At 46.0% G+C, this 69054-nt stretch overlaps 3 protein-coding genes and 1 long non-coding RNA gene across 7 annotated transcripts; 3 read left to right on the top strand and 1 right to left on the bottom strand.

Moving 5' to 3' along the window:
• Positions 1–21606: 21606 nt before the first annotated feature.
• On the top strand, positions 21607–31967 carry FUS (FUS RNA binding protein). Of its 3 annotated transcripts, none has more exons than XM_047837993.1 (15): positions 21607–21692; positions 23235–23259; positions 23353–23504; positions 24177–24321; positions 24521–24711; positions 24909–25116; positions 26721–26755; positions 28226–28258; positions 29030–29133; positions 29537–29666; positions 30417–30518; positions 30653–30776; positions 31107–31207; positions 31331–31478; positions 31764–31967. In XM_047837993.1, the coding sequence occupies exons 1-15, from the start codon at positions 21680–21682 to the stop codon at positions 31801–31803; spliced, it is 1551 nt and encodes a 516-aa protein (XP_047693949.1). In that variant the 5' UTR covers positions 21607–21679; the 3' UTR covers positions 31804–31967. The 3 variants fall into 3 exon arrangements, with proteins under 3 accessions (XP_047693949.1, XP_047693951.1, XP_047693952.1); XM_047837995.1 differs by having other exon boundaries at positions 21633–21692; positions 24180–24321; XM_047837996.1 differs by having other exon boundaries at positions 21634–21692; positions 24521–24687.
• Positions 31968–35000: 3033 nt separating this feature from the next.
• Positions 35001–37432, top strand: LOC125154181 (uncharacterized). The gene is made up of 2 exons (XR_007147705.1): positions 35001–35063; positions 36987–37432. It is a non-coding gene; the product is annotated as an uncharacterized LOC125154181 (long non-coding RNA).
• Positions 37433–41339: 3907 nt separating this feature from the next.
• On the bottom strand, positions 41340–42614 carry LOC125154180 (apoptosis-associated speck-like protein containing a CARD). Its single transcript, XM_047837999.1, has 3 exons — positions 42261–42614; positions 41944–42000; positions 41340–41699 (listed from the first exon to the last, which is right to left on the bottom strand). The coding sequence occupies exons 1-3, from the start codon at positions 42532–42534 to the stop codon at positions 41443–41445; spliced, it is 588 nt and encodes a 195-aa protein (XP_047693955.1). The 5' UTR covers positions 42535–42614; the 3' UTR covers positions 41340–41442.
• Positions 42615–42669: 55 nt separating this feature from the next.
• Positions 42670–61666, top strand: TRIM72 (tripartite motif containing 72). Of its 2 annotated transcripts, XM_047837997.1 has the most exons (8): positions 43038–43125; positions 48248–48341; positions 53799–54195; positions 57381–57476; positions 57564–57794; positions 58477–58499; positions 59277–59395; positions 60354–61666. In XM_047837997.1, exons 3-8 carry the CDS (start codon positions 53806–53808, stop codon positions 60926–60928), a joined length of 1434 nt encoding a protein of 477 aa, XP_047693953.1. In that variant the 5' UTR covers positions 43038–43125; positions 48248–48341; positions 53799–53805; the 3' UTR covers positions 60929–61666. The 2 variants fall into 2 exon arrangements, with proteins under 2 accessions (XP_047693954.1, XP_047693953.1); XM_047837998.1 differs by lacking the exons at positions 43038–43125; positions 48248–48341 and adding an exon at positions 42670–42769.
• Positions 61667–69054: the final 7388 nt, after the last annotated feature.

The raw sequence follows: 69054 nt of genomic DNA, 5'->3' as shown, positions 1-69054 counted from the left end.
TACTGAAGGGGCGCCTGGATGGCTCAGTCGGTTGGGCCTATGACTCTTCGTTTCAGCTCAGGTCACGATCTCATTGTTCGTGAGTTCGAACCCCATGTAGGGCTCTGCACTGACAGCACGGAGCCTGCTTGGGATTTTCTCTCTTTGCCCCTCCTCTGCACACCAGCTCTCTCACTCGCGCTGTCTCTATCTCTCAAGGTAAATAACTAAACTTAAAATTTTTTTTTAATGTAATAGAAAATAGTGAAAAGAGTGATGTTTTAAAAGTGAAAAGAGTGACATTTTTGCAAACCTCACTAGTGTCTGGATTAATAGGCTACAGCTGGATTCTCATATCTGCTTTTGCATCCAGCCTTTTGGAATATCACTGGTCAAGTAGCTGTTGGAAACCTGTATTGTACACTTGATATCATGAAAATAGTTTTGGCCTTGGGCACCCCTTGAAAGGGTCTGTGAACCCCTCCAGGACTTCCAGGATCATATATGAGAACTGCTGTTCTAAAATAATTCTCTCTCTCTCTCCTTCCTTCCCTCTCTGTCTCTCTGTCTCTCTCTTTTTTTTTAAAGTAAACGACATCCAGGGGCGCATTGGTGGCTCAGTCGGTTGGGCGTCCAACTTCGGCTCAGGTCATGGTCTCAACAATTCGTGGGTTCGAGCCCTGCATCGGGCTCTGTGTTGACAGCTCAGAGCCTAGAGCCTGCTTCAGATCCTGTCTGTCTGTCTGTCTCTCTCTCTCTCTGCTCCTCCCCCCTCACACTCTGTCTCTCTCTGTCTCTCAGAAATGAATAAGCGTTAAACAAAATTTTAAAGTAAACTACATCCAATGTGGGGCTCAAACTCATGACTGTGAGATCAAGAGTTGCATGCTCTATCGACTGAGCCAGTCAAGTGTCCCTAAGACAGTAATTCTCAACACTTTCTTCAAATCAACAGACCTGAGAAATAGGACTTGCTCCTTTAGATATGTCGATGCAAAAGGAACAAACCTTTCAGAATCCCTAAAAGTGAGGAAGGGAGTTTTGTTTGAGCCCAAGTTAGGACAGTTGCTTGGGAGACATGGTCTTCACAGGAAGAAGGTGCTCCAGAGGATAAAGAGTTTTTACAGGGTTATACACTTTTTTAAAATGTTTACTTACTTATTTTTGAGAGAGAGAGACAGCATAAGCAGGGGAGGGGCAGAGAGAGAAGGAGAGAGAGAATCCCAAGCAGGCTCCACGCTGACAGCACAGAGCCCAATGTGGGGCTCAATCCCATGAACTGAGAGATCATGACCTGAGCCAAAATCAAGAGTTGGAGGCTTAACTGACTGAGCCACTCTGGCACCCCAAGGGTTATATACTTTTTTTACCTGTTATAAAAGTCAAGAGATTATAGATTAACATATAGGCAGGAATCACAAGTTTTAATGTCAAGGAATTCAGTGAGTAGGTGCACTGACCATATCTTATGGATATAATGACTTTCTTTTAGGCTCCTCATTTACAAAGCAAGGGTACAATGTATGCTGGGTGTGCCATAAATCAGGCTTTTGTTTTGTTTTTTAATTTTTTTTAAATGTTTATTTATTTTTGAGAGACAGAGACAGAGCTCAAGCAGGGGAGAGAGGGGCAGTGAGAGAGGGAGACAAAATCCAAAGCAGGCTCTAGGCTCTGAGTTGTCAGCATAGAGCCCAACGCAGGGCTCAAACTCACAAACCTTGAGATCATGACCCGAGCTGAAGTTGGATGCTTAACTGACTGAGCCACCCAGGCGTCCCTTGTTTTGTTTTTTAAGGATTTTTTTTTTAAGATTTTGTTTTTTAAATAATCTCCCTACCCAACACAGGGCTTGAACTCACAACCCTGAGATTAAGTGTTGCATGCTCCATGGACTGAGCTAGCCAAGGGCCACCCCCTCACCCTGGCTTTTGGTTTAAACAAAGTTTATGTAGTCATGCTGACTTAGAAATCTAAAATGGCTTCCCTTATGTATCAGGCCTTTAGAAAATTTTGTCTGTCATCAAATAGCACAGTGGCTTGGCAAAGCGATGGATCTTGTGGGAGGAAGGGGGAACAGTTTCCTCTAAGGAGACAGATTGAAATTCCTGGGGGATGCAAATACAGTTTGCAAAAACTGCCCTGGTGATTCTGGTAGTTCTTCTGGCCCAAGGTGTGCTTGCATGAGAATCACTGCTCCAAGCTTCCTAGCAGCCAACAAAGAGGGAAACCCAACCAGGAGTCTCTCTTCCAAGTACTAGGACAGAAAATAATTTTCTGCAGGTTCTGATGGAGAGAAAACTTTGGTGTAATGAAATCTTCCTCAACCACACCATTATGGTAAAAGCAACAAAGAGTTTCATAAGGTTGATGTTTATAGTGCTGCTTAATGTCATCCAATAACCCCATAATCAAACCACAAGTCAATAAAATAATTATATGATGGTTGCCTCTGGGTAAGAGAGGCAGTACATAGACACACAGTTCTCTGCTGGTCTGATTCATGGAAGGGGAAATTACAGATCAGCTAATGTATTCGTTTTCTATGGTTGATGTAACAAATTACCATACACTTAGTGGCTTAAAACTACACAAACTTGTTATCTTCTTTTTTTTTTCTTTTTTAAAGTTTTTACTTATTTGTTTTGAGAGTGACAAAGATAGTGCCAGTGGGGGAGGGGCAGAGAGAGGGGGAGAGAGAGAATCCAAGCAGACTCCACACTGTCAGTGCAGAGCCCAATGTGGGGCTTGAACTCACAAAACCATGAGATCATGACCAGAGCAGAAACCAAGAGTCAGACGCTTAACTGAGCCACCTAGGTGCCCTGAAACTTGTTATCTCCTAATTCTGAGGATTTAAAGTCTGACATGGGTCAGGGCTCCTCGGTGGCTCAGTTGGCTAAGCATCCAACTCTTGATTTCAGCTCAGGTCATGATCTCAGGGTCATGATATCAGAGTCATAAGATCAAACCCCACGTCAGGCTCTGTGCTGACAATGTGGAGTTTACTTGGGATTCTCTCTCTCCCTCTTTTTCTGATCCTCCCCTCTGCACGTGCTTGTTCTCTTAAAATAAATAAATAAACATAAAAAAAAAGGTCTGATGTGGGTCTTGCTGGGCTAATATCGCCCTGGGTATCAAGGGGCTGAGTTCCTTCCTGGAGCCACTAAGGAAGAATCCATTTCCTTGCCTTTTCAGCTTCTAGAGGCTGCTTTCATTTGTTGGCTCATGGCTCCCTTCCTCCATCTTCAGAGCCAGCAAGGTTACATCTCTCTGACCAAACCAGGAAAAGTTCTCTGAGTTTAAGGATTCATGCAATTAATGGGCCCACCTGGGTGATCCGTGATACTCTATCCAAAATTCCATACTTTCAATCACATCTGCAAAGTTCTTTTTGCCATGTAAGGTAAAATATTCACAGTTTCTGGGGATTAGCTGTGGACATCTTTGGGGTTTATCGGCCTGCCACAGCCAGAAAGTACTGACTACTGTCCCCTGTCTTCCTAGTGTGTTCTGAGATCAAATTTTCGGAAGGCCTTTATTTTTTATTTTTAGTATTTTTTTAATGTTTATTTATTTTTTAAGGAGAAAAAGACAGAGCATGAGGGGTGGAGGGACAGAGAGAAAGGGAGACACAGAATCTGAAGCAGGCTCCAGGCTCCGAGCTGTCAGCACAGAGCCCAATGTGGGGCTTGAACTCACGAGCCATGAAATCGTGACCTGAGTTGAAGTTGGGCCCTTAACTGACTGAGCCACCCAGGCACCCCTGGAAGTCCTTTAAATTCAGATGAGGAGGGGGCCCCTGGGTGGCTCAGTTGGTTAAGCATCTGACTTTGTCTCATGTCATGATCTCACAGTTTGTGAGTTCCAGCCCTGCTTTGGGTGAGCCCGCTTCTCTCTCTCTCGTGGGATTTTCTCTCTCTCTGTCTCTCTCTCTCTCTGTCTCTCTGCCCCTTGCTCACTTGTGCCCTCTCTCTCTCTATCTTTCAAAAAAAAATTCAGATGAGGAAATTGGGGTTCAAATGGTGCCAATGTTAGCATATTACTGCACTGCAGTAATATTACTGCATATTTTATTTTTAATTTTTTAATGTTTATTTAATTTATTTTGAGAGAGAGAGAGAGAGACAGCATGAGCAGGGGAGGGGCAGAGAGAGAGAGGGAGAGAGAGAGAAAGCAGGCTCCCTCTGCTGTCAGCACAGAGCACATTGTGGGGCTCAATCTCATGAACCGTGAGATTATGACCCAAGTCGATATCAAGAGTCAGACTCTTTTTTTTCTTTTTACCTTTTTTTTTTTTTTAATTTTAAGAGAGAGAGAGAGAGACAGAGCATGAGCAAGGGAGGGACAGAGAGAGAGGGAGACACAGAATCCGAAGCAGGCTCCAGGCTCTGAGCTGTCAGCACAGAGCCCCATGCGGGGCTTGAACCTATGAACAGTGAGATCATGACCCAAGGTGAAGTTGGATGCTTAACTGACTGAGCCACTCTGGCGCCCTGGGTAGGACTCCTAACTTACTGAACTATCTGGATGCCCCTGCACTAGTATTTCTTGGCCATGCTGGCTGTGAATACATATTGGTTCAATTTAGGCATTGTGAGGGTCAGGAGAGTGGTTTATGGAATAGCTAAGGCTCATATGTGGGAAGCTGTATTGATTTTTATGATTAAAAGTTAGCACAGTTAACCTTATTTATTTGCAATGGGAAGATTCTCATTTTAAAGAATCCTTAATCAAGAAGCACTAAGGTGGTGCCTGGGTAGCTTAGTCGACTGAGCTTGCCAACTCTTGATTTTAGCTTGGACCCCTGTTCCCAGGGTCATGAGTTCAAGCCCCATGTCAGGCTCTATGCTGATCTCATGGTTCATGGGTTTGATCCCTGAATCAGGCTCTCTGCTCAGTGCAGAGCCCGCTTCAGGTCTTCTGTCTCCCTCGCTCTCTGCCCCTCCCCCGCCCATGCATGCTCTCACTCTCGCTCTCTCAAAAAATAAATTAACATTAAAAAAAATAACAACTAATTGCCATTGATGGAAGTCAGAACAATGGTTACCTCTGGTGGAAGTTTTGACTAGGAAGGGACACAGAGAAACTTGCTGGAGTGCGGGAAAGTTCTATATCTTGATCTGGGTAGTGGCTACACAGGTGAACACAAATGCAAAATTTCACTAAGCTGAACTTTTTTTTTTTTTCAACATTTATTTATTTTTTTGGGACAGAGAGAGACAGAGCATGAACGGGGGAGGGGCAGAGAGAGAGGGAGACACAGAGTCGGAAACAGGCTCCAGGCTCTGAGCCATCAGCCCAGAGCCTGACGCGGGGCTCGAACTCCCGGACCGCGAGATTGTGACCTGGCTGAAGTCGGACGCTTAACTGACTGTGCCACCCAGGCGCCCCTAAGCTGAACTTTTAAGATTAGTACACTTTATCACTTTACTGTATGGTCATTATACCTGAATGGAAAGAGATAAAACACATCTTACAAGTAAGTGGGTTTTGGGGTCAGTTAAGGATAAATGAACTGAACCAGATCCAAAAATGCTTTCCTAAACCACAAACTTTGGTAGAAGGTGGAGCATTACATCAGATACACCAGGGAGTACGTTATGTAGTTTCTGAAAGTTTAACCAAAATAATGAAACCCTTTAGCAATCGGAGAAACAATAAAAGCATGCTTAAGCAAAGTTGTTGCTATTACATTCCTGATAAAAAAAAAAGACATAATCTCTTTTTTAAAAAATTTGGTAACAGGTTACTTATTTTCTGAACTGGGCTTCTTCTCACTAAAAAGGTTGATTATCACTGACCTAAAAAAAAGACATTCTTCAGATAATCCTTTAAAAATATTGTTTTGCAAGGTGCCTGGGTGGCTCAGCTGGGTTAAGCGTCTGACTTCGGCTCAGGTCATGATCTCATGGTGAGTTCGAGGCCTGCGTCGGGCTCTCTGCTGACAGCTTAGAGCTTGAAGCCTGCTTTGGATTCTGTGTCTCCCTCTCTGTCTGCCTCTCCCCCAGTTGCACTCTCTCTGTCTCTCTCTCTCTCTCTCTCTTTCTTTAATAAACATTAATTTTTTTAATAAAAATATTGTTTCACTTGTATGTCTATTATTTCTTAATAAAACTGGAAGAAAAATGTTGTTTCTATCAGCCAAGCTTTTGAAAGGTGCTGAATGGTGGGAACAGGTGACCGATTCACGAGCGGCATAGCAACATACAGGTTACATAAGCTGAGGCGGACAGCGCTGCATCTCCCTGTGATAAGAGGAGGTGCACAAACTGGAAGTTACTCCACTTCTGGTCAGAGCTCCTCTGTGAAGATCTTGCTGGCAAGACCCTCTGTCTCCTCAGAAAAGAATCTGGGGTGTCTACTCGAATGCACCCCAGAACAGGTAACCCTGCAAAGCAAGTCTGTAAGTATTTCAGTTTGGAAAACTGTTAAGGCAGATGTAATGCCTCGCAAGGTTACTAGATAAAATAGAGAATGTTCAGTTAAATCTCACATAATTAATAAATTTTTTGGTATAACTATGTCCTATGCAATATTTGGGACATGCTCATACTAAAAAATCATTTGTGTTTTTCTGAAATTTAGATTTAATTGGGTGTCTTGTATTTTTACTTGGTAAATCTGGCTACCCTGTTACCTTGGCCATAATATTGTCTTGCTAAGTAACTGTGTTGTCTCCTCTGCTTGGAAGAATGAGACTTTCTGGGGTGTGCTCCAAAAAACTTGATGTAGAGTCTAAAATGCACAGTCTAGGGGCACCTGGGTGGCTCAGTTGGTTAAGTGTCTGACTCTTGATTGTGGCTCAGGTCATGATCTCATCGGGAGTTCGAGCCCTGCATGGGGCTCTGTGCTGGCAGTGCAGAGCCTGCTTGGGATTCTCTCTCTCTCTTTCTCTCTGCCGCTTCCCTGCTTGTGCTTTCCCTCTCTCTCTTTCTCTCTCCAATAAATAAAATGCATAGTCCATGTTACTCGATGGAGTGATCCTCTGGGGATATTTGAGAAATTATTATTATTTTTTTAATGTTTATTTATTTTGAGAGAGAGAGAGAGAGAGAGAGAGAGAGAGCGCCGGGTAGGGGCAGAGAGAGGGAGAGAAAATCCCGAGCAAGTTCTGCGCTGTAAGCACAGAGCCTGACAAGAGGCTTCTTGTGAACCGTGAGATCATGACCTGAGCTGAAATCAAGAGTCGGTCGCTTAACTGAGCCACCCAGGCAACCTTGAGAAAGTATTGATGAAAGCTGAGGACATACTGACTCCACTCTGTATGAGAAGCCTGGTCAACAGGTAGGATCCAGTTGTGCCTCCTGGTGCTCCCCCTTGTGACAGGAAGAGTAACTGTTCCTCTTTCCATTTTTCTCTGCTGGACCCCCAGCCTCCATCACCTGGGCTCCAGAGACCATGTTGTTACCAAGTCACCACCTGAGTCATCTCCCAACCTTTCTCCCAATATAGCCCTGGAGCAGGTGAGGCCCACTGGAGCCAGAAATTGCCCCAGTACTCAGCACTTTGGTTTCAAATAAGCAGCCCTACTTCAAGAGTACCTCAGGGGCGCCTGGGTGGCGCAGTCGGTTAAGCGTCCGACTTCAGCCAGGTCACGATCTCGCGGTGCGTGAGTTCGAGCCCCGCGTCAGGCTCTGGGCTGATGGCTCAGAGCCTGGAGCCTGTTTCCGATTCTGTGTCTCCCTCTCTCTCTGCCCCTCGCCCGTTCATGCTCTGTCTCTCTCTGTCCCAAAAATAAATAAACGTTGAAAAAAAAATTAAAAAAAAAAAAAGAGTACCTCATCTTAGTGAGATGCATTATATGCCATTTGGAGAGTGGCTCTTGAGAAACAGAGGAAATGATCTGGTTGGTTTCAGGGATAGCTCTGTCTTGGAGGAGAGCAGTTGTGGGGTTCTTCACAAAATAGATGAGTGTGGCTAAGCCAATGCAGTCCCTGGGGATGAAGAGGGGAGGCCAGGAGAGGATGGAAGTGAGGACTAGATTTTTTAAAAATGTTTACTTATTTTTGAGAGAGAGAGAGAGAATGCACACATGTTTGAAGGCTGGAGAGGGGCAGAGAAGGAGGGAGACAGAGGATCTGAAGCGGGCCCTGCGAGTGACCTGAACTGAAGTCGACACTTAACCCACTGAGGCCCCCAGGCACTGTAAGATTTTATTTATTTATTTATTTATTTATTTATTTATTTTGAGAGAGAGAGAGAGAGAGAGAGAGAGCACAGGCGAGCATGGGAGGGGCAGAGAGAGACTCTCAAGCAGGCTCAGCAATCAGTGCAGAGCCCAATGTGGCTCTCAAACAGGAACCTCAAGATCATGACCTGAGCTGAAATCAAGAGTTGGACACTTAACTGACTGAGCCACCCAGGTGCCCCAAGGGCAAGAGTTTTGAGAAGTGTCTGGAGTAATAGGGCCCTGACTTGGAGGCCTGTGGGTTGTTTTTGCTTTCTGAATTCTAAATATCTAAAATAGTGTATTAGGGGTGTCTGGGTGGCTCAGTCGGTTGAGCGTCTGAGTCTTGATTTTAGCTTAGGTCATGATCTTGTGGTTTGTGGGATCAAGCCCTGAGTCCAGCTCTGGAGGCTGCTTAGGATTTTCTCTCTCCTTTTCTCTCTGCCCCTTCCCTACTCTCTCTCTCTCTCTCTCTCTCTCTCTCTCTCTCTTTCAAAATAAATAAATAAACATTAAAAAATAAAATAAAATGAGTGCATGAGGGGGTGCCTGGCTGGTAGAGCATGGGACTCTCCATCAGGGTTGTGAATTTGAGCCCCACATTGGGCAAAGAGCTCACGTACATACATACGTACATAAAATGAGTGTATGAAGAAGAAAACTGTAGGAAACAGAAGTCCATTCAGACTATCTTTGTTTGTTTGTTTGTTTGTTTGTTTGTTTTAGGAGAGAGAGAGAAATAAAAGTGTGTGTGCACTAGTGGTAGAGGGGCAGAGAGAGAGAGGGAGAGAGAGAATCCTAAGTAGGCTCCGTGCTGTCATCACGGAGCCCCCAACTCAGGGCACCCCTCCATTCAGACTACTGGGGTTTCTCACTGAATCCCAAGAGCTCCCGAGGGACTAGAGCTACATGTGCTGGACTTCTACACCTGTACTGTCCACTACAAAGGTCACTAACCACATTGACTACTAAAATTAGAATTAAAATTAAAATTAAAAGGGTGCCTGGGTGGCTCGATCAGTTGATCATCAGACTCTTGATTTCTGCTTGGGTCATGATCTCATGGTTGTGAGAGCCCTGCGTTAGGCTCTGAGCTGACAGCATGGAACCTGCTTGGGATTCTCTCTCTTCTTCTCTCTCTGCCTCCCTCCCCCCCAATAAAAAAAAATAAAATCTAAAAAAAGATTATCAATAAATAAAACAAAAATCTCTAAAGTTTGAAAAAGAAAAAAGCTGAATGTGCTTGACAGAACAAGATATTCACTGGGAGTGATGCTGAGAGGGAGAGGTCAGGAGTTTTGAGTATTATAAAGGAGTTTTGATGGTAACATGCTGATTAAGAATTAAAAATCAAGGGGTGCCTGGATAGTTCAGTTAGTTTAGCTTTTGACTTCACTCAGGTTGTGATCTCGAGTTTGAGCCCTGTGTCGGGCTCTGTGCTGACAGATCAGAGCATGTAGCCCGCTTCAGATTCTGTGTCAATCTCTCTCTCTGTCTCTCCCCTGCTTGTTCTCTCTCTCTCTCTCTCTCTCTCTCTCAAAAAATAAAATAAAACGTTAAAAAAATTTTTTTTAAAAAAATGAACACTTTGGATAGAATGGAATGAGTCCATAGGTCTGACCCAACTGGTTAAAACAAGTCCCATTGTCATTGGCTAGGAAGGAGTCTTCAGTTTATTCCCATAAGGGTCTGGCATCCAGGAGTCAATCAAAGTCCACACCTGTTTATTAGCTTCAGCTGGTTAGAACCAGTTGTGATGAAATACAATATTCAGTTTTTCTATCTCTTAGACAAGTGTTTCTCTAAATGGAAATCTTCTCTTTTAAGAGACACACCTCTGGCATCAGTGGTGCCTGGACTGGCTCAGTAGAGCTTGCGACTTTGTCTTGGGTCACGAGTTCAACCCTCACATGGAGGGCAGAGTTTACTTAAAAAAAAAAAAAAGAGGGGCATCTGGGTGGCTGAGTTGGTTGAACACCCGACTCTTGATTTCGGCTCAGGTCATGATCTTCCAGTCATGACATCAAGCCTTGAGTCAGGCTCCACACTGACTATGAAGCCTGCTTAAGATTCTCTGTCTCTCTCAGGAGCACCTGGGTGGCTCAGTCAGTTGAACATCTGACTTCAGCTCAGGTCATGATCTTGCAATTCATGAGTTCGAGCCCCGTGTTGGGCTCTGTGCTGACAGCTCAGAGCCTGGAGTCTGCTTTGGATTCTGTGTCTTCCTCTCTCTTTGCCCCTCCACCACTTAGGCTCTGTCTCTCTCTCATTCAAGAATTAATAAACATTAAAAAAAAATTTAAGATTCTCTCTCTCTCTCTCTCTCTCTTTCTCTCTGCCCCTCCCCCACTGATTGTGTACTCTCTTTCTCTCTCTCAAAAAAAGTCTGTCAAAAAAAAGAGATACTTGGCACACCTGGGTGCCTCAGTTGGTTATGTATCTGACTTCGGCTCAGGTCATAATCTTGTGGTCCTTGAGTTCAAGCCCTGGGTCAGGCTCTGTGCTGACAGCTCAGAACCTGGAGCCTGCTTCAGATTCTGTGTCTCCCTCTCTCTCTATGTCTCAAAAATAAATAAACGTTAAAAAACTTTTTTTAATAATAATAAAGAAAGAGATATCTTAGGTACCTTAAGTATGTTTCCTGCCTATTTCAACATACTATTTGTGATTGCCATTGTGAGGGCAGACCAAAACAAAAAAGGGGGGATGATGGTGATAGCCATTCCTCTCCTTTTTTCTTGCTAACCAGACTCCAATTTTGTTCAGCCATTGGGTGGGCAGCAATATGTTCATGGATGTAGGTCCCCTACCCTCTGCCCAGGAGTGCATGATAATGGTGCTGAGGCTGTTTGGATTAACACTGCTCCTCTTTACCAGCAATTGGTCAAATTCTGACCCACAGAAAGTCTGTCGGGGCTTCTGAGAAAGACTCTGTTTCCTTATTGAAAAGAAAAAATATTTTCAAGGAGAGAGGATCATTTTCACATGATAAGATTGTACTTCCCCAGCCCCTCCTTGTGGTTGAGGAGAGCCATGTGACTACTTCTGGCTAATGAATTGTGAATGGAAATGAATGTACAACTACTGGGCCAAAGCTTTAATTCTGAGACCTTCTGGTGCTAGCTTTTTCACCATTGCTCCAATAACCAGCAACGTTCCACTTTGGTCCCCGAATGAGGATGATACAGAGCAGAGCCCTCAGTGGACATGCACATAAGCAAAAAGTAAACTTATGTGTGTAAAACTACTGAGATTCTGGGGTTGTTTATTGAGATAACATAATAATCTAGTTCAGCAGTTGTCAAAGTGAGGTCTGGGGACCTCTGTGGGTTTCCAAACCCTATCAGAGGGCCTGTGAGATCAAAACTATTTTCATAATAATACTAAGAGGTCATTTGCCTTTTTCACTTTCTGAAGTTTTCCAGAGACTACATAACATGTAATGATAATTTAAAAAGTATCAATTTCTGGGGTGCCTGGGTGGGTCAGTCCGTTAAGCATCTGACTTCGGCTCAGGTCATGATCTCACTGCTGCTCAAGGGTTCGAGCCGCATCCAGTGTTAGGCTCTATGCTGACAACTTGGAGTCTGGAGTCTGTGTCTCCTCTCTCTGCCCCTCCCCTGCTCACGCTGTCTCTGTCTCTCAAAAATAAATAAACGTTAAAAATTTAAAAAAATATATCAATTTCTAATACAGTAATGTAGATAGAGGTAACCTATGCAAAGGAAAGCTTTTGGCTAAGTTGGCTAAGCATCCGACTTCATTAAAAAAATTTTTTTTAATGTTTATATTTGAAAGAGAGAGACAGAGACAGAGCATGAGTAGGGGAGGGGCTGAGAGAGAGACACACACAGAATCCAAAGCAGACTCTAGGCTCTGAGTTGTCAGCACAGAACCCGATGTGGGGCTTGAACCCACAGACTGTGAGATCATGATCTGAGCCAAAGTCAGCTGACTGAGCCACCTAGGCACTCCTGAGGGTCCAGCTTCAGCTTAGGTCATGATCTCTCGGTTCATAGGTTCGAGCCCCGCATCAGGCTCTGTGCTGATAGCTCAGAGCCTAGAGCCTGTTTTGGATTCTGTGTCTCCCTCCCTCTCTCTGTCTCTCTCTGTCTCTCTCTCTCTCTCTCTCTGCCCCTCCCCCACGTGCACTCTGTCTTTCTCTCTCTCTCAAAAATAAATAAACATTAAAAGATTAAAAAAGAAAAAAGAAAAGCTTTTTGGGTGTCCTTTCTTTTTTCTCCCTTTTCCTACTTTCTTTTTTAAAAATGCTTATTTTATTTATTTTTGAGAGAGGGAGCACGCGCATGAGCCCCAGCACACGTGCACAAATTGGGGAGGAGCAGAGAGAGAGTTAGAGAGAGAATCCCAGGCAGGCTCCACACTATCACCATAGAGCCAGACACGGGGCTGCATCTCATGAAGCTTGAGATCATGACCTGAGCTGAAATCAAAAGTCAGATGGTCAATGGACTGAGCCACCCGGATGCCCCTTCCTTTTTCCCTACTTTGTTTTCATGAATATATACATTTTCCCCAAATATTTGTTTTATGACATGTATTAGCACACAGAAGTATATGTTTAAATTACTGTGCTATCCAGACCTTTGTATTTTATCCGGAGGGAGCATGATTGCACATCCCACTTGGAGTCTGAAGTACTAATATAGTTTACATACAGAGTGGATGGCCAGCATATCTGTTGAAACAGTGCAATGGTCCCTGTAATTAGCACATCCTGAAACAGCCCCTGCAGCGTGTGGGTCCCAGCGGTGCTCCCAGCCAGCAATGTCAAACACTTACAGCCATAGGGTCCCCAGCATGCCAGCTGGAACCCACACTGTTGCAACCTATTTTTGTATTTTCCAATGTATAAAATCATAGGCTCTCCGTGTTACAGGAAGTTTCCTTATTGTTCCTTTCCCTGTGTTAGGAGCGAAAAGCTTACATCCTTGTGTTTTATTTTACCATTTCTGTGTAAAGATTCTCCAGGTTTCACCCACTTTTCAAACATGTTTTGTCTTTAGGTCTGTGCCCATTTGCTCTCTGGATTCTTTTTTTTTTATTATTAAAAAAAATTTTTTTTAACGTTTATTTATTTTTGAGACAGAGAGAGACAGAGCATGAACAGGGGAGGAGCAGAGAGAGAGGGAGACACAGAATCTGAAACAGGCTCCAAGCTCTGAGCTGTCAGCACAGAGCCCGACGCGGGGCTTGAACTCACGGACCGTGAGATCATGACCTGAGCTGAAGTCGGACACTTAACCGACCAAGCCACCCAGGCACCCCTGGATTCTTTTTGAGAGAGACAGTGTTTCCAGGGTACAGAGATTAAAGATTAAAGGTTTTATTACTCAGACATTTTAGAGGGTAAAGTAAAAGTCTGAATTATTGAGAATTACTAGGGAAAGCAGGTCCTGCACATCTATTTGCTTTTGGTAATAATTAAATAGCTTAGACCAAAGCTGAAACAAAGTTATCTTCAGGGAGTGCTTGGCTGGCTCAGTCAGTAGAACTCAGTAGAACTCTTTCTCTTTCTTTCTTTCTTTCTTTCTTTCTTTCTTTCATGTTTATTTATTTTTGACAGAGAGCTAGCAGGGGAGGGACACAGAGAGAGAGGGAGACAGAGGATCCGAAGTGGGCTCTGCGCTAACAGCAGAGAGCCCAATGCAGGGCTCGAAGTCATGAACCTTAGATCATGACCTGAGCTGAAGTCAGATGCTTAACCCACTGAGCCACTGAGGCACCTCTACTTGAACCATTTCAATGTAAATACTACTTGTTTGTCTTAGGCCAGTAAAAGGAAGTTCTGAAATATGAAAACCTTGGTGAATCACAAATCCACAATTCCCCTGCATTTAGATATATTTTGATACGGTTATCACAAATTTCCACACAACTTTGGTACTGGTCCAGAGGGTTTTGCCTATTGTCATAGAAAAGTATCAAATAACAATTATATTGGGCAGGACTATGTTATTTTTCCCTGTGGACTAAAACAAACCATGTCTGCATCTCCAATTTTATACTCAGTGGTGGTTGGCTTTGGGGATGATGTCTTTCCTCTATCACAGAGAAGAAACGCGTCTTCGCTAGAAATTACTAAGGCCAAATTTACCCATAAAATTGCCTTATTTCAGTAAGGATCATCAGGTAAGAAAATGTCCAAAATGAGAAGCAAATCTTCCAGTTTTATTATGCTATGTTTTTCAGACTTCTTTTTTCTTTTCTTTTTTTAAAGTTTACTTATTTATTGAGAGAGAGAGAGAGAGAGAGAGAGAGAGAAGCAGAGAAAGAGGGAGAGAGAGAGAATCCCAAGCAGGCTCCATGCTGTCAGCACAGAGCCCAACGCGGGGCTCAGTCTCCAGAATCCATGAGATCATGACCCGAGCAAAAATCAAGAGTCAGACGCTCAACCAACTTAGCCATCCAGGCACCCCTCTTTTTTTTTTATTTGAGAGAGAGAGAGAGGGAGAGTGTGAGCAGAGGAGAGGGGCAGAGGCAGAGAATGAGAGAATTCTATGCAGGCTCCATGCTCAGCACAGAGGGATACTCAGGGCTCCATCCCCCAACCCTGGGATCATGATCTGAGCCAAAATCGAGTTGGGTGCTCAACTGACTAAGCCATCCAGGTGCCCCTGGGCTTCTCTGTTTTTTAATTAACTAATTACTTTTTTTTAAAGTTTATTCATTTACTTTGAGAGAGAGAGAGAGAGAGCATGTGAGCAGGGTAGGAACAGAGAGAGACAGAGGGAGAGAGAATCCCACACAGGTTCTGCACTGTCAGCAACAGAGTCTGATGCAAGGCTTGAACTCTTGAACCATGAGATCATGACCTGAGCCAAAAGCAAGTTTTAAAATTTTTTTTTTTTTTCAACGTTTATTTATTTTTGGGACAGAGAGAGACAGAGCATGAACGGGGGAGGGGCAGAGAGAGAGGGAGACGCAGAATCGGAAACAGGCTCCAGGCTCTGAGCCATCAGCCCAGAGCCTGACGCGGGGCTCGAACTCCCGGACCGCGAGATCGTGACCTGGCTGAAGTCGGACGCTTAACCGACTGCGCCACCCAGGCGCCCCATGTTTTGAACGTTTAACTGACTGAGCCTCCTGGGCACCACTCTTTTTTTTTTTTTTCAAACAAAACTTTTGTAAGTTATTTCATATGAAACTTTTACTAAAGAAATGAGTTGCTAAATTCTCTGGTTTCTAATCAGCTAAAAGGCAGGAGTCTTAGGACAAATTCTTTTTTTTAATTCTTTTTTATTTTTGTAATGTTTTATTTATTTTTGAGAGAGAGATAGAGTGTGAACGGGGGAGGGGCAGAGAGAGAGAGGGAGACACAGAAGCCGAAGCAGGCTCCAGGCTCTGAGCTGTCAGCACAGAGCCCAACGCGGGGCTCGAACTCACGGACCGCGAGATCATGACCTGAGTTGAAGTTGGATGCTTAACGACTGAGCCACCCAGGTGCCCCTCGTTTTACTTCTTAAAATATTACTCCTAAAAAATTTAAAGTACATAGGTGGATTATACTGCTCTAGATAGTTCTCTTGAGACAACAGTTTACAGAAGAAAAAGTTTCATATGTGTAATTTTCCTTTTAATTGCCCCACAGAAAGTCAGAACTCTTACACCTTTCTGTCAAAATATGCAACTGAATCTAAAGTATATATATTTTTGGCGTGTGAGGGTTTAAATCTTCTTTGCATGAACAAGTCAAGCATAAACAAGTTTTGTCAGATTCTTTTGCATATTTGTCTGGCAGTCCCAATTTCTTCTGCTCTACCCTCTCCCTTTTCCTTTGTCTTTAGAGCTGAAGACCCTAAGGGCCCTGGGGCCTCGAAAAAAGCAATGATGCAGGAATGCTACCAGAGCCTTTTATGTTACATTTTTCATGAGCCAGGTACCAGAATTTGCATACGCCCAATTTGTTCCCTTGGGACATCTACCCCATTTGGAAGTGATTGTGGCACAAAGACGGGACAGTTTCCCACTGTCCCCAGGCTCCTCATCCTGTGCCTGTTCAATTTCCTCGCCCTGCCTCCTGGGAGGCCTTGCCCTTTGTGTTCAGACCCAGTGACCTGTGTGGCCCTTTTCCAGCTGGTGCAAGCAGCTTTTCTCTTAGTGCAGCCCAATTATCTGCCTGGTATTTACTTTCCCAGTTCTGTTTACCATGACAACCTCTTCTAGAGACACAAAACCTGAGTGGGCCCCATAGGGGCACTTCCTGTCCTGCCCAAGGAAATAATAAAATAGTTATTTCTTTCTGGAAGCTGTACATCTTGAAGGAGGGTGAGAGAGAAAAGGACGTTTACTCATGCCTATTATGTTCCAGATGAAGTTACAGGTGATTTGCAAATGGAAATATCATTTGATATTCACAACTGATCTACAAGGTCACTTTCTTCTATTCCTGTTTTGAGTGGTATGAAGTAAGCGTCTTTTTATGCCTCAAGGCCTCTGCTTGGGATGGTATGGATTTTGTCCTACAGAAAAGCTAATTGGGGCAGAGTGAAATTCAGCTCCTGGCTGGGGCGCTTGGCTGGCTCCGTCAGTAGAGCGTGCAACTCTTGATATCAGGATTGTGAGTTTGAGTCCCAAATTGGGAGTAGAGATTAGTTACAAAGGGAAAAAAAATTTTTTTAATTAAAAAAAAAAAAAAAAGGAAAGAAACTTAGCTCCTGCTCCTTTCCCCAAGGCTTCAGCCCTGCATTTGTCACATTGGCCTAGAGGAAGGAATGAGTTTCTCTACTTAGCACTGCAGGCTGGAAGTGGCCCAGGTCTGGTCTACAGCCCTAACACTATCCCTCCACACTGTTCCTCAGGCTGTGAACACTCCTGAGGGACATTTTCAGTTCTTCCTTCTGGATCTGGTAGACAGGGACCCAGCCAAAGTGCAAGGCCAGGACAAGAACTCAGTCAAGTTGTCTCCTCCCTCCTTCCTCTGTTCTCGCTGGATTTAGGCTGATAAACTCCAAGCTGAAATGTCATCACCTCAGGGAAGGATAACCCATTATATTCTACTCAATGCAAAACTAATCACCCCTCTCATCCTAATGGTCCCATTCTGTAAAATCCTTTTACCATCTTTGCTGTGCTGCTCTGTAAAAGTCAATTTCTTTTTTGTAATTTCTTTTTTGAATTGGTCAATATACATTCATAGTAAGAAATTAAAATATAAAAGAGGATCCAGGAAAAAGTGAGTTTCCTTTAAACACTTCATATATATAAAAAAAAAAAAAAAAAAAAGAAATGGGGCACCTGGGTGGCTCAGTTGGTTCTGACTTCCAGCTCTGGTCATGATCTTGTGGTTTGTGACTTTGAGCCCCATGTGGGGCTCTGTGCTGACAGCTAGGAGCCTGGAGCCAGCTTCCAATTCTGTGTCTCCCTCTCTCTCTCTGCTCCTCCCCCTCCCCCGCTCTGTCTCTCTCAAAAATAAATAAACATTAAAAAATTAAAAAAAAATAGGGGGTCCTGGGTGGCTCAGTTGTTTAACCGTCCAACTTCGGCTCAGGTCATGATCTCATGGTTTGTGGGTTCAAGCCCTGCATTGGGCTTTGTGGTGATAGCTCAGAGCCTAGAGCCTGCTTTGGATTCTGTGTCTCCCTCTCTCTCTCTGCTCCTTCCCCGCTCACGCTTTGTCTCTCTGTCTCTCTCAAAAATAAGTAAACATTAAAAATTTTTTTAATTAAAAAAATAAAATTATAAAATAAAAAATAAAGACAAATGAAATTATTCCTGGTACACATGCCATGCAGATTTTCCTTTTCAAATTACCTTTGATATGGGTTCTAGAAGTTCCTTTGTAGGTTTGATACTTTTTACTACAGAAAAAATTGAGGGCTGTGCCCTAGGCTTTCCCACAAACTCCTACTAATTTAAGCCCTTTTGGTTCAACACCCTTCATCCACCCCATTGGAAGGTCAGTGTGACTCTGGAGTAAGACAAAGGGAAGTCCATCACTCATTCATTCATTAATTCTACAACTATTTACCAAGCACCTACAGTTTTCCAGGCACTGTTCTGGATACATTAGTGTGCAAAACAGATGAAGCAATTTGGTAACAAAACTAATATTTAATAATAATAATTTTATTTATCTTATTCTTCACAATAAAAGGTTGATGTGAGGATTGCATCTTGCAGATGAGCAAATAGGAACAGAAATGTCCAAAGCTATGCCCAGGGCTATACAGAAGGTAGCAAAGCCAGAAAGCCAGGTCACCTGGTCATAGTTCCTGCTCTCAACTTTTATGCTTCAGCAAACATGGTTAAAGCACTGCATAATATGTACTGAGCATGTGGCAGACTTGAGAGAGGAAGATGAAGAAGATCCAGTCCCTGAATCACAGAACTCCAATCAACATATTTCTTCCTTTTTAAAAAAAAATTTTTAATGTCTGTTTGTTTGTTTATTTATTTATTTATTTATTTATTTATTTATTTATTTATAGAGCATGAGCAGGGAAGGGGCAGAAAGAGAGGGAGACAGAATCCAAAGGAGGCTTTGCACTGTCAGCATAAGGCCCGATGTAGGGCTCGAACCCATGAATCGTGAGATCATATCTCGAGCTGAAGTCGGATGCTCAACCAACTGAGCCACCCAGACACCCCCTGTTCAACATATTTCTTCCTTTTTTTAATGTTTATTTATTTTTAAGAGAGACAGAGACAGAATGCAAGTGGGTTAGGGGCAGAGAGAGAGGGAGACACAGAATCAGAAGCAAGCTCCAGGCTCTGAGCTGTCAGCCCAGAGCCTGACGCGGGGCTCGAGCTCATGAGCCATGGGATCACGACCTGAGCCTAAGTCAGACGCTCAACCAACTGAGCCACCCAGGCGCTCCAACATATTTCTTAAAAACATCTTTGTGGGGGCACCTAGATGGCTCAATCGGTTGAGCTACTATGATTTGTTGTCTATAGACACCATATTGAGAAAAATGCTAAATGCCAATTGGAGGTTAGTAAAAAAAAAAAAAAGTAATATTTTTCTGTCCAAATTTGTTATTCCCTGGATGCTATTTTCAAACCCCTAGTGGGGACTCCAGGTTAAAAACTAGGTCTAGACAATCTTATCCACATTATGCCTTCAGCTCCCGGATGTGTATGTCCAGCCATGACCCTCTCAAGTTCCATGTGTGTCTCTTAATCATCTCCTGTCCAATTTTGTCAAGCAGATGCATCACACAAGATTGGAGACAGCAACCATTTGTGGGAAGTTCAGATATTCTGGCCAGCATAGTATCTCAAGCTTTTGGTCTGTCACAAGTAGCTCTTATGGAGGTTATAACATCCCTAGTATAATTTACGTCAATGGCATGAGGTGACAGCACTGGAATTTATTTCTACCAGAAAAGGTCTCTGTGGTGTCATTGGACCTTTGGACTGCTATGTGTTATTGGCTAGGAAGCATCCAGGCTTGATTTTGACTCTATCAGAAATGTGGTAACTGCCTATCACATTTTTTTTTCTGCTTAAACTAAAGTGGATTATGTCATCTGCAACAAAGAACTCCCAATTTATACCACTGTCATTACAGGATGGTCTATATATCAAAATATTATAAGTCATCTAAGTACCTATCCATAGGGAATCTGGTCATCTTTATTACATGGCAAGGTTTCTCAATCTCAGCACTATTGGCATCTTGGGCCTTGTTGTGGTGGAACTACTCTGCATATTGTAGGGATATTTAGCAGCATTCCTGGCCTCTACCCATATTTTTAAAGTGTTTTACTTTTTTTCTCCCCCCCCCCCATTTTTTAACAGTTAATTTACATATTTTGAGAAAGAGAGAGAAAGAGCATGTATGTGTGCATGCTAGAGAGAGAGCAGGGAAGGGTCAGAGAGAGAGGGAGAGAGGGAGAGAAAATCCCAAGCACTCTGGCTCAAACTCACAAACTGTGAGCTCATGACCTGAGCCAAAATCAAGAGTTGCTTAACTAACTGAGCCACCTAGGTGCCCCTCTATCTATTTACTTACTTATAGAACACGTGGGGGCTGGGGGGAGTGCAGAAGGAGAGAGAGAATCCCAATTAGGCTCCTCCCTGTCAGCTCAGAGCCCCACACCGGCTGGATCCCACCAACCATGAGATCACAACCTGAGCTGAAATCAAGAGTTGAATGCTTAACAGACTGAACCACCCAGGCGCCCCTGTCTTGTTTTATTTAATACTTTAAAATTTACTTCTTTAGGCAAGGCTGCTTAAAATTCAAATTGCAAGTTAATTTGAATTTCACTTTTTGTCCTTGTACTCACAGGGAGTGAACAGGCTTCAGAGCACTGCAAAGTGTTCATTTAACCAACTAAAGCAGTGTTTTGTGGCTACGAAGACCTCTGCTCCAATCAGGTTAAACCTTTAGCCACTCTATAATCTGTATTGCACTTGGTCTTAGTCTCCTTTCTTGTCTATAAAATGGAGACACCTTTACCTTCTTCATAAGATTGTGATGGAAAAGCAGTTGATTACACTTTTTTTTTTTTTTTAAGATTTTATTTTTAAATAATCTGTACACCAATATGGGGCTGGAACTCACAACCCTAAGATCAAGAGTCGCAGGCTCCACCAACTGAGCCAGCCAGGCGCCCCTGATTGTACATTTTGAAACCACTTAAGCTCTATCTAAATATCAGTTATTACTGGATATTCCCATTGGTTCCTTGCTAGGGCTTCAAGAAAATAAAAAGCTCCGTATCAGTAGAAGGCTGGGAGACCGGAAACTAATCCCAACGCTCTCTGAGGTCCAGAGGGCCTGGGCTTTCTGGTCCTACCGCTAGTCAAGGGCAAAACCCTGAGGGTTTGGTGGGGTACCAGTGCTGGACCAGATTAGGACAACTCTATTCCTTCTTGCAGGTCAGCTGTCACAATCCACAAATCCTGGCAAGAACTAAGGAAATGCGACCCCGAAAGACGATGAAATCGAGATACAGGAAGGGAGAGGTTCGGTGTGTGTTTCGGGGGAGGAATGTTTGAGCCAGAGAAGGTTAGCGCCGGAGTTACCAAGCTCCTGGGGCAGTGGATGGGCTATAGAGCGCAAGAGCTTGCCATCCTGAGTGAAAGTGGGGCCCAGTGAAATGGGCCAGCCAGAAGAATTTCGGTTCCCGCCCCACGACTCCCGGCTTTGACTACAGTTGCGTCCGCAGACGCCTTAGGCCCCTTGCCCCGCCCCCAGAGGGTAATCAGACCGTATCATTATACCTTTATAGGGGTGAAGGTGGATACTGGGCTAGTTCCACAGGGCGAGTCGAAGTGCTTTGCCAGAAAAAATAGGATTATATACGTTATTTGCAAGTTTCTTAGTTAATATGCCTCTCCTCTGTCTGTTCGGGCTCTTTATACTCCCTGAAGATTGGTAGGAATCCGGCCACGCTCACCCCTTTCTTTCCAGCATTTGGTACATTCCTCCGCGGTACGTAGGCGGGGAGGACTACATAAGCCTCGACGCAGGAGGCGGGGCTGCTCAGTCCTCGAGGCGTCGGTGCTCTGTGGTGTTGGAATCTAGTTGCTTGTCGGCCTGTGCGCGCGTGCGCGGACATGGCCTCAAACGGTATGTAAGGGCGGAAGGCGGCGGTGGCGCGCCGGCGTGGGGCTTCGTTCCCTCCAGTTGGGCTTTTGTTTTTCGGTGGGACCCGGGCGGCGATCGCATGTAGGGTCTTCTCGCACCACTGTGGCGGGAAGCAGCGAGAGGGGTGGAAGGGGGAGGCCGATGTCGCCATTTTGTTTCGCTCCTCTGGCGCCTTGCGCGGGGCAGGGGATTTTCCCTTCGTAGTCCCTTTACTTGAGGTGAGATTTGAGAGGGACGTTTTTTGGTGATTTGAAACGTGAGACACGGATGGAAATGCTCGGTCCTCGAAGCTTTTTTTCCTCTCATTCCCAGCCCCGAGCTCGGCCCCGCTTTGTCGCAGTGCTGCATCCGGGCCTTCAGTGCGCGCACGCGCTCTGCTGGCCCCTCCCCCCTTTTTCGCGGCGCGAACCCCCTCCCGCCTCGTGTTAGCCCTGCTTTTTGTCGCGATACCCTCCGCTGGAGACTCCGCGGCGCGCGTCCGGTGTGGGCCTCGCCCCCGGGGTCCCTTGGGAAGGGGCGGGACCGCCTGGTTCCCGCCTCGGTTGCCACGCGGCCGGGGGCGGAGGCTGGGGATCGGGGCAGTGCGCCCGCTTAACGGTTTGGGGGAAGGCCTGGGGGGGGGGGGGTCGTCTAACGGACTTGGGACCTGGCCGAGGGTTTTCCCGCCTAAATTTCCGCTTTCTATGGTGGGAACCAAAGGAATGACTGCTTGAGGCCACACCCTCTCCCGGTCCTTTACCCTTTTCCTGCGGGGGAAGCGGCCTCGTTTCCTGTACTGAGGAGATGAGTTGATCTGCGCGTTCGGTGTGGCGGTTTAAAAGCGCTTTCGCTGTCTTTGGTTTTCGAGTCTCCTCACAGCCCCGAGGAAAGCAAGGTAGATGAAAAAACCGAATCGGAGCCACGGGACTGGGGACTTGGGTACCCAGATTGGGCTCCCAGGGAGAACTCTGATGATCTCTGTCATTTGGGGTCAAAGCGTTCTCTTGGTTACCTGGTTTTCCTCTAAGAGCCAACTTTGCCATTCTCCAAAATTGGGCAAAGGGTGAAGCTTGGCCTTGGTCGAGAGAGTGGGGAGGCCCATCCTGATCATTGCTGTCCCCCGCTTGCGTTAAAACCTGTCCCACTTAGGTAAATCTGTGACTTTAGTTTGACTACTGGTGATCCCTTCCTCTTAGAGTGGGTGTGAAAATAAAACGTGTGTAGGTTTGTGCAGTTCCTGGCATCAATTGAATTTGCAGAAAATTGTAGTGTTTCACCAAGATTCTAGTTTATTCCAGTAGTCAAGACTTAGTGGTGTCTGTAAAGATTTGCTTTTTTTCCCCCCTTTTCTTTATTGTAAGTAAACCTGATTATGACCTGCCACCTTGTCCTTCCGCTCAACTAGTGTTTTATGAGGGAATTTCTGCCTTTTTCCAAACATAGTTGATATTATCTGGAGGCCCTAGGGCTTGAGTTAAGAGATTTAATTCCTTTCCACTCATGTAGGGATGGCTGAGGTAATGTAACTATATTTTTCTTTTGCAGACTATACCCAACAAGCAACCCAAAGGTGAGTGTCATTTCAGGGCTTTCAGGAGTTTGTACAGGGGCAGGGGAGGCTAAGGTATCTTTTCCTGATTGCAGTGTTTTTCTTTTTCTCCAGCTATGGGGCGTACCCCACCCAGCCTGGGCAGGGCTATTCCCAGCAGAGCAATCAGCCCTATGGACAGCAGAGTTACAGTGGTTATGGCCAGTCAGACACTTCAGGCTATGGCCAGAGCAGCTATGGTTCTTCTTATGGACAGACCCAGAACAGTGAGTCTCTTTGAGTGGGTTACCCTGCCTCTTCCTGCTCTTTCTGAATGTTGCTTTTCTTAAACTTAAGTGGTGCTCTAATGTTGGAATTGTCATATGTTTTTTTTCCCTTAACCAGTCTGTAACCCTTAAAACATTTTGGAGTCTGAATCTTTTCTTCTTTCTTTTCTGTTTTTCTTTCTTGGAGTCTGAATCTTTATTCAGAGTCCAGTCTTTTCAAACAAATACTAGTTTGTAATTCTGGTTTCTTTTTTTGACTTATTTTTCTGTTCATGGTCTACTTTTCCCTGTTTTCCCTCAGCACGACAGTGAAATGTGGGGGTGAGGATTTCCTAAAGGGAGAAAGTTTTAAGCTTTTCATACAGGGAGAAAATATTAAAAACAGTTAATGAATAGGGATCTCTTGGGTTGTGGGTTGTGATTAGTAGTGGTCCTGGAAACTGGCTTTGGGGTAGGTGGGATGAGATGGGAACTCTGAAGCTGGTAGAAGTTAGAGTTATAAGCCTTAGGGTAGAAGGGGAAGGGCATCTTTGATTTAAAAGATTTGCAAGCAGCTTCTAAGAGGCTGACTTTCCAAGTATGGGTAGCATTAAGTGGTACATAATGATTCTTCAACCTATTACCTGTCTTTTTTCTCATAGTATTTGTGACTTCCTTTCTTTTCCTTGTTAGCAGGCTATGGCACTCAGTCAGCTCCCCAAGGATATGGCTCAACTGGTGGCTATGGCAGTAGCCAGAGTTCTCAGTCATCTTATGGGCAACAGTCCTCTTATCCTGGCTACGGCCAGCAGCCAGCTCCTAGCAGCACCTCGGGCAGGTAAGGTGTTTGGGGAGGGGGAGGCCTGGAATATGGTTAGGTGTGAATTGATAAGAATTCATTTCTCCCTAGGAGCAGCTAGGAGTAATGTCGGGGGGAGGAGTCTTTGTAACGGGGGTGGGTACAGGGAATGGAATGTGCCAAAAATGAAGTTTTGGACATACTGGCATTATGATTCTGTTTTTTTCTTTCTCCTTAGTTACGGTGGTAGTTCTCAGAGCAGCAGCTATGGGCAGCCCCAAAGTGGGGGCTATGGCCAGCAGTCTGGCTATGGTGGACAGCAGCAAGGCTATGGACAGCAGCAAAGCTCCTATAATCCCCCTCAAGGCTATGGACAGCAGAACCAGTACAACAGTAGCACTGGAGGTGGTGGTGGAGGGGGTGGTGGAGGTGAGGTGTCTTCAGTTTTGTCTCATGCCTGTTTTCTGTAGAGACTTCTGTTCTACCGTTTGGCCCCTTATCCTAAAAGGTTCTTAACATTTTGTTTTCTTGTTCCTTAGCTGTCTTTTTATTCCCGTTGTCTAAGTGTTGGCACTGTTTTTTCCCACTTCAGTTTTTTCTTTAAAAAATTCTTTCACTTCTGACAGGTAACTATGGCCAAGATCAGTCCTCCATGAGTGGAGGTGGCGGCGGTTATGGCGGTCAGGACCAGAGTGGTGGTGGCGGTGGCTACGGGGGAGGCCAGCAGGACCGTGGGGGCCGCGGCCGGGGCGGTGGCGGTGGTTACAACCGCAGCAGTGGTGGCTATGAACCCAGAGGTCGCGGAGGTGGCCGTGGAGGCAGAGGCGGCATGGGGTAGGTGTTCTTGTGAGCCAGGGAGTAACATCTCTTGGGGACTGTGGAGGGTTGCATGAATATCCCTTGAAGCCCAGTTCCTTAGTGCATGATTAGTTTTATTCTAGGGATTTGTGAGGGCTTGGAGTTGGGGACATTGATGGTTTCTTCGTACATCCCCATTTTTTGGTGAGAATTTGGGAGGCTGAACTCTCACCCACACCTTTGAATAGAGATTTGAGTACTGACGTTTTATTTTCAAAGAAAAAGGAAAAAATATGTGGGTGTATATGGACTGGAGTCATTGATATCCTAGGCAAGAAACATGGAAGTAAAGTCTTCTTTGCAAGGGAAACCGATGATCCCACTCCTGGTAGTAGGGAAACTTGTTAAATGTATTCCCATGTGTCCTCTAAAGGAGTTGTTAATGCTTAACCTGATGACTTTAGCTTCCAGGAATTGGCTACTCTTCCCGCATTTTGTAGTTATTTGAATCCATGCGCTTGATGGCAGTAATTTGACTGGCAGTAATGATTCTGTGTGTGACTTGGTTTATGGAGCTGTCTGAAGTGTGCAGACCTTTTGGACAAAATACGCTTGACAGTGGTATCCCATCTATTTGCTCCACTGTCCCCCTCCTCCTGCTACTTGTCCAGCTGGACCTTCTCTTTCTTCCCCTTCCCGCTGTAGTTGAAGTATAAAACCTTAGATTTGATGTTAAAGCATTGGTCAAATCTGTTGGTGAATATGTTTGAAGGACCTTCCTCTGTCTCCCTTTGAAAAGGGGAGGAATGTCAGTGTGTTAACTCCTTTTTTGGAAAAGTAGGGTTTTTAAATGAGAGTTTGCGTGTGGTAAGTATTCAGAGGTGGGTGGGGGCAATCTCAAAAACCTTACAAAAATAAGGAAAACTCTGTTGTGTGCGTGTGTTTAATGCAAAACTTTGAAAAGAAAAACAACTGTTATGTGACTGTTAACTTGCTCTGCATTTTATGTGCCACAGGTATGAAAGGTGACATTGCAAAATACTCCGCTCTTCTCGCAGTGTAGAAGGGGTGACCCCGGGGGTGGGGGGAGATCAAAAACAGCTCAGTAGTTAGGATAGGGCTTAGCGAAGTTTGTCTTGCTTTAAGGGGAAATTGCCTTTGGTTTTGACTTTTTATGGAATGGGGTTGGGTCTGCTTGCTGCTTTCAAAGCAAAAACCACAAAAATGTGTTCAGGGCTACCCCAGCCTGGTGTGAAATGTCTTCTGGGTGAATTGGGGGGTAGGGTTTTTAAACGAACTACTGGGTTGTCAACCACTCGCGACAAGAGGAAAAAACATCTGCTACATCGGAAGAACGACCAAGGAAAATGGGTCATTTTTTTTTTTTTCCAGAGGAAATAGATACATAACCTTTTAAAGCAAAATCCTTAAAAACTGTGTCTGAGAAATTGCACACGAGTGTGTGACATGCTCAAAGGTCAGACAAGGGGTGGTCAGGAAGGGGAATGGATTTTAGTAGCCACTTGTATCTTTTTCCCAAAACACCAACTCACGTTTGGGGAATGTTAAACAAAATCAAAAAACGCCCTTTTGTAGCCGTTGGAAGCTTCATGTCCTTTCTTCTAACTTGTCTTCTCCAGCGGAAGTGACCGTGGTGGCTTCAATAAATTTGGTGGTAAGTGAACAGAGTTTCCAAAATTCCCAAATCCCAGCAATGCTTTGTCTGATTGTTCATTTGCAGATGTCTTAGCGTGTTTTAAATGTCAAAGGTATTGGAAGTGTCCAGAACCACCTCCAGAAAGGGGTGGGGTAGAATACCACCTGCTGCCAGATGGGTGCTAACCTGGAGGCAGGCGGGGTAAGACTCAGCAGTCATCTGGTGCCAAATTGGTTTGACCCAGGTTAATAAGAGGTGTTTAGTAGGCCTCTGACAGGACTGTTGCCACACCTGGCACTTAGTGACCACCGTTATGTGAAACTGGAGAGTGTGTGCTGGAACACGTGGTGCCAACTTGGCTTTAGGATCCTTTTGATCAGTGTGTCCAAGGCTAGTGTGTGTGTGTAACAATCTCCAAATGTTTTAATTCTGGAAGGGGGATGTGAAATATTGCCCTGCCCTGAAGACGGTGAAGTTGGTATATGTTTATATATTAAATACTGAATGGTGTCAATGCATTTCTACATATATGTACTTAAACTCAATTCAGATGAGCAAATAGAAACTAGCTCTGGGAAGGAAGGTGTGGACTACTACAAGAAAGGTTGGGAGCATGTGTGGCTCATGGGAAATAACCAGGTCTTAACAGCACAAACTGAATTCATGGAAAAATGGCAAATTTGAGAAGTCTCCCAGTAAGCTGGAACTTTTCTGGTTTGGTTAACTAACAAAAGGTTTCTTGATTTGTCTCAACATTTAAAGCCAAAGGCTTGGGTTCATGATTTAGGTGTCATTGAGTGTGGGTACAATATTTATATATGGTGAATTCAGATAAACTTTGGTCAAAGATGGTCTCTGGAAAAAAAATAGAGGCTGCATTATGGAAATAAGATTTCTGGTCTGTTCCCTGGGACATGCTTTAAAAATACAATAGCTGTTATGTATGTTTTTTTATCTACATGTGGTTGGGGAAACAACATGGTTTTAAGAATGGTTTTCTAAAGATGAAATTAAAAATTGTTCCACAAGGGATAAGTGTCTTTGGTGTTAAAGTTTGGAGAAACTGGATGAATGCATATCACATTGCTGGTGGTGAGCCCATTTCTCTCTGGTGTGAGAGAACAGGGCCAAGCTATGAGTTGGTTTTGTTAACTGCAATGGGTCTCATTCCTGGCCCCCCCCAGTCTGTGCTGAGGACATTTCCCAGCCTGAGCTGGGGGAGGCAGAATTTTCTGAAGTGTGGAGTTGTCCCTGTGGGGACTCAAGTTACATACAGATCTTATGTATGTGTGTCTTCCCCAGCCCTGTCTAGGGTTTTCTCTGGGTAGGTAACCCAGGACAGGGTTTGGATGAGGCTGTGAGCACTTAACCTGATAATTTTGCAAGAGTTTGGATTGGTGTTAATTTTGTTCCTTGTCTGTCTCTCCCTGTTGACTAACAGCCTCTCTTTCCTTGTTTTTTTTTTTTTTTTTTTTCATGTCACTTAAGGCCCTCGGGACCAAGGATCACGTCATGACTCTGGTGAGTCCACAGTTGGCATGAAGGAATGGCTAATGTGGTGTCAGAACTTTTATTGGTTGTTCTTTGATACTTAAAGGAGTCTGAAAAAGGTTGGGTAGAGAAGAAGGAAAATGAAGGGAATTTAGGCATAGTTGTAGTTAGCAGTTATCTGTAAATAAATGAGCATATATCAGAAATACTTTCATGAGTGGTTTAATTCCCCAGCAATTTAGTAGGTCTGGGGGGAGCCTGATAATCTGCATTTCCAATAAGTCTGAGGAGATGGTGATGCATCTGTGTGTAGATCATACTCTGGTACTGCTGATTTAAAGCAGTGGTTTTTACATATGTGGATCATGACTAAATTAGTAAATGAAAAGACCCATAAAGGGAAGGATTTAGTCTCTGTTGGCCGTGTGTTGGATTGTAGTGTAAAAAAGGTTTTTTACTTTGAAAATGGACAAACACTGTATACTTTGTAACCTTGGGCAGTAAACTCCTGAGCCCTGGTTTCTTTAATGCCTATTAACATGTTTCAAAGGATAGTTGTAAAACTAAATTTGTGAAATGGCTAGCATATAGGCACTCAAATACTAGAAGGGAGGTAGGTAGACTTCTGTCTTTTGTCTGACCTTAAATCAGATTGGTTTCTTTAGGATTTTTTTTTCTTTGAGAGCTTAATAACAAGTATTAAAGTTGGGTTAAGAGTCACTGTCACTTTTTTTTTTTTTTTTTTTTTTTTTACCTTTGCTAGTGTTCTCCATATTCACATTTCTTTTTTTGTTCAAGCAGAACAGGATAATTCAGACAACAACACCATCTTCGTGCAAGGCTTGGGCGAAAATGTTACAATTGAGTCTGTGGCTGATTACTTCAAGCAGATTGGTATTATTAAGGTACTGTGGAGCATAGTAGTGCTGTCTTTTCTGTCAGTGTTGGAAGTTTATGGATTTCACACGTTAGTAAAAATAAAAGTCTTAATGGTTGCCAGCTTAATTTTTTGAGGAAAAAACATTAGCTGTTGCCATTTTCTGAAATAATACATCTTCATGCAGAAAGGCACAATTGAAAAAAGAGGGGGAGTGTCCTAAACTTTTGAATTTGCAGTTTATAATCTTTCAGTATTGAAGTGAGACATAATTGTAGTCAGTGACTTTAATTCAAGTTACATGATATAGGAAATTGTAACTGGGAAGAGAGGAGCTGAAATACGGTTATGATCAGCCTCAGATTCTTGAAGAAAGGTGGAAGGTGGGTAATGCTGTCTTGTAAGATGTTATCTCATGTTGCTTTTTTCAGACAAATAAGAAAACAGGACAGCCCATGATTAATCTGTACACAGACAGAGAAACAGGCAAGCTGAAGGGAGAGGCAACGGTATCATTTGATGACCCACCTTCTGCTAAAGCAGCTATTGACTGGTTTGATGGTATGTATGAGGAGGCTGGTGGAGTGTGCGGGATAGGACAGCTAGCCTTGGGAGATAAGTTACATTTTAATGTTTCCTTTTACATCTTCAATGCTGTTTTTTTTTTTTTTTTCTTGTAATGTTTATTCGTTTTTGAGAGGGTGAGTGGGGGGACGGGTAGAGAGAAGGGGACAGAAGATCTGAAGCTGGTTCTGTGCTGATAGCAAGCAGTGAGCCCAGTGTGGGGCTTGAACTAATAATGAACCTTGAGATCATGACCTGAGCTGAAGTTGGATGCTCAACTGACTGAGCCACCCACGTGCCCCATGTCTTCAATGCTTTTTACCTGGTGCTTTAGTATATATACAGTTGACTCTTCAACATTCTGGGGATTTAGGACTGCTGACCTCTTGTGCAATTACAAATCTACGTATAACTTTACTTCCCCAAAACTTAATTATCAGTTGCCTACTGTTGACTGGAAGCCTTACTGATAAGTTGATAAACACATATTTTGTACATTATATGTTACTAAGACAAGTGTAAAGAGAAAATACATTCAATGTACTGTACTGTGTTAAAGAAATACATGTATAAGTGGGTCTGTGCAGTTCTGACCCATGTTCAAGGGTAAACTGTAGTATTTGGCTTCTGTCTCATCTGATGATAAAGCTTTTTTAGGAAGGTGTAGAATCTTTTGATTGTACCAAACTTGCTTTTGGATTCATAGGTCTTAATAAAAAGTCTCATTTTAAACCTTTATTTCTTCAGGTAAAGAATTTTCCGGGAATCCCATTAAGGTATCATTTGCTACTCGGCGAGCAGACTTCAATCGGGGTGGTGGCAATGGTCGTGGAGGCCGAGGGCGAGGAGGTGAGGAGCTACTCCCTGCTGGTGGTATAAAGAGATGGGTAGAGTGGAGAGGATGGTAAGGGCTTGCATAGGAAAAGAAGGTTAGGTTAATGAAACTTGGAAGGGGAGCAGACTCCTACTTTTATCTACACTAGGACCCATGGGCCGTGGAGGCTATGGAGGTGGTGGTAGTGGTGGCGGTGGCCGGGGAGGATTCCCCAGTGGAGGTGGTGGTGGCGGTGGACAGCAGCGAGCTGGTGACTGGAAGTGTCCTAATCCGTGAGTGACTTTTTTCCTCAGTCCTGTTAAATGTGTGTCTTTTGATACTGTGGCAGAGTTGGATATTTTCTGGACAAATGTCAAGGGTACAGTGATGGGGACAGAATTTGGTTGAGAGCTTACCTAATTAAGGTTGTTATAGTGGGAAAGATACTGCACTGGATTTAGTAATCTGTACTTTCTCTTCCTGGTTCTGTTCCTGAGAAGACTTTTTGCTTTTCTGAGGCCTCTGTTTCCTTGCTGTATCTCTAAAGTCACTAGAATCTTTTCCTAATTCTTGGGTCTTGTTTACTCCCACTTTTCCAAACTAATTGTTGGTCTTTTTCTCAGTATATGTGAGAACATGAACTTCTCTTGGAGGAATGAATGCAACCAGTGTAAGGCCCCTAAACCAGATGGCCCAGGAGGAGGACCAGGAGGCTCTCATATGGGTAAGAAGGGGCAGAACTGGTAATAAGGAGTTGGGATCACAGGGCCCTTAATTTTAAGCAGGGAGGTTAGAGGGAAGGTAGGGATTTGGGGGTGTATGATCTATCCTATTTGTTTTGTCCTAGGGGGTAACTATGGAGACGATCGTCGTGGTGGCAGAGGAGGCTATGATCGGGGCGGCTACCGAGGCCGAGGCGGGGACCGTGGGGGCTTCCGAGGGGGCCGGGGTGGTGGGGACAGAGGTGGCTTTGGCCCTGGCAAGATGGACTCCAGGTAAGACTCTTAAAAAGTAATTGAAGGGAGGTCATATGATAGGAAGGTTTCATTTTGAGAGCTAGATTGGAAAGCTGAGATTATAACCATAGTGGGGGTATGGAAGGAGAGCAGGAGGATTATATTATCTTGGAGAACTAATCTATAGACCCACATTTATTTATACTCTATACTTGTAGAGAAGAGACCTCTCTTGGTGGTAGGTAGCAGGGGCAGATAGGATTTTGGGGGTTGGATGGGTGGAGAGGTTGGTAATTCAGACCTAATGGATACTCTTTCTTGCAGGGGTGAGCACAGACAGGATCGCAGGGAGAGGCCGTATTAGCGTGGCTCCTGAGGTTCTGCAACAGCTTTTCTTCTTGTACCCAGTGTTACCCTCATTATTTTGTAACCTTCCAACTCCTGATCACTCATGGGTTTTTTTGTGTCGGACTATGTAATTGTAACCATACCTCTGGTTCCCATTAAAAACCATCATTTTAGTTAAAATTTTTTCCTTCCTCCTCTTCACTCTGCTGGAGGATTGATACCTGCCTGGGTCAAGAATGTGGGAGTTTTTCTCTTTCAGATCATCCTGCTTAGCAGGAACTGGAATAATCTGTTCCTGTTTAGCAGGAACTGGAATAAAGTGTGTGATACTTAGTCCAGGGGAGAAAAAGTTAAGTGGCATCCTTGAAAGTAGAGATTCAAACTTTTCTGTCATGACAAAAGTTGGATGTATAAATGGGATAAGTGAAACTTGTGATGTCATGACTGTGGCCCCAAAATATGTCCCACTATGTGGGGGTTTTTCTTTTACCACCTTATACCACATTTATTTATGTGTTGGTCTTGGTTTACTAGTCTATCCGTTTTACCCTTTTTAAGGACTTTTGGCTCTGTTGACACTTTTCTAAGGTGGGCTCAAACAGATTAGATTGGTTTTGGGGGCAGTATTCAAAGTAACTATGAAGGAGAGCACATAGCCAGCCAAATTGGGTCTTTTGTAGGAAGGAGTGTGTACCTGCTTATGTCAGAGCTTCTGTGGCCTCACTCACTCTATAGGCAGATGATGATGTGCATGGGGTTATGTGGCTCTCAGAATCAGAACATGGTAGAGCCAAGATTGAGGCCTAGTTCTTGGAACTTCATTTTCATTTCTTAGCATTTTCATTCAGAAATCATTGTTCTCAAGGGGATAAACTAAAGCTTTTTTGTTTGCTTAGGTCTTAGGAGGATGCTAAATTTGAGGGAAGAGGGAAGGGAACAAGTTGATGGTAAGAGGGAAGGTTAGCTGGGAAAGGAAGGTAGAAGTAGCTCCTTATTATATTTTCAAGGTGAGTGGGGCCTCCCCCACCCTAGTTTTCCTGAAGGTGGGGCTTGGGTAGATAGGAGACAGGGTGTCACTTTTGTATCCTGCCTGCACTTAGAGGGCTAAGGTCTTGGGTATTTTGAGATTTTAGGCTTGAGCCTTAATGACTGGTGGAATTGGTGGTGGAAAGCCCTCCCTTTTCCAGGGGGTGTGTTGGAGATAAGAAAGTAGGGGCAATGAGTTGAAACCTTAGACAGTTCTCAACTCTACCGTATGCATTTCCTGACCCCTCAAACCCTTTGTTTTCTGTGTTTTTTTTGAAAACCTTTTTAATGTTTATTTTTGAGAGAGACAGAGTGTGAGTGGGGGGAGGGGCAGAGAGAGAGAGAGACAGAGACAGAATCTGAAGCAGGCTCCAGGCTCTGAGCTGTCAGCCCAGAACCTGACACGGGGCTCGAACTCACCAACCGCTAGATTGTGACCTGAGCCGAAGTGGTACACTTAACTTGCACCACCCAGGTGCCTCTCCATTTTTTTCAACTCTCAAATGGGAGTTTAGAAAACTTGCCTGTACCTGCCAATGAGTTGGTGAGTATGAATTTTAGTTAATATAGGACAGAAAATCACAGCCAGTAGAAAAAGGTATATTGCTGTCAGAAACACAGCTTGTGGAGTTCCAGGGACTCTTAGTTTGGAAGTGTTTTCCTCTTTGTTGAGAGTTGTCGAGTGTGCTCAAGGCCTTCTCTATAGAAGGTTGCTTCAAATTTCCAAGACAGGGAAGTGGTGGCCTTGGAAGTAATAATTGCTTTACTCTCCCTACTGAGTGGAGGGTGCTCAGTAACCAAGAGTAGGTTGAGATTGGCTGAGGTTCTCCCAGGCAATCCTTTGGCTTGACTGTGGAATTTGGTACATGTGAGAAGCCTTCATTTAGAGCCAAGGATGTGGTAGTTCTCTTTGGTGTGATTGGGCTGCCTTTACTATTTCTTTGATCTGTTTTTTGAATCTGCTTAAGTGATTGATTTGAATAGTCTTATTCCAAAGGAAGAAAAAAAAAGACTGATTCATGTTTCTAAAAAGTTTGTTTCTGCTTCAACTACTAGGGTTCTGGTGTTAGGGTTCAGTTGTGGTTCCTTGATCCTGCTGCAAGGGGTGAAGGAGGTTGGAGTTTTTTGTGAACTTGATTACTGACTGGGTCTGCTAGTATTACTATCTTATATCCTTTATTAGTATTTTTTAAAAATGCTACATGGGGCACCTGGATGGCTCAGTTGGTTAAGCTTCTGACTAAAGCTCACGTCATGATCTCATGGTTCGTGAGTTTGAGCCCTGCATCGGGCTCTGTGCTGACAGCTCAGAGCCTAGAGCCTGCTTCGGATTCTGTGTCTCCCTCTCTCTTTGCCCCTTCCATGTTCACGCTCTCTCAAAAATAAACATTAAAGTTTCATTTCATTTGTTTTTGTGAGAGAGGTCGGAGAGGGGCAGAAAGAGGGAGACAGGGGATCCGATGTGGGGCTGGAGCTTATGAACCGTGAGATCAGGACCTGAGCCGAAGTCGGAAGCTTAAACCGACAGAGCCACCCAGGTCTTCTGTCCTTTAAAGGGCTTTAGCGATTGGCATTGCTCTTAAAGGAAATAGGGTCCCAGGTGTCTCAGATGTCTGGTTAGTAGGTAGATCCAGTTTGGAGGCTTTCCCAGGACAATGGATGAAGATGGAAATAGCAGAGAGAATGTTGGTTCTGAACATCTTGTTCTTTTTTTCAGCTTATTTTGAGAGAAAGTATGTGGGGGTAGGGGCAAGGGCAGAGAGAGGAGAGAGGACTCCAAGCAGGCTCTGCAGTGTCCTGTGGGGCTCAGAGCCACAAACCCTGAGATCATGACCTGAGCTGAAATCAAGGGTCTGGTCCTAAACCGACTGAGCCACCCAGCTGCCCCCTGAGCAGCTTGTTCTGATTGCAAGTGCATTGGTGAGAAGATGAGACCCATGGGGTTTTGGAATTTGGACCTTCTGTTCTTTGCTGCATTCCCTTGTAAAAGTATGGCCAGCAATAGCTAGTCATGTTTGGTGAGGATTTTTTTTTTTTTAATTTTTTTTTAATGTTTATTTATTTTGAGACAGAGACACAGCATGAACGGGGGAGGGGCAGAGAGAGAGGGAGACACAGAATCAGAAGCAGGCTCCAGGCTCCGAGCCATCAGCCCAGAGCCCGACGCGGGGCTCGAACTCGCGGAGCGCGAGATCGTGACCTGAGCTGAAGTCGGACGCTCAACCGACTGAGCCACCCAGGCGCCCCATGGTGAGGATTTTAGACTAGTCCTTTTTTTTTTCTCCTAAAGAATACATACTGAAGTATTGAAAACAATCTGGAAGCAGGTGTCTGGCAGTTTTTGGATTGAGATTGGGGCAGGCTAACTAGGAAGGAAGGGAGAAGGGTAGGTGGTGAGTGGGGAAAGGTGTGCTGCAGATCTGTTTGCTGCCTTTTGATTTCGTTCTGTGTTAGTCTTCTGAGGTATTTTTTGCCATCATATGCTGCATCTGTCCAGGTTTGAGTACCTTTGGCATGGGGTGAAGTCATTGATGGGTAGGTAGACTGGGAATTAAGGTCTAGGGTGCAATCCTATGAGACAGCACATTACATCCTTATGCATGTTTCTTCCCAGCCCACTCCATTCTGTTGTCCCTTGATCATCCATCATGGGTTTTGTCACCAGATCTCACTTCCACACTAGTCTGCAAGGGAGGCTAGACTCAAGTGTGAGCTGTGGGGTCTTATCTGCAACCATTCCTGCCCCAGTTTTCCAGAACTCAAATTGTTTCCTACCTTGGAGCCCTCAGTACTTAGCCTTTTTCCTTTCATCTTTATTATTAAAAAAAATTTTTTTTAATGTTTATTTTGAGAGAGGGGAAGAGAGAATCTGCTGTCTGTGCAGAGCCTGATGCAGGGCTCCATCTCATGAATGTGGAGATCATGACAACTGAAATCAAGAGTCAGACGTTTAACTGAGCCAGCCAGGTGCCCCCGCTCATCTTTAGTTTTTATTTTGAAATACTTAAAAATTTTTAAAAATGTTTATCTATTTTTGAGAGGGGGGACGGGCAGAGAGAGGGAGACACAGAATCTGAAGCAGGCTCCAGGCTCCAAGCTGTCAGCACAGAGCCTGACGTGAGGCTTGAACTCATAAACTGTGAGATCATGACCTGAACCGAAGTTGGACGCTTAACCAACTGAACCACCCAGGCGCCCCTTGTTTTGAAATACTTTTAGACTTAGAATTACTTATTAAGTTTATTAAAATCGTCTGTTTTACCTTTCCATGAGATAACAATCTTTATGGTACTGACACATAAGAGCTGAAGAAGTAATGTCAAGCGGATCTTGCCAGCACATTTGACTTTAGGGCTTGGCTTGTTGAAATTATTGGGCCCGTAATCCCATGGTGTTAGTAGTTAGAAAAGCTTGTGGATGCTGTTCAATCTAAAATCCTGGTGTTGGGGCGCCTGGGTGGCTCAGTTGAGCATCTGACTTCGGTTCAGATTATAATTTTATAGCTTGTAAATTCGAGCCCCGCGTTGGGCTCTGTGCTGGCAGCTCGGAGCCTGGAGCCTGCTTTGGATTCTGTGTCTCCCTCTCTTTCTCTGCCCCTAACCCACTCGCTTTCTGTCTCTCTCAAAAATGAATAAACATTAAAAAATACATTTTTTAAAAATCCTGGTATTGAGGCAGGAATAAGTGAGGAAAGTATTTGCCTCATGAGCAGGAGTTTGGGTCTGGAAATCAGGTACCTTGCTGATGGATAGTGCTCTCTCAGCTCTTTGGACAATGGCTTTAGTCCTAAATCTTGGGGCTGTAGTGCCAGAGAGAAGGGTTCCTTTAACAGAACAATTGAGCCACTAGTGTGAGGAGTGCAGACAAGAGTGGAGCTGGGACTGCTGGATTAAGGATTTGGGATTTCCTGTGCTGTAGTGGGAACCAAATTAGATGGCTAAGTAGAGAACCCCCCCAAGGAGGGTGAGTGGGATGGGTATGGGAAGAATAAACACGGGAGCAGGAGCCAAGCCTTCCAGGTAGCGTCCTGCACACACACCTCAGGGTGGCAGTGTTACACCGTTGTACGCATTCCCTGTAGCTTTTCATCAGTGTCCTGCAGGCCCTGTAGGGAGTGGGGACTTGTCTGTTAGATCTAGACTGACAGGGCTTTTATAACTATTTTTTTTCCAGAGTTTGAGAGAAAACTGGCCTACCCTGTTCACTGTCTCCGAGTGAAAAAGCACATCCAGGGGAGGCCTCTGCAAACCTCAGACTGAGATGGTGGAGCCAGTTCCTCTACAGCAGTGTCTTAAGTTGAACCCATTGAATCATTTGGGAATTTTGTTTGCATGTGGATTCTGATTGTGTAGGTCCAAGTGGGGCATGAATTCTCTGGCAATGTTGATGTTGCTGGTTCAACTGCACACTCAGAAAAAAGACTTTTGCAGAACTTTTGCAGAGGTTCCTTTTATGCTAGCTCACTGCACTTTCCACTTGTGAAGAGGAACTTGACATTGTGTGTAAAACATTCTACATAAATGGTGTTAGCTAGGAACTAAGCTAAATGTCGTTCATAGAAGGTTGAGTCCAGCTTACAGAATTTTATTACAATTTTTATTTTATTTTGAAAAATTTTATACTTTTTAGCAATTTAGTTTTGAGAGCATGAGTGAGCGAGGGGCAGAAGGAGAATCCTATGAGGGGCAGAGGGAGAGGGAGAAAGTGTGGAGCCATAAGTGGGGTGAGATCATGACCGGAACTGAAGTTGGATGCTTAAGTGACTGAGCCACCCAGGCGCCCCTGTTCTTATTTTAAAACAACTATTCTGGGGATAGAATAACAGTCATGGTACTAGGTAGGGGTATATTCAGATCTGCAAGGGTGTCAGTAATACTGTGTTGTTTTCCTTTAAGCTTTTTTTTTTTTAAATGTTTTTATTATTTTTATTTTTGAAAGTACACGTGATAGGGAGGGATACCCAGAATCAAGCTGGCTCCAGGCTCTGAGCTGTCAGAACAGAGCCCGACATGGGGCTTGAACCCACGGACCATGAGATCATGACCTGAACTAAAGTCAGATCCTTAACTGATTGAGCCACCCAGGTGGCCCTAAGATCTTTCTTTTACGTAATCTACACCCAGTGTGGGGTTTGAACTTAAAAGTCCTGAGATTGAGATTCACGTGTTCTGCCAACTGAGCCAGCTAGGCGTCTCTGGTCTTTTTTCAGTCTTGGGATGCTTGGAGATTAAAGCAAAAGTTGATTGTTTCCGGTGCTATTTATGTTAAGTCATTGGGTAGGTTAGGAACAAAAACATCCTTTTTTAATTTTTAAAAATGTTTTATTTTTGGGACAGCATGATCGAGGGAGGGGCGGAGAGGGAGACCCAGAATCTGAAGCACAGAGCTGAAGTCGGATGCTTAACCGACTGAGCCACTCCAGGAACCAAAACACTCCAGTGGAGATACTTGCTAATGCTAATTTGTACTAGCTGTGGGCCAGTTACTGTTCCATTCCTATATCCCTATTTGAGAGATGGGGATGCTGAGGCACAAACTGGCCTAAAAGTCTCATAACTTGATATGAAGTGGAGCAGGGGTTTGAGTTTATGTCCTTTGGCTGTAGAACTTGTGTCTTTGACTACTATTGTACCGTGCTTAAAGACTTCAGGCAGGGGGTGCCTTGGGTGCCTCAGTTGGTTAGGCGGCAGATTATTGATCTCGGCCTAGGTCATGACCTCGTGGTTTACAAGTTTGAGCCCCAAACTGAGCTGTACCTGAGACCATGGAGTCTGCTTGGGATTGTCTCCCTCTCTGCCATTCCCCACCTCAAAAGTAAGTATTAAAAGCATTAAAAAACAGACTTAAGGCAGGATTCAGTTCTCCTATGCTTCTCCCTGGCACCCCAAGGGGAAAAAAAGCTCTGGAGAAATTTTGACTTCAGGAGCAGTTTCTTAGAACCATTTCTTTTGTCTCAGGCTTGCAGTTTTTTTTCTTTTTACTATTTGAGTAGAGAGCAAGTGTGGGGGGGTGGGGAGGGAGAGAATCCCAAGCAGGCTCAAGTCCACATGCAACCCCACACAGGGCTCAAACTCAAACCGTGAGATTATGACCTGAGCTGAAAAGCAAAAGTTGGTCACTTAACTGAACCACCTAGGCACCCCTGTGCTGGTTTTTGTAACTTGTTTTTAAGGATCTCTGTTGTGCAAGCAAATGCTAGCTATGCTCCCATCTGCTGAGACTCCTTAGGTTCATGTGGAGTTTTAGAACAAACCCTGTAGAGATAAACAAGTTACCATTTATTACTTTCTGTATGCAAGGCACTTGTTGGAAAGCTGTCTTTTTTATGGGGGGGGGGGGCGGTCAGTCTAATGGGAGGATCTTAAGTAAGAACAAACCAACATGGTTTGCTTTACCATAGTGACATGGAAGAGCTACTGGAACGCAGACAAAGGCATGCCTGTGGGCATGCTAGGACAGGTAGAAGTTTCAAGGTGTCCTAGTTAAGGGACCAGCGTGTTCTAGGGATTGGGGTGAGCAAATAAATATTTTTGGGATCATGGGATATGTGAAAGGGAGATAGAGGTTGGATGGAGTCTTGAAGGGCCAGGCTGGAAGAGTTTAGGTGTCCTAATGTTAGAAGTGAAGCCATCATCTCCATGATCAGTTTTAATCATTCCAGCCCTTGAAGGTAGACTAGAGGTAGAGAGCCTGTTGCAGGTGAGATGTTAGGCATTAGCCAGGTGGCAGCAGTGAGGTTGAGAAAGAAGGCGGTTGGATGGATGTAAGTTAGTCTTGGATGTTTTTTTTTTTTTTTTTTAACCTAGTCTCCATGCCCAACATGGGGCTTGAACTCATTACCTTGAGATCAAAAGAGTCGCATGCTCCAATGAGCCAGCCTTGCCCACCTGGATGTTAGTCTTGGAAGAGCTAGTAGCATCAAGCAAGACTAAATCTGGACTTTTATGGAACATGCTAGGATTTCTTGTTTTCTTTTTACGCTGATACCACCTTATGTCAAGATCCAGGGATGGTGAAAGGAAGACCGCTTCAGTTTGAACATGGTGAACACATCTCAGGGTTGAGTATGGAATGGGGACCATTAACATTTATTGTATGGGGTAGCTGGCTTAAGAATGATGAGCCCACAGGAAACTGAGTGTTAGGGCTGATTGCTGCTTTGGGAAAGCTCTGCTCTTCTGGAGTCCCAAGTAGCATTAGGAACAGTCAGTCCCATGTGACTGGGTGGCCCTGACAGAGGCCACATCTTAGCTTGGTAGCTTCTTCTAGCCAACTACGTACTTGCTTTCTCCTGTTGCTCTGGTGATCCGGTAGATCAGGATAGGGACATGTTAATACAGACTGTTCAGGATATTGTGCACACACCTCTGAGGGAGTTCTTGTGTCCTCTAGGTGAGGGTATTCAGAGTGAAGTCTGCACAGCTTTTCATTGTGAACTCGTGTGTCATTGTGAGTGGCACAGAAGCAGCCACATTGTACCCGCATACCTGGATCCTGTGTCTGATGATCTAACCCCTAAGAATGGGATACTGGGCTGGTGTGCCAGCCTGTTGTGCTTAACCTCCCCCATCCTGTCTCAAAGCCAGAATTTGGGTGCAATGTGTACTTAGGGTGTAGTTCTAGGATCCTGGTTCCCTGACAGCCTTTGAAGAAGACTCCTTAAGTGCGGTTTCCTAGAGAAAAATATATGTTCCTCTGTAGGCAAAAATTCAATGAAAAGAAGAAATGGCTACTAGAACTCACTTCCAAAGTCTTGCTTTTGTGGTTGGCATGTTTTCTGGGCAAAGTGTAATCTTTAACCCCTTCCTCCAAGGTGGGGAGGGAACAGAGGGGGCAATGAAGCCTGCTGAAGGCCGTGCCAGTCCCAGAAGGAACCCTAGAATTATGCTTGATTTCTTGTGCTCTTCTGTGTTTTTTTTTCTTTTTTTAATGTTTATTTTTGAGAGAGAGTGCCTGAGTGTGCGCAGGGGAGGGGCAGACAGAAGGAGACAGAATCCTAAGCAGGCTTCATGCAGTCAGTGCAGAGTAACGTGGGGCTCAAAACTCATGAACTGTAAGATCGTTACCTGAGCCAAAATCAAGAGTTAGATGCTTAACTGAGTCACCCAGGTGCCCCATTCTATCCTGTTTAGAGGATACTCTGTCTCTGCCCTTGAAAAGTGCTCTAATTTTACAGTATTTTTTTCCCAAAGGAAAACATGAAAGAAGCTATTGTAGGCTAGTCTGCTGATAAATGTCTCTGACAAGGCTAAACCGTTTCAGTTTCAGACCGTTTGTACACACCTCTCTTAACTTTTAGACTTTGGCCGCAGGGCTAACTATGACCTCAAGGACAGACTCTGAAGAGCACTGGAGGAGCTACCAAATGGTAAATGAGGGGTATTTCATGGTGACTGAGGCAGGAAGGATGAAGTGGTTGGGGAGCCGGCTGCCCTAGGAACAGGCCTTCACTTGGCCTCTGTGGCATTTATAAAGTAGCTTAGCTCTGCATGTACCTTCAGGCTGGGAGTAGGAAAAACACACAAGTACGAGCTGGATTTTCCTCTATTATGCATAAGAAAAATCATATGGGGTAAGTTGGCTGGAACTGCCAGGGGTTGTACATGGGGCCACTGCTGGCGAAGATACCTCAGCTTTGCTCCAGGTCAAGCACCAGGTAGGGCTGGGTGTCCCTCAGGGCCTGAAGGAGCAGATCTTTGCAGGTCACGTTCCAGGCTGGAGTGAAGCTGAAGAGCTTCCTCATCTTCAGTGCATTGGTGGGCTCTGCTCGCACTGCCTGGTACAGCTCCTCTGTCAGGACCTTTCCGTACAGGGCATCCAGCACCCCGTCCACATCTGTGACCCGTGTGATAAGGGCCATCCGGTGCTGGTCCACAAAGTGCATTGCTGGGGGCAGGATGGAGGAAAGCAGATGAGCCAGTTCCCAGGGCAGATACTGGGGCCTGTTTTGTTGATCTCTCCCTCCCCTGAACCCCCTCCCACCAGAGGTGGCCAAAGGGGCATGTAGGTGAGTGGGAAGGGTAGGGCCCAACCTTCTTCAGTGTTCCTGGCTGTGGGATACAGCTGCAGGCCTGCAGGGGTGGGGTGTGTGGTGGGGTGTGGCTGTAAAGGTTGGGTGTGGAGGCCTCACCTGGCTTGGCTGCCTTCAGGTGAGAATCCTGGATCCCAGCAGGTGCGGCTGCCTGGTCTGTAAGGAAATTAGTCAAGTGGTCCCCTTTGCCTCCTACCTTATCTCCAGTCTCTGGCAGGGGCCCCTTGGTCAAGAAGCCAAGATCAGGGCCAAGCACAGGAGGTCAGGAGGAGGAGTTTTTGCAATTTTAGTCCGTAGGAGGAACAGAAAGCGAAAGAACCCAAAGGGGCAAACGTTCGAGTGGGGGTGGTGTAGTGTGGGCATGTAGGAGGCCCAGCGATTGGGGCCCCTCCAGAGCGTGGAGGGAGAGTGCTCACCTTTGCGCGTGATCTGTTGCAGCCGCTCTGATAGCTCTTTCATGCCAATGTCGCGCAGCACGAGCGCCGTGAGCTCTGCGCCGTACTCTTCCAGATAGGAAGAGACCAGCTTGTCTGTGAGGTCCATGGCGTCCATGGACAGCAGGGACCCCCGCGGGATGCGCCCATAGCCTTCGCGCAGGGGCACTGAAAGCAGCTTCAGCTTGAACTTCTTGAACTCCTCTGCAGTCAGGTTCTCCAGTGCGTCCAGGATGGCGTCGCGAGTGCACCCCATGGCTCCCGGGTCCCCTGCTGCAGTCGCTCTCCTGGATTGTCTGCGGACCAGGAAGTCTGCTCCGGGGCGGGACCTGGAACTCCCCGCCTTCTCCCAATAACCGCCTTTGCCCCAGCCCGATACCCTGGGGCACAGAGTGCCGGACTACCCCATTGGTTCCTACACACCAAGGCCTGCAGACTGTAGCCTGGCCATTGGGGGGCGTCAGGATCGCGTCCTCCAGCTGACGCGCGAGGTGAGACCCCGGAGACTGGCAAAGAGAGGGGCTCATGGGGTAGCGCCTGCATCTCCAGGTTTGCAGTAGCTAGCACCGACCAGGAACCTGGGTTTTTGAAGCACCAAGTCTTACAATCTTGGAATTCTAGAACGCTAAAATCTCCATGTTTCCCTGAATCTTAACATCCTCTCTTACGTGTCATAGAATCTTTAGAATCATAGAACCCTAACATCCAGAACCATGTAGCTTACCAAATCCCACATGCTGGGGAGAAATGAGATGTAAAAAAAAGGGGTAGAGAATAGCTGTGTGTGCTTTTTCTGTATGTGCCTCAGTTTTCTTATCTGTAAAATGGGATAACACGCATCCACTCAGTAAGTATTCCAGCATAACATGGGCTACCTGATGGCCTCTCAAACCTTGCCAAATGCTGGGGCAGCCAGGATTTGGTCTCAGGAGCTGAATTTCTAGGGAAGTGATGATGAGACACTTGTGATGAATAGTTGAGAAAATTCATGAGGGAAAGTCATAGGTGGAGAGCCACTCTGGGCCCAGGGGGCTTGATCTAGAAGAGCAAATGAAAGGTGGCATGGATAGGGATCGGAGCCCAAGCTATGCCCCAAATCTTTAAGTTGCCTTTACTGTGTCTGGGAAGGCCCTGCTGGTCTGGTGCCCGCAGACCTCACTAGCCTTGTCTTGTGTCACACCCTGCTCTCCCTCCATCTCTCAACCATATTGGCCTCTCAGTTCTTCAGATGTGCCAGACTCCTTTGCTTCTACAAGCCTTTCATGTGTTGTTCCCTGTCTCTGGAAGTCTCTTCCTTCACTCTTTGCCTTATAAATTCTTGAGACTTTAGGGCTCCAGTTAAATGTCACTTCCTCTGGAAGGCCAGGTTTGGAATCCCTCCCAGACTAGTTCATAACACCTGCTCTCATAGCAATTGTGACTAAATTGTAATTATGTGGATTTGTTTAGCATCAGTCTTCTTTGCCAGTCTGTAGATCATGCTTGTGCAGACACTTATATCCACAGCATCTAAGACAGCGCTTGGCCTATGATGGTTGTTCGATAAATCTTTGTGGAGTCAGTAATGAATGAAGGGGCCTTGTGGCTAAAAGGAGGATACTGGTAACTGGAGGGTGTGCTTTGCATCTAAATGTTCAAAGGGAGGCAGCTGCTAGGAGCTAAAAGACCATGGACTTGAAGCTGTACAGTTCCTAGTTTGAATCCTGGCTCTCCTTCTTAGGTGGATGTTGGAATCCTTCATTTTTCCATTTCAATTCGGTTGTAACAATCACCTTTCCTTTTACTGATGTGACCCTGACATGTACATTTATTCATTTATTGGACATCCATCTTCCCATCAGAATGTGAGCTCAGTGAGGTCAGAGACCTTGTCTGTCTTGTTCATTGCTGAATCCCCAGCATCAAGAGTACCTAGTAGATGCTCAGTGATGACTCGCTGAATGAAGGGATAAATGAGGCCATTGTTACCTGCAACCTGTTACCTGTTCAAGACTTTCCAGCACAGTAGCAGGGTCCACTCTCCATCCTCGTGCATGTTGCAGTCACATGGTCTGGGTGTATTATGTGCCATTATCCTCACCATGGCTGGCACTTGTGGCCCAATAGCCAGTGTTCCTTGGCTGATGGCTGTTTATTTTATTTATTGTATTGTATTTTTAAAATGTTTATTTTTGAGAGAGAGAGAGAGGGGGAGATAGAGTGTTAATGGGGGAGGGGCAGAGGGAGAGGGAGACAGAATCTGAAGCAGGCTCCAGGCTTTGAGTGGTCAGCATAGAGCCTGACATGAAGCTAGAACCCATAAGCCACAAGATCATGACCTGAACTGAAGTCAGATGCTTAAATGACTGAACCACTCAGTTGCCCCTATTTTTTATTTTTTAAAGTTTATTTTACTTTGAGAGAGAGAGAGAGAGAGAGAGAAAGAGAGAGAGAGAGAGGGAGAGAGAGGGAGAGAGAGGAAGTGAGCAGGGGACGGGCAGAGAGAGAGGGAGAGAGACAATCCCAAGCAGGTTCCTCAATGCAGCATGGGGCTCCATCTCACGAGTAGTGAGGTCATGACCTGAGTCAAAATCAAGAGTCAGATGCTTAACTGACTGAGCCACCTGACTTATGGCTGTTTATTATTGTTCTTCTTCACTGGTCTTTATCTTTTCAGAATATCCAACTCATTTTTAAAAAATGTTTATTTTGAGAGTACGTGCATGGGAGAGAGTGGGGGAGGGGCAGATAGAGGGAGAGAGAGAATCCCAAACAGGCACCATGCTCAATGAGGAGCCCTATTTGGGGCTTGATCTCAGGACTGTGAGATCATGACCTGAGTTGAAATCAAGAGTCAGAGTTGGAGGCTTGACCGACTGAGTTACCTAGGCGCCCCTCCAACTCATTTTGTACACTGTGGCCCAAAGGCTACATCTTTCCAGCCTACACACTGATCTTGCCCCTCTTGCTCAGAACTCTGTGACTCCCTAGTGTCCTCAGAATCAAGTCCAAGCTCCTCAGCTTGGCCTTCAAGGCCCTTGCTAACCGCCTCAGCTGCACCTTCTATCTTTTGGGCCTCTGGACTTCTCTCCACATGCAGCACCTGTTCTCTGCTTGGCCTCTTTTCCCATCTGGTCTGCTTGATGAGTTCCTGCTTGTCCCAACATTCATCAGTAGTCACTTTTTCAAAGAAATAAAATTTTGAGAACCGCTTTAGGTTGTGATCATACGTTATTTCTAATCCTGACAACAATCCCCTTGGGACAAGGGCTAGTAGCTCCATTTTACAGGTGAGAAGACTGAGGCTCAGAAAGGTTGAAGGACTTGCCCAAAGTCATATAGCTGAGGGGATCATATAGCTTGTCTGTCTAGCTTCTGAATTTGTCCTCTGTCTACTCTTCCCTGTTGATTTTTCTGTCATCTCTGCACAAAACTATTCCTTTATGTATCTGCAGGATGCCTTTATGATGCCTTTATCATACAGTGTGTCTGTTCACTCTGTTTTCCCACCAGAGTGAGAGCTCCTTGAGGACCCTCTGTGGTCCCCGGCACCTACCACAGGGCTTGGCATAGTTCTAACCATTATAAGCTTTTATAGAATGACAAAAGAATTCTGGAATCTAGAATCATAGAAACCTGCTCTTTTCACATTTGTTAGAATCTTTAATGCTTTGGATTTTTGAACAATGGAATTTTAAAAACGATTGCCTGATTCAACCCCTACATAGAGCAGGGATCCTCTTGACCACATGGCCATTTGACTTTATCTCCCTCTCTTTTTTTTTTTTTAAAGAAAGCAGTTACTTTTTTTTTTTTTAATGCTTATTTATTTTTGAGACAGAGACAGAGCATGAACAGGGGAGGAGCAGAGAGAGAGGGAGACACAGAATCTGAAACAGGCTCCAGGCTCTGAGCTGTCAGCACAGAGCCCGACGCTGGGCTCGAACTCATGGACTGTGAGATCATGACCTGAACCGAAGTTGGATGCTTAACCGACCAAGCCACCCAGGCGCCCCTGACTGTATCTCTTAAACCCCTGTTTGGATGGGATGGCCTTGGCTTTAAGTAAACTTAATGTAACATATTCCTTTTTTTTTTTTTTTTTTTTAGTGTTTATTTTATTTTTGAGAGAGAGAGAGAGAGTGCACAGGTGAGCCCAGGGATGGGGAGGGGCAGATAGAGAGGGACACAGAGGATCCGAAGCAGGCTCTGCACTGACAGCAGAGAGAGCCCCATGCAGGGCTCAGACTCATGAACCTTGAGATCATGACCTGAGCTGAAGTCAGACCTTAACTGACTGAGCCACTCACGTGCCCCCTCCATGTAACATATTTCAATGGAAACTGTGGGGCTGCAGGAAATTGCTTCTGGGGGAGTATGAGTTGTGACTAGGAGTAGAGGGTGGGCTTCTCACAAGTGGCTTTTTTTGGAGGTGATCAGATTGAGGATGTGTGTCATGGTGGTGTGACATTTTGTCCTTCCCTTGTTCCTACATGTGACTACCCAGGACCCTTTTGAGCCCAGCTTGTTCCTGGTGTCCAACCCCAGTCATGTTTTTGCTTACACACACATTCTGCCTGGGACACAGAAATCCAGGCTGTGATTTTCACCCAACGTCTCCTCAGAGCAAGTGTTAGCCTGTTGGTGTGATGTCAGAGGGAAGGAGAGGAGTGGCTGGAAAAACAGCTATTCCTCTCCTAGAACTGGAAGTCTCGCTCCTTCCAGTGGTTTCAGGCTGGAGCTCAGTGAGAATAAGGACACTTTTTGGCAGGTGGATGTGAACTCAGAAAGGAACAAAGTTTTTTGAGAATCTATTTTACTCTAAGATGTATTAAGCATCTACTAGATGCACAACCACATGGTAAGTGCTGGTGGGAGGCAGTAATAATTGTAATCACAACTTCCATTCTTTGGAATTTACTATGTTCTAGGCACTGTGCTAAGCACTTAACATACATGATCTCATTTAAACCTCCAAACAGCCCTGTGAGCTGTGTGTATTTACCTGCTTTGCAGAGGAGAAAACTGAATTTTTCAGAGTAGTCACTTTTTCCAAGAAATAATAAAATTTAAGAAATTAATTTTTTAATTTAGAAATTTTAGTTAAGAAATTAATTAAAATTTAAGAATTAAGAAATAATAAAATTACTCTGAAAGCTGACAGTGGTAGTAAACAAGGAAACACAGATTGAACCATCTGACCCATAGGCCCAAATTCCAACCACCTAAAAGTCCTAAAAGTCTCACTCCCCTCAAAAATTGATAAATGGCTTGGAGAGATTATGTATATGGAAATTTATTCCTCCTTTGGACTGTCCACAAATATGGAGGGCAGATGTTATAATAATGATATTAACTTCCTCCTTTTTGCAGAAAGCTCTAGAACTAGTACATTCAGAAGATTGTGGAATAGTGGGAAAAGCAGGAAATGAGTGGTGTCAGACCCACTCAGATTCAATTCCCAGATCCTCTCTTAGCTGTGTGACTTAGGGAGGTCACAGCCTGTCTCTGAGGTCTGCGATCTGTAACATTAATGCATTCACCTCATCAGCCCATAGGGAATCAGGACCCTGAGAAGGGCAATGACTTGGCCAGGGTCCCCCACGGAGATAAAGGCAGAGCCTACTTGTCAGGGTGATTTCCATCTGGGGAGGTGAGGAATAGGTGTGGATTTCTCTGGGAAGCCATGATAATCTCTTCTCCCTCAATACCTCCTTTTCTGGGGGAAGTGCTCAAAGAGAGCTCTGAGCTTTGATCTCTGGAAGGAAAGAACCTCCAGGTCTTACCTCAGGCCCACCCTTGCCCCCTGGACTAGAGCCAGAGCTATTGGTACTGGTAAGGTGCCTTCTGGGTGTGCTCCCTCCCCCCCCCCCCCACCAACAAAAGTGACCTTTGATTGCTGGAACCAGATTGCTTCTTCTGCAGCCAGAAGAACCATAGACTACTAGAACATTATTAATCTTGTGCCTCATTGCCTCCTTGTAAAATAGGAACAATGCTGGGGTGTTACAAGGTTATAAATGAAGTTATGAGGTTATAAATGGATTAAGAATGGTGAAGTACTTGGAACAGGCCTGGCACATGGTAGGTGATTTTGTCATTTTTTCTTTTTAATTTATTTTTTAAAATTTACATCCAAGTTAGTTAGCATATAGTGCAACAATGATTTCAGGAGTGGATTCCTTACTGCCCCTTACCCATTTAGCCCACCCCCTTTCCCACAACCTCCCCAGTAACCCTTTGTTTGTTCTCCATATTTAAGAGTCTCTTATGTTTTGTCCCCTCCCTGTTTTTATATTATTTTTGCTTCCCTTCCCTTATATTCATCTGTTTTGTATCTTAAAGTCCTCACATGAGTGAAGTCATGATATTTGTCTTTCTCTGACTAATTTCACTTAGCACAATAGCCTCCAGTTCCATCCATATAGTTGCAAATGGCGTGATTTTGTCATTGTTAAGGTTTCTGAGCCTCACTTCCCCCAGTCTTTGGAGTAGGGATGATGTTATTGGCCTACAGGGTTGTAGGGAAGATTCATTGGAATACTTAGTAATAATAATTGTAATATCAATAGCCAATGTTTACTGAACATTTCCTATGGGCCTGACATCATTCTGAGCGCTTTATATGAATTAGCTTGTTGAATCTTCATAACAATCCAAGAGTCTTAATAAAAATCTTTACATGATTCCCATTTTATAAATGAGAAAATCAGGTTAAATGACTTGCCCAAAGTCACATGAGGAAAGAGCAGAGTCAAGATTTGAGTCTGGTGGTGGCAGTCACTGCCTCCTAAGCCCCTGGGTGCCAGCATACTGTCCCTGGCGTTTTAATATAATATCTGGTTTAATCCTCATAACAACCCTACAGGGATGGTATTATTATCCTATGTATCCTTATATTGTGGCTGAAGGTGTTGGAGCCCAGAGAGGCAGGCGATCTTCCTGGGGACGCCCAGCATGAGTCTGTGATATCAGCATTCAGGACCTCCTTCTGCCCTGGCCCTGATTGGGGGATTTCTACCTTCTTTCTGCATTTATCCAATACAAGGAGGTCTTACCTCTGATGGCATTTATGACTTCAGCCATTGGGAAGCTCCCCTTAGGGCAAGCTGAAATCTGTCCCCTCTGAGCTCTGGGCCCCAGGGACCTCACAGAGCTTCTTAGGGTTAGCCATACAAGTCCTTACTTCTTCCTCCTCTAGATATTGTTTGTTCCTGCCCCCTTCTTATCCTCCAAACTGCTGTAGACAATCAATGTCTACGTTGTCAAATCTGGCCCATTTATGAAGAGGGATTGAGTTGACTGTCCTCCTTGTCTTGGGCACCAACTCCTATTGACCAAAACCTTTAGCCTCAGCCTGGCAGTGATGAAAACTCCAGGTGAGATCTATATTCAGTATGTTGACTTTTTATTTTTATTTTTGAGAAAGAGACAGAGTGTGAATGGGGGAGGGGCAGAGAGAGAGAGGGAGACCCAGAATCTGAAGCAGGCTCCAGGCTCTGAGCTGTCAACACAGAGCCAGATGCAGGGCTTGAACTCACGAGCTGAGTGATCATGACCTGAGCCGGAGTTGAATACCTAACCGACTGAGCCATGCAGGGGCCTCTTGACTTTTGAGTGGAAGTAAAGTGGTTTGTAGTATTAGAGACCAGCTCCAGATATGCTCTTGTTCTCCCCCCCCCCCCCCCCCCCCGCCCCGACACACACCTCCTGTTTGGGGAAATCAAACTTCCCTGGGTTTCTCAGCATTCTCATAAAAAGCCCTGGTAGCTTCTTAAGACTTTTCAATACCTTGAGGGTAAAATCTGTAGTCATCTGTGTAGTCAATTGCTATGATCCAAAAGATAATAAAATTTATCTCTTTCTGAGGGCCTAAATGATTATAGCCTGTATAATGTTCCTAGGTTAAGCCTCTGAGGTGCCAGGAAGCCTGGGGTATCTTCCTAAGTGGGCCAGCATGTAACATGCAAGCACTTCAAGTATTCAAGAAAAAATGAGCCTCAGAGCTTGGAGACAAGTTCAAAGACTTGTCATATTTAAGGTTTACTTATGCTTTTGAGACTGCAATTCATTGTTTATCTGGACACTGCTTTGGGATTTAAGAAATTATTAAAAGGAATGGGAGTTTCAGTTCATAAATAAAACTTTTGTAGGGTGACAAATACAAGAATGCTCTGCTTAAATAACAGAGTTCTTTTTTCTCCCTAAATTCTGCATTTTCCTAGGATTTTGATCAAGCACATAAGCACAAATCTATAGTTAATCAACAAGGCTTAATAAGACAATCTTTAATATTCATCTATTATAAGATCATTGAGATTATAGAGCTGTGCTATCCCATTTGATAGCCACTATAAACATGTGGCTCTTGAGCACCTGAAATGAGGCTATTCTGAAATGAGATTTGCCCTACATGTAATATACACACTTGATTTCAAAGACTTAGTATGAAAAAGAGAATGTAAAATATTTTGTTAATAATTAATTTTTTTAATGTTTATTTATTTATTTATTTATTAAAAAATTTTTTTTTTCAACGTTTATTTATTTTTGGGACAGAGAGAGACAGAGCATGAATGGGGGAGGGGCAGAGAGAGAGAGAGACACAGAATCGGAAACAGGCTCCAGACTCTGAGCCATCAGCCCAGAGCCTGACGTGGGGCTCGAACTCATGGACCACGAGATCATGACCTGGCTGAAGTCGGACGCTTAACCGACTGCACCACCCAGGCGCCCCAATGTTTATTTATTTTTTGAGAGAGTATGAGTGGGGAAGGTGCAGAGAGAGAGGGGGGCACAGAATCTGAAGCAGTCTCCAGGCTCTGAGCTGTCAGCACAGAGCCCGACATGGGGCTCGAACCCATGAGCTGTGAGATCATGACCTGAGCTGAAGTCGGATGCTTAACCTACTGAGCCACCCAGGTACTCTTCATTAATATATTTTTAAAAAATTTATTTATTTTTGAGAAAGAGAGAGAGAGAGAGAGAGAGAGAGAGAGAGAGAGAGAGAGAGAGTAGGGGAGGGGCAGAGAGAGAATTCCAAGCAGGCTCCAAGCTGTTAGCACAGAGACGTGGGGCTTGAACTCATGAACCATGAGATCATGACCTGAGCTGAAATCAAGGGTCGGACGCTTAACTGATTGAGCCATCCAGGCACTCCAATAAATTTTTTTTAAAGTTAGCTCTATGCCCAATATAGGGCTTAAACTCACTACCCTGAAATCAAGAGTTGCATGGTCTATGTCAGTAGGATGCCCCACATTAATAATTTTCAAATTGGTTACATGTCAAATGATAGTATCTTGGATACATTAGGTTAAATAAAATATATTCTTGAAATTAAAAATAAGTAAATAAAAACAATCAAACAAAAGATGAGCTGAGATGGGCAGGGATCTACCTGGCTTCTGGGGAGATTTATTTACTTGGCAAAGAGTTGCAATAAAAATATCTTCAAGGAGGGGAGGGGAACAGTTGATTTCTACTCCTTGAAAGGAATTCTTCCTTGTTGCTCACATATAAGGTGTCTGGCTACCCTCATGGGAAAATTGACCTGGCTCTCATCCCATCATCCTATGGCACAGGACATTTACTGTTTACTGGGAAATATTTAATAACTCTGTCTCTTATTAAAGAACACCTCATGTGCACATTTGGGATAAAATTAATAAAAATGAACATTAAAAACCCAAGAGGCAAAAAGAGAGTCCAAAGGGGAGAGTAAGACTGAAACATAAGCAGAAACTCAGATTAAGACAGAATGCCATTGAGGGAGAAATGAACAAATACAGGGAAAAGCTGAGAGAAAGTGACTGCGAGGCCAAAAGAAAAGGACCCAGTGAGCTTGTGTGTTTATTCATTCACTGAGTATTTATTGTGTACGTGCAGTGTGTACACACTTTATTCTAGGTTGGAGACAAGCAGTGTAAAAAATTTATATTCCAGTAGGAGGAATCAGACTTTCAAGAGCCAATAAGTAAAATGTTGCTTGTCAGATGGTAATACATTTTATGGGGGAAAATAGAACAGGCAAGGGAAATGTGAGATTTAAAATCAAGGAGTTAGGAAAAGCCTCACTGAAAAGGTGACACCGGGTAATGATCTGAGGCAGAACAGGAAGGAAACCAGCTGTACAGGGGTTTGAAAGAGTGTTCCAGGCAGAGGGGACAGCAAGCCCAAAGGCCAAGGCTGGAGTGAGCAGGTGGGGAGGGGTGAGAGAAGAGTAACATAGGGCCTTGAAGGGCACAGTGAGGACTTTGGTTTTCATTCTGAATGATACGTAAACTGAGAATCGAAGGCTAAGCATGTAAAGGCCTGAAGCTCTCAGGGCAGAATCAACTTCTCGGTTGCAGGCCCTGGATTCAGTTCATTAATTTATTCAACTGTCCCTCTAACATTCATTTCCCAAGCACTTAGGGAAGCCAGCTTTGCCCCAGGGATTCTGCTGGGCACTGGAAAGACCAGCAGGGAAAAGCCTTTCTCCTCAAGTCTGGAGGAAGAAAAGCTTTCAGGGTGGGCTGAAGTCCTGTCCTCCTGCAGTGTGATCTTGGAGAGCCATAAACTTGGGGAGTAAGTGGGTGACAAACTGGGGAGGGACCACAGGCAGGGAAAGGGGAGGCTAGAGAGTGTGGAGGTGGGGGTGGAGGAGAAAGGAGAGACTCCTCCCAAACATGTTCCTGGTTTTTTTTTTTTTTTTTTCCTGTGGTATGACAGGCCCTGCCTCCCTGCTGGTTGTGATTTCTGGCTCCAGGCTGAGCCAGGGAAGGGACAGTGGGATGGGCCAGGACAGGTGGCCTTGACATGTGATGCTTGTCCCCTGACCACTCAGTCCTCACTTTTAGAACGGTTTCCAGAAGTGATGGGAAGGGGTGGGCAGGGCAGCTAAATATAGTCCTGGGGCCAGGGCTCAGTCTGGGAGGGTCTGTCCATTATTCACTGTGTGCCTTCCCGGTGGTGTCCACTGTTAGCTGCCCCTGTGAGTTCCCGTCCTTGCTCTGAGTTTGCGGCTTGCCCCTTGCTTGTCTTCAGACACAGCTTTGGCTCCCTGTAAGGTTAGGCCTGACCTTGACGGGGCCTCCTGGGAGTCTCTTTTTGCCCAAGATCTCCATCCAGACCTGTGAGTCCTATGGGTCCTCGGGAGGCCTGGAGATGTGGGGGAGGGGAGGGCTGGGGATCCTGGAGAGGTGAGTGAAAGAATGGTAGGGCCTGGGGGGCTCTGGGGAATTTGGGGCTGGGGCTGAGGCCTGGGGTTAAGACAGGGAAGGACAGTGGGTAAGACTGCAACCGGAACTCGGGTTTAGGACCTGGGATTGAGACAAGGTCCCTCTTAGAAGCAATTTTGGGGGCTGAAGCTGAGAAATGCAGCTGAGGCTGCTTTGGGGATTGAAACTGAGTCCCTCTTCCCCCTTGCCCAGAACTAGAGTCCTTTTGTGTATGAGATGTGGGGTCTTTATAGGCTGGGGATCCCCCCTGTCTGGGTCTGGGGCCGGGCCTATCTCGCGGCTCCGTGGAGCCTCCCTGACTGACCCCTCCTCTCCTCAGGTCCGTCATGTCGGCCGCGCCTGGTCTCCTGCACCAGGAGCTGTCCTGCCCGCTGTGCCTGCAGCTGTTTGACGCGCCTGTGACGGCCGAGTGTGGCCACAGCTTCTGCCGAGCCTGCCTGAGCCGCGTGGCGGGGGAGCCGGCGGCGGACGGCACTGTGCCCTGCCCGTGCTGCCAGGCACTCACGCGGCCACAGGCGCTCAGCACCAACCTGCAGCTGGCGCGCCTGGTGGAGGGGCTGGCGCAGGTGCCGCAGGGCCACTGCGAGGAGCACCTAGACCCGCTCAGCATCTACTGCGAGCAGGACCGCGCGCTCGTGTGCGGCGTGTGCGCCTCGCTCGGTTCGCACCGCGGCCACCGCCTGCTCCCCGCCGCCGAAGCCCATGCGCGCCTCAAGGTGCGGGGCTCGGGAGGCCTCAGGCGGCAGTGGGGGGCGGTGGCGGAGACCGGGGTGGGACGAGGTTGTTGGCTGGAGCGGAGTTTGGCCGATCTGGAGGTCACTGCATTGACCTGGATTCTGAGCTTCAGGGCCCAGGGCGCCTGGAGTTTCGGGGGACGCGGGCGGGGCGAGGCCGCTCGGGAACGCGGGCTGAGGAGCTGAAGGCGGAGCCTGCCGGGGCCGAGCCAGGAGCCTGGAGGAGGCGCTCAGGGGCTGCGGCCCAAACGTAGATTTTCCGGGCTTAGCTACTGGAGCGCGCCCAGAGACGCGGGGGCCACCGCCTCCAAGCCGAGTTGGGTGGAGGCCCGGGAGGAAATGACTAGATGGGCGGGGCTTGGGGCCAGGTCAGGCGGCTGGGGGCCTCCGGCTGAGGCGGCTAGGCTGCTTCGCCCACGTTCTCCTCGGAGCTGCAAAACTTGTGCGGGCCTAAGGATCACAATATCTGGCGGGGAGGGCAACGCAGGTCTGTGCGCAGGCCCCCTTTGGCACCGAGACCCCAAACCAGGTTGTTTTTCTAGATGGAGCTGGAAGTCTAGAACGCTTCCAGAGCCCACACACAATTGTGGGCACCCCAAGGTGTGCAATTGCCACGGGTGCCCAGAAAAGACACCCAGACATTAGCAAACAGGGACGCAGGTTCACGCTGGTTCGTCCATGTCAGACGTGTGCCACATCTGAGGGCATGTAGCTGAGGGAGAGTATGTGTCTACACAGGCCCCTCAAGGTGTCATGAAGCATTTGTTGGGCTGTGGAAGAATAAAGGACAGCTGTGGGGAGCTGGAAGAGGCGGGTTCTGGAGGCAGGCAGCGGTCCTTGCTCCCCCGCAGTGAAGCTGCCATTGTCTTCTCCTGAATGAGGAGTTGGGTGGGATTCTGCGGATTATCTTTGCCCACAAACATCAGCATTGCACTGCAGCGATTCTGCCTGGTCCCCAGACGACGACGACTTCCTCTTCCTCCTCCTCCTCCTCCTCCTCCTCTTCTTCTTCTTCTTCTTCTTCCTCCTCCTCCTCCTCCTCCTCCTCCTTCTCCTCCTCCTTCTATGTTTATTTTTCAGACAGAGAGAGAGAGAGAGAAGCAGGGGGTGGGGGTGGGCACAGTATCCGAAGCTGGCGGGCTCTGTGCTGACAGTAGAGTGCCTCGTGCAGGGCTCAACCCATAAACCTGAGATCATGACCTGAGCAGAAGTCTAACGCTTAACTGACTGAGCCACTCATGCACCCCAGGCCCCCAGACTTCTAAAAAGAGTAGACCACCTCCTCAGGCTGATATTCGAGGCTTCCAGACTCCTCCAGGGAACCAGCCTCACCATTCCTCCAGCTCCTGCCTTGCCCAGTTCTGTTCAGTGCTGACTGGTGGTCCCCTAGATCAGTGCAGGAACTTCCTCTTCCCAGGAGCCTTCCTAATCCAGGCTCACCTTTGCTGTTAACCCCAGAACTCCCAATCTGGTCGAGAGAGAGAGAGAGAGGGAGAGAGAGATCTGCAAAGAGAGAATAGAGAGAGAGGGAGAGAGAGAGAGAGATCTGCAAAGAGAGAATAGAGTCTGCGAAATGGAACAGAGCACCAGGTGACCCAGGAGCCTCGAAGGGGCAGGTGGGGCAGGATACATTCCTGTCAGGGTATGCCCTGGCCGCGTGGAGGGGCTGGCAGGAATTCTGAAGAAGGGACGCCAGGAAGAAGTCTGAAGGAGGAGGGAGACAGGAAGGCTGGGGCGTGGCTGAATGCCTGGGTCCCTGGCGATGAAGAGGGACTGGGTCCATAGACCATGTGTCCTCAGGACTCAAGAGTGGTTGAATGGGATCTGCCAGGACTCACGCCATCCCCTGAAACCTTGCGGTCTCTTCTTGCATACCGATGTCGCGCAGCAGGACTGCCTTGAGCTCATAGTCCTCGAGGCAGAGGGTGTCCAGCTTGTAGGTGAGATCACAGCACGTCGAGGCCCAGCAGCCCAGCGATCCGGGCGGGATGTTCTGAAAGCCTTCCGGGAGCGGCTCCTCCCCTCGCTTCAGTTTGAATTTCTTGAGCACATTGGGAGTCAGGGGTTCTGGTCGCACTTCTGCCTCATGGCTTAGCCCTGCCACCTCTGAACCTCTGACGGCTCCATGCTGAGAGCCACCAGGCCCTCTCTGTCCTGTGCAGGCGGGGCCATTGCCCAGGAGGGCGTCCCAGGAAGGAGACGGACCTGGCGCCTGGCCAGGTGACCATGGTCTCCATGGTCCAATCCTGGGGCTACCGCCAGCCGTGGACTCACGCGCAGATAGAGCCTAGAAAGTCTCTCAGTTTCCCTTAGGGGGAGTGGGGAGAAGGCCGCCAATTTGTCATAACCACAGGTGAGGTGAGGGTGACTGCTCACATTCTGCAAAAGAGGAAACTGAGGCTGGAAGCCATGGAAGCAGGACTGGAGCCGTCAGATTCTCCTTGTGGAGAAGAGTGACTTTGGCTGGAGCTATTAGGAGTTTTCCCTACACTTGCGTTTCAGCACTCACCAACTGACAGACCTACAGATGTGTTTAATTGGCTAATACGGCAGACTTTTTTTTTTTTTTTTTTTTTTTTTTGTAACATTTACCCCCCAAGGTAGGGCTGGACCTCACGACCCTGGAGATCCAAGAGTCTCATGATCTACTGACTGAGACAGCCAGGTGCCCCAACGCAGCAGACATTTTTATTAAATTGCCACAGCCCTCAGGTGTGCAGGAAGGCTGATTGGGGTGTTTTGCTAATGTTCTGCTTTTAAGGATAGGGTAAAGCCCAGGGAGAGGGGGAGGCCATATTTCTTCTTCATACAACCTACACTCACCCTGTGAAGCCTGTGTGCCACCACTGTACCCCTGTTTGGTGGAGGACCCCACATTTGTGTTTGCACTCTCACAAAGACCTGTGCTAGGGGTGCTGACTGCTGAGGGGGTGGGATCAGGGAAGGCAAGGCCAGGGGAACTTCCTTAAATACACAATGGGAGGGTAAGCATTCTAGACATTGGCAAGATCTGCACATGAGTTTGGGGAATGGTAAGATGTCAGCCTGGCTGGAGGAAGAGCTGGCATTGAGGCTGAGCCAGAGATGGCAGGTTTAGGGTGGGAGGTGAGGGTTTGGTTGGGGGGGGGCGACAGCAGCATAACTTCTTTATGCCTCATCCCCCCCAGACGCAGCTGCCACAGCAGAAGATGCAGTTGCAGGAGGCATGTATGCGCAAGGAGAAGAGTGTGGCTGTGCTGGAACATCAGCTGTTGGAGGTGGAGGTGAGGGGCTCAGCATGGCAGACCCTGGGGACTGGGCATCCAGGTTGGGGGTCCCAGCCAAGGGATTTTGCCTGTCTGCTCCCACAGGAGACGGTGCGTCAGTTCCGGGGGGCTGTCGGGGAGCAGCTGGGCAAGATGCGGGTGTTCCTGGCTGCACTGGAGGGCTCCTTGGACCGTGAGGCAGAGCGTGTGCGGGGTGAGGCAGGGGTTGCCTTGCGGCGGGAGCTGGGGAGCCTGAACTCCTACCTGGAGCAGTTACGGCAGATGGAGAAGGTGCTGGAGGAGGTGGCGGACAAGCCACAGACTGAGTTCCTCATGGTGAGCACTGGATGACCTTCCCTTTCTGCCTCTCAACCAGAGTTCAGGACCCAGAGAGGGACAGGGACAGAGTCAGGGTCATGCATCAAGGAGGGGTGGGCCCCAGGACTGCTGTTATGGTTGTTTAGGCTAGACGCTGCACAGACACTGAATCTTAGTGGGCACCATTCCTGTCATAGACATTGGAGGTTTGTGTATTTATTTGGATAATCTTCTACCAGGTGGAATCGGTTTTTTCTTTTTTAAATTTTTTAATGTTTATTTATTTTTGAGAGAGACAGAGAGAGAGAGAGAGAGAGAGAGAGAGAGAGAGAGAGGAGGCACAGAAAGAGAGGGAGACACAGAATCTGAAGCAGGCTCCAGGCTCTGAGCTGTCAGCACAGAGCCTGACGCGGGGCTTGAACTCACAGACTGCGAGATCATGACCTGAGCCGAAGTTGGTCGCCTAACCAACTGAGCCACTCAGGCGCCCGGGAATTGGTTTCTTGAAGAAGGCGGGGTACATTTTTTTAATTCACACAGAGGTAAAGGGCTAGGGTTGGCTTCGAATTCTGGGTTTCTTTGGGCTTTTCTGAGTCTTCCTGACACCACACTCAGCATTCCTGCTGGTCCACCCATTCTCATAAGTCTCCAGTGTCTCCCCTGCCTGCTTCACCTCCGTTCTCTTTTTCTCTCTTTCTAGAAATACTGCCTGGTGACCAGCAGGTGAGACCAACTTGGCTCTTCCCCTTTTCCCAAATTGCCCTAGTCTTCAGGGACACTGGCCGGCCAACCCTCTAACCACAGGAAGCTCACACACCGCCATTCTATCCACCTTGATCTCCCTGCATTTGCGTTGAGCACAGAAAGGAACCTGACCTGGTCCTTCTCCTCAGGCACCCCCCAGACTGGCGCTGGGGACAGATGTGGGCAGGGACACAGCTTAGTGCTGTGTGGCAGGAAAGGGGTGGCCGGGGAAGGCTTCCCAGTAGAGTGCACATTTGGTGGGCCACTGGAGGAATGACAAGGAGAGGTGAAGAGCTGGGGGAAGAGGTGCTACAGGCAGAGGGAACAGCAGGTGCCAAGACTGGTAAGAGGGAGAGAAGACAAAGTCGGTGTGGTAGATGGGAGCAGACTGAAGGGCTGCGGAGTGTGGACCTTATCCCAACAAAAGGTTCTTCTTAAAAAAAAATTACAGTATAATATGCATGATATAAAATTTTCCATTTTAACTATTTTTTCTTTTTAGTGTACATTTTAATTTCAGCGGCATTAAGTATGTTGCCACCACCTCTCTCCAGAACACTTTTGTCTTTCCAAACTGAAACTCTGACAGAGTGTTAGGGCAGGGTATGATGCAGGAGAGATCCTGGGACTCCACACCATGGCCCCTGTCCTCCTCTCTTTGGGATAACATCTCTTGTCCCCCTCACCCCCACCCCATGCCTCCTCCAGGAAGTCCCCCCACAGACACCTCCCCCCACCTTTCCCTCCCCGCTCCAGGCTACAGAAGATCCTGGCGGAATCACCACCGCCTGCCCGGCTGGACATCCAGCTTCCTGTCATCTCAGATGACTTCAAATTCCAGGTGTGGAGGAAGATGTTCCGGGCTCTGATGCCAGGTACTGGGAGGTGCTATCTCCGGGTTTCTGTTTGTAACTGTGTGGTTGAGGGGAGGCTCCAGCTACACACAGAGAAGCCTCAGTCCCGACTTGGGGAAGTCATCAAAGAAGGTACCCATTGCCCCGTTACTTCTGGGGTTTCCCCTGAACCCTCATAACATGTGCTCAGAGAAGGAACTTTGAGGGCATGGGGTTTACGGGTGGGTGACTGACATGGGGAGGACTCTGCCTACTAAAAAGCTGCTGCTGCTGGCAAGGAGGGGAGGCTAGGGCTGGGGGTTGAGGCTTGGTGATCCCTGGTCAGTTCCTGCCCCTTCTGGACAGTGGAGATGATAATCCCTGCTAGTTGGAGGCTGAGGATCTGCATTGCTGGCACCCTGGGGGACTGGCCAGGGCCAGACACTGACTCTGGTGGCCTGTGGCTGGGGAGGCCCAAGGGCTCTCTGCTTCCTTTCCGTGAGAGCCAGATTGCTGTGAGGTGCCATAGATTGTAGAACTCCAGGACTCATATACATGGCTGGCTCAGCCCTAACTGCCTTGAGGGGAAGTGGGAATGCAGGCGGGTTCTGTTTTATCCAAGGCAAGACTAAGGCCCAGAGACTGGCTCAAGACTGACTGAAGTCACACAGCTGGGTGAGGTGGGGACTGACCTAGGACCAGGCTTCCTGACTCTCTCCTGCTTTGTGACCTGGGCCTCAGATACTGACTTAAATGCCTTGCATCCACATACTGACTTAAATGCCTTCCTACTGTGGAGGAAGTCAGTTATGGCTTTGTTTTTCAGCTGAGCAGACTGAAGCTCAGAGAGGTACAGTCTTTGGCCCAGGCCAGAAGCAGAGAGGAAGGGGCTCACTAACCAAAGATATTGGGGGGATTAGAGCAGACAGGCCCCTAAATTGGTTGGGAGAAGCTCACAGGAGGCAAACATGTAAGGGTCTGACCACTCTTCCCCTGGCAGCTATGAAGGAACTGACCTTTGACCCGAGCACGGCCCACCCGAGCTTGGTGGTGTCTCCCTCCGGCCGCCGCGTGGAGTGCTTGGACCAGAAGGCGCCCCCGGCCGGAGAGGACCCGTGCCAGTTCGACAAGGCCGTGGCGGTGGTGGCACACCAGCTGCTGTCTGATGGCGAGCACTACTGGGAGGTGGAAGTGGGCGATAAGCCACGCTGGGCACTAGGCGTGATCTTGGCCCAGGCCAGCCGCCGAGGCCGGCTGCACGCTGTGCCCTCGCAGGGCCTCTGGCTGCTGGGGCTACGCGAAGGCAAGATCCTGGAGGCGCATGTTGAAGCCAAGGAACCGCGCGCGCTGCGCACCCCGGAGAGGCGGCCGTTGCGCATTGGGATCTACCTGAGCTTTGGCGATGGCATCCTCTCCTTTTATGATGCCAGCAACGCTGATGCCCTCGAGCAGCTCTTTGCTTTCCACGAGCGCCTGCCCGGGCCTGTGTACCCCTTCTTTGACGTGTGCTGGCACGACAAGGGCAAAAATGCTCAGCCGCTGCTGCTGGTGGGGCCTGATGGTGAGGAGGCCTGAGCTGCCTGCCAGATTGGGGAGGGGTGCAGGGTCCTGCAGGCCTGGAAGAAGATGGGTGGGCAGGGGACAGGTTGCGAGGGCTGAAGGCAGGGCTAAGGGGGTTGGGGACTGGGAACTCGGGACTCCAAAATTTCTGAGAAGTTAAGGGTTTCAGGGGCTGGGTGGCTGTGGGGAAGGAAGATCTAAAGTCAGGTCAGTGAGGAAATTCCAGTTTGGGAACCAGGAAGCCCAAGGATTCCAGGAAGAAATTGAAGTTCAGGGGAGGAGTGAAAAGAGCAGGAATATGGGGGAAGGGGGACTGAAGAACTCTGTAGAGCAAGGAGCCCCTCACATTCCCCTCCTTCTTGGTGGCCTTGGGGCAGGGGTTCCAGATTCACCATACAGAAAGATCTTTCACTTAGTGGTTCTCCAACTTGGCCAGGCATCAAAACCACATTTTCAAAGCATGTAACAGTGACTTGTTAAAGCAGAGTGTTGAGTTTCTGGTTCACTAGGTCTGGGGGCAGACCAAAATTTAGTTTTTGTAACGAGTTCCTAGGGTGATGCTCTTGCTGCAGGTTACAAGTGGCGTCACCTGGAGAACTGCTGACTTAAGACACTGGTCTGTTCAATCAGCTTCCGTTATACGGAGTCAGTTATCGATAACTATTAGCTCTCAGGCATAGGAAAACCACAATATATTCCTCTGGAGATCAACAGCCATTTGAAAACTGCCAGAGCCCATGCGAGTGAATAAACTGATCCCCAACTATTTCTCTCTGCCTCTGGAATATATTTACTGAGTGTCTTGGACGTTGAAGAAATACCCCAAGTTGCCAACCAAGAGGAAAAGCCTGATGTTAACTCCAGCCTGGGCCCTGCTGCTTGTGGAGAATAGAAAGCTATTCCCCTATCCCTCCACCCATTGGCCCCTCACTGCTTACTTCCTGGTTCACACATTCTTTGGTTTTAGCTCAAAGGCCCATTTCTTGGACTCTGGAGTAACCACTGACGCCCAGAGAGTCCCTCTTACTTGGAGAGGCCTTGGGGGACTCAGGCAGGTGGGATTAGAGGCTACTGCCCCTCCTGTCATGAGAGAAGTTGATGGTGTGGGGCCATTTGCTCTCCCAGGTCAGGGATGCTGCTGCTGATGTGTGAAAGGATCTGGGGAGTCCTGGAAACTGGTGCCAATATGGGAATTTTCTTGGGGGTTAGAGAGAAAAGAAAGTGGGTAGGATAAGGGAGGCCTCAAGGTCTGGCTGTGTCTCCCAGAGGAATAGGTCTGGGGAGAAAGGATTAATTTGAGAAGTTGTTTCATGATAGAAAGTAAAATAAAAGAGTTAGTTGGTTGTGAAATCCAGTGGCATTAATAGAGATGATTATATTCAGACTCTTTCCCCATTAAATCTGTGTGAAAGACAAATGACCTATCGCCAGGCCTAGTAACCTCCTTATTGTCCACCTGGCTTTCATTCTTGACTCATTTAATATTTCTTTAATTTTTTTTTAACATTTATTTTTGAGACAGAGAGAGACAGAGCATGAACGGGGGAGGGTCAGAGAGAGACACACACAGAATCCGAAGCAGGCTCCAGGGTCTGAGCTGTCAGCACAGGGCCCGACGCGGGGCTCGAACTCACGGACAGCGAGATCGTGACCTGAGCCGAAGTCGGATGCCCAACCGACTGAGTCACCCAGGCGCCCCGACCCATTTAATCTTTCTAAAAATGCAAATGTTGTCCTATGATCCAGTTGCTCAAAACTTTCAAAAACTCCTTGCTGCCTGCAAGAAAAAGCCCTAGATATTTGGCCCTGCATCTGAGATACCCTGCTATTCTCCAGCCTCATCTTGTGCCACTTTCCTGCATACATCTTCACTCTGGCCCTACTGAACTCCTTGGGTCCCTGCAGCACCAAAGCACACAACTATCTGTTAGGAATGCCTTTTGCCTCTCACTCACCCTACAGGAATTTCCCCCAAACCACCTTCTCCTATCCTCTCTTGACCTCAGCACGTCTTTGCAAGGTGCATTCCATTGCACTCCCTGTCATGAGCTGGTGATGTCCAAGAGCCCAAAGCCACTTTCTGAGTAATTGGGTACTTTGAGAAACAGATGTCAAGACAGCATTAAATGTGCAAGGATTTTATGAAGGAAGATGCCCATGTGGGAGCAAATGGGGCTGTCAGATTGTGATGCCAGTCTGACCCTGAGTGAAGGAGAGACAGCAGGAAGGTTGGGTGGCAGTGTCCTCAGTAGTTGTGGGGGTTTCTCTACAAGCTACCTGTGCAAGGAGGCTGCGTGTGCTCAGAAGGGGCCTGCCTTTGTGTCCCTGCCATGCTCTGTTACTGCCGGGAGCAGCCTATGGGATGGCTGTCACAGCTCTTCAGCTGCTGCCCTCAGTCTTTGCTCCCCTTTGTTGGAGTTCTATCAGGAAAATTTCTTTTCACACCCTCCACAGGTTCCTTCTACATAAAGTTACCCTGGCTTGATCTTGTGCATTGAGGGAAGTGACCTTGTGACATGGTCTGTGGCTGCCTGAGTGAGAGAGGGGGTCCCTGAGGCAAAGGCTGTCATGATGGGGCAAGTTTGTGGGAAACTATGCCTAGTTAGAACGTTCCTTTTTGAGTGGTGGCCACCTGACCCATCCAGAATCTCCCTGGTAATGTTGGAAGGTAAAACGGGAAACCAGAACTGGGTCCCCCCCGTACTTGTGTCTCAAAAGATCAGAATCTTCTCCTTTAGTACTCCCCGCTCATGGAGACTCTGGAAATCCAGAGCAACTGGCTGCTGAGAGGTTTCCTGAGCCTCGTGACTTCTTGTGTACAAGAACAAACTGGCACCCGTCAAGGCCATGCTAGACTGCAAGCAAAACCCTTTATCAAGAGCTTGTTACTTGATATGTGTCCTCACAGCACTAGGCTTCACAATGACAAATGCCTGACCAGGCTCTGTTGCCTCTTTCCCCGAAGTTCAAGTAACCCCTGGGAACATGATGATATACCATGAAAGACCCAAATCCACAGGTACATGATGAATCTTGGAGTATCAACTTTACACCAAGATTATTATTCTTTTTTTAAAAAAATGTTTATTTATTTTTGAGAGAGAGAGAGAGAGAGAGAGAGAGAGTGGGAGAGAGGCAGAGAGAGAGGGAGACACAATCTGAAGTAGGCTCCAGGCTCTCAGCTGTCAGCACAGAGCCTGACACAGGGCTTGAACTCACGGATGGTGAGATCGTGACCTGCGCCGAAGTCAGATGCTTAATCGCCTAAGCCACCCAGGTGCGCCAAGATTATTATTCTTGGTATGGTGGTGGTGAGAAAGTTGTGTAATTTAACCAATAAGTAAACATTGCAGGCATCAGGTTTGTATTAAAACAAACATATATATACTTCTATTCTCAAGTTAGTTAACATACAGTATAGTCTTGGCTTCAGGAATAGGATCCAGTGATTCATCACTTACATACAACACCCAGTGCTCATCCCAACAAGTACCCTCCTTTTTTTTTTTAGTATATGTGCTGCCAAAGCCAGCACCCAAGAAGTGCCCTCCTTAATGCCCATCATCCAATTCTCCACCATCAACCCTCAGTTTGTCCTCTGTATTTAAGTCTTTTATGTTTTGCCTCCCTCTCTGTTTTTATCTTATTTTCCCTTCCCTTCCCCTATGCTCACCTGTTAAGTTTCTCAAATAAAACAAACATATTATGGAGTACAGAATTGACATGAATTTTTGAGATTAAATAAGAGATATTCACAAACTTTTGCATTTGTACTGGCTGTTGGGATCTAGATCCTCAGGGATGTGAATTCTTAAAATTATTTTTAAAAATTAAAAAAAATAATGCACAAATATACTTAAGAGTATCTTACAGACAAGGGGAAATTTCTTCAACCATGTTCCCCTCCCCTCCCCATTCCTAATTACTTCTCTTCCTCCCTCATTAGAAATAATGTCTGTTGTCAATTTGGTGAGTAGTTTTCCAGGATTTCCTGTACATATATATGTTTCACAGAAAATATACAGTATTATGCTATTCTTTCTATATAAATGATGTTATATTCTACATGAATATGACATTTTTTTAATTTTAGAGAGAATGAGAGCACAAACAGGGGAGAAGGGCAGAGAGAGAGAGAGAATCTTTAGCAGGCTCCATACTCAGCACGGAGACCAATTTGGGGCTCGATCCCACGACCCTAGGATCATGACCTGAGCTGAAATCAAGAGTCAGATGCTCAACTGACTGAGTCACCCAGGTGCCCCATGTCTGCAGCTATTTTTAGAATGTGGGGTAGTGTTTCAAACACATGCTGTCCTTAGCTTTGGGGCTTTAAACAAAAACTGTACTAATTTACACTCTTAACAGCATCATGTGAGATATAGTTTCCCTAAATTTTGTCCAGCACTCAATATTCTCAAACTCAAATTCTTTTTTCTTTTTTGCCAATGTGATGGGAAATAGATAAATAGTATCCTGTTTTTCTTTTACTCTAATTTACATATTTCTCATTATATCCACTTATTGACCAGTTATAGTTTCTCTTACAAATTGCCTATTCAGGGTGCCTGGGTGGCTCAGTTAAACGTCCAACTCTTGATTTCAGCTCAGGTCATGATCTTGCAGTTAATGAGTTGGAGCCTCACATCGGGCTTTGCCCTGATCCTGTGGAGCCTGCTTGGGATTCACTGTCTCCCTCTCTTTTTGCCTCCCCCCCCCTCAACTTGTGCTCTCTCTCTCTCAAAATAAATTTAAAACATTGCCTGTTCATATCACTTGCTTATTTTTATTAATGAGTTATAGTGACTTTTTACGTATTCTGCATATTTATACTTTGTCTACTACAGACATCTATAGTAAGTATTGTCTCCTAATCTGACAGCTTATCCTTTAACTTTATGGAGTTCTTTTTCATGTGTGTGTGTGTGTGTGTGTGTTTTAATGTTTATTTATTTATTTATTTTTGAGAGGAAAGAGGCAGATAGAGAGGGAGACAGAGAATCCTAAGCAGACTCCATGCTGTCAGTACAGAGCCTAACATGGGACTCAAACTCATAATCTGTGAGATCATGACCTGAGCTAATATCAAGAGTTGGACACTTAAACGACTGAGCCACCCAGGTCCCCCTTTTCTTGTTTTTTTTTTTTTTTTTTTTTTTTTTTTTTTTTTTAAGAGGAAAAGTTTAAAAATCTGTGGCCTAAGTGTCATCTGAACAGGGCATTTTTGTGCCCTCTAAGTGCCTGAATGATGACACATGCTTCTCTCTGTTCTATGAGTTCTTCTCTTGGGTCAAGGCTTATGAATTTTGAGCTTCCCAACATGTGCTCTACCACTCTGCCTGGTAGAAAGATTCCTTGTACCTAAAATATTTCTTTCTTTTTTTTTTAAATTTTTTTTCAACGTTTATTTATTTTTGGGACAGAGAGAGACAGAGCATGAACGGGGGAGGGGTAGAGAGAGAGGGAGACACAGAATCGGAAACAGGCTCCAGGCTCTGAGCCATCAGCCCAGAGCCTGACTCGGGGCTCGAACTCACGGACCGCGAGTTCGTGACCTGGCTGAAGTCGGACACTTAACCGACTGCGCCACCCAGGCGCCCCTATTTCTTTCTTTTTTTAATGTTTGTTTATATTTGAGAGAAAGAGAGAGAGAGAGAGAGAGAGAGAGCGCAAAGGCACAAGCAGAGGAGGGACAGGGAGAGAGGGGGGCAGATGATCCGAAGTGGGCTGTGTGTTGACAGTAGAGAGCCTGATGTGGGGCTGGAACTCACCAACCGTTAGATCATGACTGCAGGTAAAGTCAGATGCTTAACCGACTGAGCCACCCAGGTGCCCCCTTGTACCTAAAATATTTCTAACTAGAGTTTGAACTTTGAAGCCTAACTTATTTAGAGCATCTCAATTCCTAATTTTTTTTAAATGTTTTTATTTATTTTTGAGACAGAGAGACAGAGCACAAGCAGGGGAGGGGCAGAGAGAGGGAGACACAGAATCTGAAGCAGGCTCCAGGCTCTGAGCTGTCAGCACAGAGCCTGACGTGGGGCTTGAACTCACGGACCATGAGATCATGACCTGAGTTGAAGTCGGACGCCTAACCGACTGAGCCACCCAGGTGCCCCTCAATTCCTAATTTTTGTTACAAAGGGAGTGCTTTAGAATTTATTAGTTTAATTTATTAAATTTAGTAATTTAATTACAGAGTGCTTTCAAATCTATAATGTTATCTGATCCTCTTGGAGGGCTGGAATTATGTCTCCATTGTGAGAAAACTGAAGCTCTCAGTAGTTCCCAATGGTAATTGAATCATGCTGCCAAGCCTGAAGCCCTAGTCTGTTCCTTCCAAACTGTGGCCTCTTTTGGCATGGTCTCCTACACAGCCATTATTTAATCCCCATCTTAAAAGAATTCTGAAGAATTTGCCAGGAGGATGTGATAGGTACTTTGAGATTCTCAGATGGCACAATAACAGACACATAGACCAGTGGAATAGAATAGAAACCCCAGAACTAGACCCACAAACGTATGGCCAAGTAATCTTTGACAAAGCAGGAAAGAACATCCAATGGAAAAAAAGACAGTCTCTTTAACAAATGGTGCTGGGAGAACTGGACAGCAACATGCAGAAGGTTGAAACTAGACCACTTTCTGACACCATTCACAAAAATAAACTCAAAATGGATAAAGGACCTGAATGTGAGACAGGAAACCATCAAAACCTTAGAGGAGAAAGCAGGAAAAGACCTCTCTGACCTCAACCGTAGCAATCTCTTACTCGACACATCCCCAAAGGCAAGGGAATTAAAAGCAAAAATGAATTACTGGGATCTTATGAAGATAAAAAGCTTCTGCACAGCAAAGGAAACAACCAACAAAACTAAAAGGCACCTAACGGAATGGGAAAAGATATTTGCAAATGACATATCAGACAAAGGGCTAGTATCCAAGATCTATAAAGAGCTCACCAAACTCCCCACCCGAAAAACAAATGACCCAGTGAAGAAATGGGCAGAAACCATGAATAGACATTTCTCTAAAGAAGACATCCGGGTGGCCAACAGGCACATGAAAAGATGCTCAACGTCACTCCTCATCAGGAAAATACAAATCAAAACCACACTCAGATATCACCTCACGCCAGTCAGAGTGGCTAAAATGAACAAATCAGGAGACTATAGATGCTGGAGAGGATGTGGAGAAACGGGAACCCTCTTGCACTGTTGGTGGGAATGCAAACTGGTGCAGCCACTCTGGAAAACAGTGTGGAGGTTCCTCAGAAAATTAAAAATAGACCTACCCTATGACCCAGCAATAGCACTGCTAGGAATTTACCCAAGGGATACAGGAATACTGATGCATAGGGGCACTTGTACCCCAAGGTTGATAGCAGCACTCTCAACAATAGCCAAATTATGGAAAGAGCCTAAATGTCCATCAACTGATGAATGGATAAAGAAATTGTGGTTTATATACACAATGGAGTACTACATGGCAATGAGAAAGAACGAAATATGGCGCTTTGTAGCAACGTGGATGGAACTGGAGAGTGTGATGCTAAGTGAAATAAGCCATACAGAGAAAGACAGATACCATATGTTTTCACTCTTATGTGGATCCTGAGAAACTTAACAGAAACCCATGGGGGAGGGGAAGGAAAAAAAAAAAAGAGGTTAGAGTGGGAGAGAGCCAAAGCATAAGAGACTCTTAAAAACTGAGAACAAACTGAGGGTTGATGGGGGGTGGGAGGGAGGGGAGGGTGAGTGATGGGTATTGAGGAGGGCACCTTTTGGGATGAGCACTGGGTGTTGTATGGAAACCAATTTGACAATAAATTTCATATATTGGAAAAATAAAATAAAATTAAATTTAAAAAAATGAAAAATAAAAAAAAAAAAAGTTAAAAAAAAAAAGAATCAGCATGCCAGTTAAAAAAAATACTGGCATCTTAATTGAGATTACTTTAAATCTATAAACCAGTTTTGAATAAATGACATTTTAACAATAAAAAAAAAAGAGATTCTCAGAAGGAATACTGTGTTAGTAAAATTGAAGGTCATCATAGACAATCTAAGTTGTTGCTATTGTTTTTCTAGCTTTTTCCTGAGAGGAGATGCTGAGTAGAGAATTTAGCAAGGCTGGGTGGA

Source organism: Prionailurus viverrinus, chromosome E3 (genome assembly GCF_022837055.1).
Source record: "Prionailurus viverrinus isolate Anna chromosome E3, UM_Priviv_1.0, whole genome shotgun sequence".
Lineage (NCBI taxonomy): Eukaryota > Metazoa > Chordata > Mammalia > Carnivora > Felidae > Prionailurus > Prionailurus viverrinus.
Note: the sequence above shows the minus strand (reverse complement) of the source record. Positions and strands in the feature narration are given on the sequence as shown.

Excerpts from the sequence above, each read along its gene's own strand:
- FUS (XM_047837993.1), top strand. Across the intron at positions 23,505-24,176 it reads TTATGGACAGACCCAGAACA|CAGGCTATGGCACTCAGTCA; the intron begins GTGAGTCTCTTT and ends TTTCCTTGTTAG. Across the intron at positions 24,322-24,520 it reads CCTAGCAGCACCTCGGGCAG|TTACGGTGGTAGTTCTCAGA; the intron begins GTAAGGTGTTTG and ends CTTTCTCCTTAG.
- LOC125154180 (XM_047837999.1), bottom strand. The coding sequence starts at position 42,534 with ATGGGGTGCACTCGCGACGCCATCCTGGACGCACTGGAGAACCTGACT. Across the intron at positions 42,001-42,260 it reads GCAACAGATCACGCGCAAAG|ACCAGGCAGCCGCACCTGCT; the intron begins GTGAGCACTCTC and ends ATTTCCTTACAG. Across the intron at positions 41,700-41,943 it reads CCTGAAGGCAGCCAAGCCAG|CAATGCACTTTGTGGACCAG; the intron begins GTGAGGCCTCCA and ends TCCTGCCCCCAG.
- TRIM72 (XM_047837998.1), top strand. The coding sequence starts at position 53,806 with ATGTCGGCCGCGCCTGGTCTCCTGCACCAGGAGCTGTCCTGCCCGCTG. Across the intron at positions 54,196-57,380 it reads AAGCCCATGCGCGCCTCAAG|ACGCAGCTGCCACAGCAGAA; the intron begins GTGCGGGGCTCG and ends CATCCCCCCCAG. Across the intron at positions 57,477-57,563 it reads ATCAGCTGTTGGAGGTGGAG|GAGACGGTGCGTCAGTTCCG; the intron begins GTGAGGGGCTCA and ends CTGCTCCCACAG.